Source organism: Rhinolophus sinicus, linkage group LG09, assembly GCF_036562045.2.
Source record: "Rhinolophus sinicus isolate RSC01 linkage group LG09, ASM3656204v1, whole genome shotgun sequence".
Classification (NCBI taxonomy): domain Eukaryota; kingdom Metazoa; phylum Chordata; class Mammalia; order Chiroptera; family Rhinolophidae; genus Rhinolophus; species Rhinolophus sinicus.
This window is the reverse complement of record NC_133758.1, coordinates 38,649,268-38,721,356: the sequence shown is the minus strand read 5'-3', so window position 1 is coordinate 38,721,356 and position 72,089 is coordinate 38,649,268.

The window sequence follows — 72,089 nt, the reverse complement described above, 5'->3', positions numbered from 1 at the left end:
AATAAGGGTCACTGTTGATGTTTCAATATTGTTGATGAAATCATTTGGTATTCCTCATATCAGAAACTTGATACGGGATACATTTTTCCTTTGCTAATATTTTTATTTTTAACTTTGGAACTTCTGCAGACCTACGGAATTAATATATATTCTAACAAATTGTCCTTTCCTGCCTTTCCCTTTTCAAATATTACCCTATTACCAGTTCTTCTCACAACTATGACTTTGATCCTCTTTTTGTGATGGCTTATGATTTGTTCCCTGATTGCTCTGTCAATGCCATGTTCAGAATTTTCTCAGACCCCTCCAGAATGATCCTGCCCTTCTGCTTGGGCTGAGCTCCCCATGTTCCATCCTTCATCCACTTGCTGGCATCGTGATCACCTTCTCACTGTCCTGCTGACCCCCTTAGGGGAAGAGGGAAGGGGTCTCCTATAATACAGAACTCCACTCCCACCCTCCATTAACTTTAGCCCTGCTATTCATTCCTAAACAGGATTTGTATTCATCTTTATAGAGAGGTCCACACAAAGTTTTAGTTTTTAGGAACAGTTTGGGGATAACATATAAATATGGCACTAATGAATACACAACTTAAAATATACACATAGATTCTTTTATTATAGTAACATTCTTGTATTTATTCCTTTCTCTCTCCAGACCTGGAACTTTACCTCTGTAAGATCTGCTTCAAGTTGCCAGAGCAGTCTTTTAAAAATAAAAATCGGGTCATGTCAGCACTTGTTTAAAATTCTCCAGTGCTTTTCCATTGCAATTAGACCAAAATCTAGGCCCCTTACCACAGCATATATGGCCCTGCAGGATATGGACCCTGCACCTCTTTGACTTCCTGACTTTCCACTCACCTCTCCTGCCTCACTGAACCCATGGGACACTGACCTTTCTATTTCTCAAACACACCAAGCTCCGTCTAACCTCAGGGCCTTTGCACTTACTGTGCTCTCTGCCTGGTAGGATCAGCCCCCAAAGCTTTGCCTGTCTGCTCTTTTCTAGCATTCAGCACCCTCTACACTTATTCCTTACTCCATCAATTCTGTTTTCTTCATTGTATTTAACCACTATCTGCAATTAACCTTGTTCATTTGTTTGTTTATTATTGTTAGTATCCTTCCTCTAGCAGGTGTAACTTTCTGTAATAATGGAAGTGTTCTCTATGCTGCACAATGTGGTAGCCATAGCTCCATGTAGCAATTGAGCACTTGAAATGTGGTGAGTGGTTTCGTGTGGTTCTATCAAAGAAGTCAACAAAATACTAGAAAATATCAGCAAACTCTTGTATAAAGTCATTGAGCATCTACTGATGAAATATTGCTGTAATTCTGGTGGCTGCACTTTAATAACAACCTAACAGAGCAGGGAGAGGTCAGGGGAAAGGCAAATAAAATAAAATAATGATGGAAGAGTTTCTGCAGGGCAATGTTAGCCCAAACAGTGCCTTGGTGTGAATTAGATAGAGGGGTCCTCTTTGGTGGTCATAGTCCCTCAGCTTCACCCCTTCCTTGGGGAGGAGCGTGTCAGCTGGATTTGAGCCAGCACTCACCTACTCAGTAAGCTCCTTTGTGCAGGGCCAGTCTGCACAATTATGAGGGCTGGCCTAGTGTTTCTTCAAAGGATTAAAATTCTTTGTATTCTTCAGCCTAGAAAGATTTGAGTGACGGGCAACTAATCCCATGATAACATTTTATAAAATTGTAATGTAAGTGGTTACATATATAAACACACATATATACACATATATACAGATACACATGCACATATACATCTATCTGTATATATGTGTATATATGAGTTTTGTTTATCAACCTTGGAACACTAGAATTAGGGGCCCACTTTGAAACTGCAGTGTTATGACCCTAAAATTTTAAAGAGCAATTATTACTTTTTATAAATAAACTTCTAAAACTTATACTCCTAGATTATAGACTAAAATGTGTGTCTGTTAAAGAAGCATTCCAATAGGCAATTATATATAAAAAGAATAATGTACCATTTTAAAATAATTTAATATTTCAAAATTCAGATCTGAATGATCTTCAGTCTATATTCCAGAACCCTGATGACCCATTTCTATTTGATGCCCATGACTACCTCTCTAAGGCTTTGTCCTTGGGAGGTTATCAATGACTCCTATCTTTCCAGAATCACTTGGTTTTCCCTGCCTTCTCCTTTCTTGATACATCTGCAACATTCAGCCTTGATGACCACCCACTCCTTGGAATTCAACAAACATTTTATAGAGAGCTTATTATGTGCCAGACACTGTGTAAAATCACAAGGAAATAAAAATCTGTTCCCTCAAGGAGTTCATAGTTTATTAGGGGAGGCAGGCATGTAAATAAGTAATTTCACTACAGTATGATGAATGAAAGGATATATATGGTCTGGACCCTTAAGTAGCATAGAGAATGGAATGGTTAACACCATTTGGAGATAGGGAAGCTGAGATTTCTTTCCTAAGAAAGAATCCGAGCTTAAAGGATAGCCAAAAGTTTGCTTGCTAGATACTGTGGAAGGCCTGCCATTCCAAATAGAGGGGGCATAATATAGAAACGATGGAAATGTGAATAAGCAGAGAACTACAAATAGTCTGCGACTGTGAGAATGAGATGTGTGAATGAAGGCACAGTATGTGGTAAGGCTACACTGAGAGGCATGACAGGAGCTGGAACAGGGAGCCCCAGAAGGCTGTAAGCACAGGAATAATAGAATCGGATTTGTGCTTTGGAAAGAGCACTGTGGCCGTGTGTCGGGAAGGGGGAAAGAGAAAGGCAAACAGACCAGTTAGGGACAATTACAGTGAGCCGGGCATGCAAGGGTCAGAATTCTAATTATGGGCATTGACAGCAAGAATAAGAGTTGTAGATCATTCTTGTGTAAGCTAGAGGTTGAACATAAACCTTGGTGATTGGTTGGGTGGGAAATGAAGGAAGAAATGAGGACTCCCATATCTCTGGCTCCGGTAGATCAGGGAATGGGAATGTTATCCACTAAATTAGGGTGTAGCAAAGGTAGGACACGTGTTGGTGAAGAGACAGTCAGCTTGATCTTGGACTTCCTAATGTGAACAATGTCAGATGTTGCACAGATAGGAGAAGGTCAAACAATCTCAACTTTACCACTTAAGTACCGATCTTACCCTAGGCAAATTCTATAACTTCTCTGGGCTTGGGTTTCCTTACTTGTAAAGATGTTGGCACAGTGCCCAGCATAGAGTATTTCCACATTATCAAATTTCCCCAACAACCCTGGGAGGAATGGGAAAGGTATTATTATTCTCAAGATAGCGAAGCCCCAAGTAACTTGCAGAAATTATAATGGTCTATGTAAAAGCACTTTGTAAAATGATATTGTTTATTAGCGATTGTTTTTTTCCTTTCGTCTTGGTACTCATAGTCGGTACTACAATAATTCACATATAACTGGTCTTTAATTGTCCTGTGATGATAATGATTTTCACAGTTTCATGATAGCCTGAGGGCAAGGACTGGTCCTAGCTAACATTTGTGCAGAGAGCTAGAACACAGGACATCCTCAATCCATGCTTTCTGATGGAGTGAGCCTACAGAAATTGACTAGCTGAGTGGCTGAAGCTTTCTTTGGTAGTTTATTCTACCTTTAGCTGCCTCTGAATGGCGTTTACCTGAAGTGAGAACAACAGAGTTCTCTGAGCAATATAGCATATTAAATACTAGAGAATCTATGCATAGGCTGTGTTATACATGCACAGAAATCATAATATTCTGAATTTACTGTGTTTCCAAAATGGAACATTATAATGCTAAAAATTAAGAAATATTCATTCTAATTTATGTTGGCAGTAAAACTGAGTAATATGATCATGCTGAAAATGCCCTGGGTCTGTTGCAGAATAAAAAGTTGTTTTTAAAAAACTAACAACTTTGAGCACAAGGCAGTTTCTGTTTTCACTTTACGCTCAAGAACTCACTGCACCCGAGTCTGAACCCATGAGAATAATAAAATAATTATAGTTTTATTTTACTGTATTCTGACACTGAATTTGATCCACTTATGTCTGCATATTTCAGGTAGGGGAAAAAATGAAACTGGCTAGGTAAAACTGATATTTTTTCATAATCTTAAATTCTCTCTGAAAAAAACTTTGTCATCATTTACATATTTCATATTAAAAAGGTCCTTCTCACTGACCTTAGCACTCTGAGCACACCAATAAATCTATCTCACACACACACACACACACACACACAATCTCAAAAAATATTTTAAAAGAATTTGTTAATTAACTAAGCAATGTTTTATTCTGAACCTTTTGCCTCTGCGTGCAGCCAATAGGAAAGACAATTTTAAGAGCATTTTTTTGGACTGCATTATCACAGTGTTTATCAGGATTGTGACTTTTTTTGAGAGAGAGACAAATATAGTGTTTGGAAAGGAGAACTTTAAGCCCATACTTTGCACAGAAATTTCATTTTGAAATGCATCCAGTTCAAGGGTTAAATGTAAGCAAAGCAGTCACTTCAACCATGTTTTCGAAGAAAACAAAACAGCTTGATGTAAGTTAAATGAAGGAAGTCTATGACTTTAAAGAAATGGACAGATAGAGATAAAGGTCAGAAGATTAAATTTTCCCTGAGGGGAGAGTCGTCCTTTGGAATCATTAACCTCCTTCTAGGTCATTCCTGGAAAAACAGTGGGAAACCCTCCTATGCCTGGGAAGATGGGTGCATCCCAGCAGCCCACTGACCTGGCGACTAGGAGACAGACCCGACTGTGGCCACGGCTCCCCTCCAGGCAGGCTTGATTTTAAGACCGCTGTTTTAAAGAAAATAGATCTCTCTTTTTTGAATTCTGAAATAACAAAATATAAAGTCTACCTTAACTTGAAAAACCTAATGCTGTTTCCCTTAAACAAAGGAAATACATAAAAAGTGATAGTAGCTGTCTCTGAATTGCAGTGATTTAGTGAGTTTTCCTCCCATTTTCCCACACTTTCTATAAGATTTTCTCATAGTTTTTAAACTGAACCAAAAAACGTTGTCTTTGTTTTAAAAATATGTAGTTATTCTACATATGTATAATTATTTCTTTCTGTTGTCGTTAACTGGTTAACTAAATTAGGGTGTAGCAAACTGGTGTTAAGGGGATATTCTTGAGTGGAGTAGGCAATCTTTTCTCTCAGTGTGCATTTAACATTTATTCAATTATTTCCAGCAATTTCTGTTATTTATATACTGATTTATGAAAAAGGGACATACGTATATTAATAAAAAACATTTGAGACTAAAATGAAATTATTTTAAAAAAGTCCCAAACAAAATAAAAATATGTCTTAGCAAAATGATTTTTAAATATCTCTCTTCATTTCTTTTTTCTGACACCAAATTAAGGATAAGTGTAATTATCAGTGTGTGGTTGTTAAACAACATTTAGTTAAATCTGATTTCTAAAGTACAAAATAAGAGTAATTCCAACTTTGTGCCCCCAGCTCTCCTAACATAATGTACCAAAAGTAAAACCTTATTTTATGTTAAAAATATAATTTACTTATTACAAAGCATGAAACAGAAGAGTAAGCCAAAGTTAAGACAAAACTAAAAGCTCCGAAGAGTGCAAAAGCCCACTGTGAGGTTGTTTATTCCCCTCTTTAATGTCTTTAAATTGATGCTAAGAAAAGGGACAAAATATTTTTAGGAGTTGCAAGGAAAAGAAAGATGCATAAACCACGCACTGCTATATACAGGAGCATGAAGGCAAAAGTGCTCTGTTCAGGTTTTGCAGGTGGTTTGTAAATTCTTTTCTAAATTGTTTCTAAAGCAAGAGAGAATGGTAAAGATTTTAAAAGACAATGAGGCAATTTTGCAGTCCCTAGAGAATAAAGACAAATTGAAGCATCAACAAGAAAGAAAACAAAAACGCACTTGGAGAATCCTCCCACAGCATAGGTGTGTAGACAGAACTCTGCCAAACACACATGTCTCAGCAGTCATTACCTTTTTGTTCATGTTCACACACTGATTGAATAACCAAGAAGTAAGAATCTTAGACTGCATGTAGGTAACTTATTATGTACTATAAATTGGGTACAAAGGTAACAATTTCCTGAGTGTGGTATGGTAGGAGAAAGAATTGTATGCCTCACTGTTTTCTAGCCAAAATGCATTTCTGAAGCAGGAAATCAAAAACACATCACAAACCTTACAACTAGACTAAACACATTAAATCTGCTGATATTAGTAACTGTCACGAGGCTGCCAGGCTCAGGGAGCAGCAGCTACTGACAGCTACCCACTCCCTACCTCTAAACACACTTTTCTCAGATACTTTGAAAAGTGAACAAATATTCCATTGTTGCTGCAGTTTATTAAATGGTCCCCTGGAATTCCCTGCAGACACTGCTTAAACAAAAATAACGAATGGGACACCCATTTGATGCACAACACAGATCTGAACTGAGAAGCAAAATAAAAGGTTTCAAATGACATAGGCCAGAACATGTCTGAGCCCCCTCCCCCAAATAAATCACTAAAATGTCCATTCTCTAAGCTTCCTTTGTTTTCATTTGCTTCAAAATATCTTATTAACTCTTTGCTCATTTTACTTTAATTTCACCTTTCAATAGCAAAATAATATCACTTTAAAATACTGAGGATCTGAAAAAAAACAAAAAATACCCAGCCAAAAAATAATTGGATTTTTTCAGATGGACTTCTGCTTACTGCAATGCCTGCTTATTGCGAGGCTTCACAAGGTTTTATATCTGGCTTTCAAAAATAAGGCTTATATTTCCTTTCTGTCAATTTCATTTGAAGGGGGCAAATGAAACTATGTCTTTCTAGCATCAGTTAACTGTTGGCAGAATATCTGATCCATTTAGTCACATGGCCAGACTTACTCCTTTTAAGCTGACTCCTTTGTTTTCAGTGATGTCTTTCCCACTGCCCACCAGCCCGCAGCCCATTTTTCTATCTGGTACAAGATTAAGGGAAAGGTAGGGACTTGTCTAATAAGAGAACATACTGTATTTAGGCAGATTTGCTAGGTGTTCCCCTTTCTCCAGAAACCACCATCAAGAAAAATGCCACATGGAGCTAAAATATTATAAAGGGGACGACTACCACCTCTTGAAAAGCCTTAAGAACTTAAAACTAAATGGGATATACCTCACATGTTACATTCACCTTTCCTTTGTTCCCTTTCCCCCTCAACCCCCATCCCCCAGCCTTCTGTTTTCATTGATCATGATTTATAAAGTAACTGATATTAAGGAAATGTACATGAATAATTTTCTGACATTGTAAAATTGATGATGTTTGATCATTGCCATCAATTTTATAGAAATTGTAGTTTCAGAATGAAAATATATGATGATACTAGTTTGAAATAAAATTTCAAAAAAAACGAGTCAGCTACAGCGAAGGAAAGACAAAGACAAAAAAAATTTTTTTTGAAACCCAACAGAAAACCTTTAAGTAAAATGTTTTATTTCCATTTGTTTCCAGTGCCTTGCTGATGTGAGGGCCAAGGAGGAGACTAATACATCTCACTTTAGCAGTACTAATTGTTTGCATTATCACAATAATCAAATGCAGCCATATTAATCTCTCTGGTTATTAACTTGATTTTTACACATTAAGATTTAGATTTAATCCCCTGGGACCATCTATTAATGCTTTTAAAGTTGAAGGGTTTCAACAGTTTTAAGTTCTTTCCCTTCTTTTAGCTGCAGGCAGTAAAATTTGAACGTGTGTGGAGTTTTGTATTTTGCATTCCTGGGGGATTTTTAGACACAGTGCTGTCAAGGACCATGAATCATGTTAATACATAGCAACCTCTACAGCTATTAAAATGTCTGCAATAATGTGATTATTTTAAAATGGAAAAACTAATATCACATGTGTTACTTAAAGATCAAGTATTCTTTTAAAGTCACGGAGAGAAAGCATTTGGAAAAAAAAAAAATGAAGTTGTTTTTGCATGCAGCCAAAAGTGGGAAATGTCTCATCTACTGAGAAAAAAAACTTTCAGCTCCTTTTACAGAATACATCCTTACTGAGCTTCAGGTCAACAGAGCATAAAAATGGCAAAAAGTCCAAGATCAATAAGCATGAAAAGCTGTTTTACTTCTGTTTGAGCAAGTTGTAGCGACAATGACCTGCTGGAACAGTCTCCAGTTTTATGCTTTCATAGTCATAGGATGATGACATCCAAGCAGAAAACGGAGCTTGGCCTGTTCTGATGAGCTGTCAGTGTGGACCCGGCATTACTACTCGCCTTCCATTGGCTTAGGGCTCAGTCTTTAGGAATTTATTAAAATTATTACATAGGCAGATGTGTAGGTAAACATCCAGGAAATAATATGGAGCATTTGTATGATAAGACATAGAACACAAGAAGAATAAGAGTATATTTTTTCCATCGCTTAAAGGGAATTAGATTACCTTAGCCCCTTGGTTTCCAAGTTGATTTTTAAAAATTAAGTGTACTATGTACGTTTGTGACAGATGTCTCATTTATTCAACAAATCATACCAGAGCCCAGGAATAATCTACCCCATAAACAATCAGTATTTCTGAGATTTGCATAGTATTTTTTGTCTTATTTCTGAAATGTCTTTCTCAAATTAAAAAAACTAAAACAACATAGCCTGTATCATGTTATTATGTATATTTCCTATTAGTAAATATATTTTTATAATGCTTTGATTTTATTATTTCTTATCTGAGAATAAAAATAAAAAATCAGTTTTGGTGTATGAATATAACAAAGAACATAAAGTGATATACATGACAATTTTCTCTTTCTGAAAAACGTGGTCAGGGACTCTTTCACTTCTTCTTGTTAGGCAAAAGTTTTCTGTTACGTCCCATATGCTTTCACAGGACTGATGACGTTGGCACACATTAATTGTCCAGTGGATGAAACAGTGATGAAGCATATCCAATTTCTTTTACCTAAGGAGCCGTACATATGCAGCTTTCTGGAGTTATAGTCAGACTATTAGGCACCAGAGTAACTGGCTTTACATCCCTGGAAAAACTGCTTCTAGGCATGACTGTATCCAACTGGGTGTAATGGTTATGGCTCTTAACATGCAGCCCCAATCCTAATCCTAATCAGTCCTTTAGAAATGATCCCACTAGCATAACGTTTGCGAAAGTCAATTACGTAGAAACTTCCTTAGTCCTTTTTGAATCTTAGAACAATATTGACAGTAAGGATAAACAAGGATGAAGGATGTTCTCCTTTGTTTCATCAGCTACCTTGAGACATATACACAAAGAATTCTACACGAATGAAAATGTAAGTGCTCTCCTAATAGTTTATAGTGTCATTTCTGAGTGTGACTGGCTGGAATCTTCCACTCCTAGCAGGGAGGGTTTAAAAGAAGCCAGAGCAGAAATTCTGTATGCACCTCGCAAATGCAAGAGGAATCTATCACTTGCTGAGCCAGATTCTGCATAGATATGATCTCAGGTGTCCCTCACCCCAACTCTGCACTCTGCAGGGCTGTATCCTGACTTGCAGATAAGGAAAGGACTAAGAAGGTTCATCAACTTGCCCAAAGTCACACAACTTGTAGGTGATGAAATGGGGACTTAACTCTAGATCTGTCACATTCCAAAACTAACTATTTTTCTGGTAAATCATGCTGCCTCCAACCTGCTGTTAAGGTTTATAACAAATAATAACTTGTATAGGGCTTTTTATTCTTTTAACAGATAGCTGAAGATTGGAGCCAGAACAAGCATGGGCTTTGGACAGGCAGGACTTCTAGAGTCTAAAGTAACTTTGGTGTAAAACACAGCTCTCACCCTTATTACGTGATCCTGGGCAAGTTAATAATAATGGAAGAAGAAGACACAGAAAGAAGGATGATAGCTACTATTCCTTGAGTGTGGACCTGATGCCAGATATGGGCCTAGACAGCTTACAAAACAGCTAATGTTACAACAACACTCTTTGAAGTAAATTTTGTTTTCTCTGTTGTCACATAAAGAAACAGGAGTGCCGAAAGGTAAGAAACTTGTATGAGTTTCTTAGCTTTTCTAGATAAGCTAGTAACGGCTCCTGTTCCAAGTCTTGGCTCCTCTGACTTCCTGTAAATTTGGAACAACTTAGAGTCTCCACACTTTTAAGATGGATTCACGGGTTTGTTGTGCTCAGTAAATGAAATAACATATGAAAGATCCCCGTTGCTATTCTAGATGAAACACAGATGATCAAGAAATATTGATTGTCATCCCCCCCCCAATAAAATAAAATAAAAGTGTATGTTCCTCAAATACTCCATTAATTCCTTACCATGGCTAAAGACTATTCTTCTATTTCTATTTCTCTGTAGAACTTCTGGTTCTTTCTTTCTTTCTTTCTTTCTTTCTTTCTTTCTTTCTTTCTTTCTTTCTTTCTTTCTTTCTTTTTTTGTAACTTTTATTTATTTAAGTATGTTTTTCCAGGACCCATCAGCTCCAAGTCAAGTAGTTGTTTCAATCTAGTTGTGGAGGATGCAGCTCACAGTGGCCCATGTGGGGATCGAACCAGCAACCTTGTTAAGAGCACTGCGCTTTAACCAACTGAGCTAACCAGCCACCCCCATTTCTGGTCCTTCTTCAAGCTTCCCCTCAAAATCAACTGTCTCCTCCTCCTACCTGGCACGTGGCATTTTATACATGTTTCTGTTATATGTTGCCTCCTCCATGACATTGGGCTGTTCCAAGGCAGTGAAGATACCTTATTTCTACTTTATCCCAATACTTACTATGCTTCCTTCAACATTCATCTTCTTGTTTCACTTCTTTTTCAGATGAATGGGTCTCATTCCTTTAGGTCCCTTTTCTCTGGAGCTACATTCAAATTCTCTTCCTCCTTTAACTGTAAAAAGTCTTTATCAAGCAATCTTCATTTACTCTTTTCTCACTTCCAATTTTTTATAGACTCACCTAACATCTTGCTCTCACAGATCATCAAATTACTGGTATTGTAAGAGTTATGTGCTAGAATACACATTGGAATTGATGATAGAAAACCTGCCTTTGAATAGTGGTATGCTGCTTTATGGCTATGTGACTTGAGCAAATGACAAACTCTCCAAGCCTCAGGGTTTCCCTGCAAAGTGGGAATAATAATACATTCTTTACTGGATTATTGTGGAGATTAAATGAGATAGTCATGTGAAAGTGTTATGTATAGTATGTAACAGAAACTTAATAAATGTTTGCTATATTCAAATTAAAATGGTATACACTCTAAATGTGTACTTTAAAAACAAAAAATTTCAAAGATTTCATGGGCTGTGTGGTGAAGGATATGTTTTTAAAAACCTTATTAAACACACCTTTATATGGCACATCCTAATAACTTCAGAAGAACCATAATGTTTACTAGGTCAATTAACCATACTTTTAAAAATTGCTAAATATATTTTCATATGATATTGAATACTTTGTATTCTTTTCCACACAGGATTTTAATCCTTTTTTTTTTGCCCTCAATATTGTTTAACTGTTGTTATTTTTTATTTGTATTTTTTTTACTCTACAGAAAATTAGCACAAACAAGCAAAGAAACATTGCTTAGTACTGCGTTTTGTTTTTTCATGGAACTGAAACCAAATTAAATAGATTACAACAAGAGAGATTTAGGATATATAAAAGAATAATCTTTGTAACCTCCTTAATCTCCATCAATCTGGCTTCCACCTTCATTAGTCTACCATAAAAAAAGTGCTTTTGTTCTTGTTATTCACTAGTGGAAAGAAATCTAGAGATTTTTGAGAATGCTTGTCTTCTCAGTCTCTGTTGTATTTAGTGTGTTAATTGCTCCCTTCTGGAAATGGGTGACAGGATATTATTTTTCAAAGAGTAGCCACTGTTTTGTTTTGCTTTGTTTTCCTCCAAGTTTCTCCTTTTCTTTTCCCAGACGGTCCTCACACCACTGTCCTGGTTATTGGCCTGGGTTTATGGTCTCAGAGGAGGGGTATGACAGGGTATAAAACAGAAAGAAGACTGAATCTCTGGCTTTTTTTTTTTTAATTCCAAAAGCTTTGGAGAATTTAGAGGATTGGGACAGACATGAAGCATCAGATTAAGAGAATCAGGTATTTTCCCTTGGATCGAGAAAAAGACTCCCTTGGTCTAGGGTAAAGAGGAAAGCTATAGGGGAGCAGATGAGAGAAAAGAGTTCAGTGAATGTTAAATATAGGGGCTTGGCAAATGTGAGGACCAAACTCTGCACCCTCCTGCCTGGTAGATCCCCCTTTCCCCTACACACAGTAAGACCCCAGAGAGGGAGTGGCTGCTGCCACCTCTAAATTGGTGAAGTCATAAGGAGCCCTGCAGAGATTCTTGTGCTCCCTCATTAAACAAAAAAATTTGTGATGGAAGCTTTCCAGTTGGAAGAGGAGCTGTAAGCAGTAATGGAGATATTACAGTGATGACCACTTGGTGCAATGGCCCATAATCAAATGAGAAAGAGGACTTATCTCTCAAGGGATACATGAGTCCAATCCTATAAGTCCCTTGGAGCTTAGCAAATTCCAGAAAGGAGGTGAGAATCCCAAGCTGGGCAAAATAAAGTTCCTGCCTCATTTTGCAGAATGGATTTGAACCCCTGGAAGTTAATTTGAATTATATGATAATAAAATTACACTTCTTTTATAACGTGCTAGTGGACTACAGGTAATGTCTACTTTATGTTGTCATCTCCTAGTGCTGTGTAGTCCTTCTGTGTTCTGACTAATCTTCATCCCTAGTCACTATGTGGATCCAAACCCAGTCAATTAAGGTTCAGGTTCATGGTAAATGTTCAAAAATAGCTTTGGATGGAAAAATCTCTATAGCATTTACATATAGATTCCAGCAGGCTTTTTCCTTCAATCCGCCCCCCATCTCCATCCACAGCTCTCACTAGATAGCCCATGTTTCAGGACCGTGTGTGTACCTGGTGCTGTGCTGAGCACAGAGAATACAGCAACCCACAGGACAGATGTGGCCTCATGGAGATTATGGTCTAGTGAAAGGGACAGATACTTAAAAAGATAATCGCACAAACATTATAGTGCAGTGAATATGTACTGTGAAGCACAATGAGAGCATATAACAAGAGAACATAACCACATGGAATTACAGTCCACATAGTGACTATGGATGCAGAATAGACGGAGCACAAAAGCACTACACAGGACTAAGAGACTACAACATAAAGTAGACATTAACTGTAGCCCACGGACAAGTTATAAAACAGGTGTCATTTTATTAATGTAGAAGTCAGAAGTCTCCCTGAAGAAGTGGCATTTAAGGTGAAATATGAAGAATGAGTTGAAGTTAGGCAGGCTAAGACAGAATAGGTGTGTGTGGGGTGCGAGGAGGAGGTTAGTATTTGAGGCATAGAGAATGCCACAAACAAAGGCCTTAGACGTCAAAGGACCATGGCATCCAACTTATGTGGAGGAGGCCAGTGTATCCAGAATGTAGAAAAGTAGCATGGTGTGAGTGACACTGGAGCGATGAGCAGGGGCCAAGTCGTGCTGCTACCACAGGCCGTGTTAAATGCAGCAAACGTGAATACTAGGAGCAAAACAAAACTATCAAAGAGTTCTATACAGGGGAGTGACATGAACAGACCTGAAGTTGAAATGAGCACAACTGCAGTGAGATATCATTTTCATCTAATATGTTGAGAAAAATTAAACAATAAGACAATGTCCAGGGTTGGTGAGGATGTGGCAAATAAGTACCATCTTATATTGTTGGAGTAAATGTAAATTGATGGCTTCTTTTTGAAGAGCAATTTAGAAATGCATATCATAAATTTAAATTACCAAGCAACTCCACTATACTACGAACATATTCTCAAAATTCAACTAGTTAAGTGTATAACAAAGGTCAACAAAGTATCATCTTTAATATCAAAAATTTCAACAAGAACTAGAAACAATTTAAATGTCCATTAGTAGAGGACTGGCTAAACAAATTATGATTCAATCATATAATGAAATATTATGATATTAACAATACATTGCAGATATATTTGGATTGATATGGAAAAGCTTACAGATATTTAGGTCTGTGTAGGATGAGTTCATTTGTATACAGTAAGTCCTCTCTTACCATTGTTGATAAGTTCTGCCACTTGAAGTGAAATGACATAATGAAATCATATTATCATAGGCTAATTGACATAAACAAGAGTTAAATTCCTATAACATCTGATCAACCTTATAACAAAATGATGTTGAATGAAACAATGTTATTCTAGGACTTGCTATACATACTCAATAGCAGTTACATATGAACAGGGATTATAAATTGGGGTTTACAATGGAAGGAAGTGACCCAAGAAACTACTAACTTGATTACCTTTGGGGAGAGAAACCACAGGTTAAATAAATGAGAGAATTTCATTTTTGATTTTGTTTGGTTTGACTTCTTTTACAATGTACATGGTCTCAGACACAGTTTGTTGCCTTTCTTCCTCCCATTTCCCACTTCATCTTTGTTAACAGAAACCTGATGTCTCAGGGCTGGTGAACCAATCTCCAACTCAGGAATAAATTGTGTGTACTCCAAGGAACTCAAGGTAATCTCATTTGCATTGCCGATTTGAGGGTGGGTGGTGACCCATGTCTCATTTAGGAGATGGGAGGTCAGATCTCCTAGGGGCCTCCAGGGGAGCTTGCCTCAATCATAGGAAGACCCCAGAAGACCTTGGCCCTTCTTAGGGTAACACCAACCCTGAGGATCAAAGGGCAGAGCTTTATCAGAGAGAAGAACCTGTATCACCAGTGAATTTTTTGAGCTTCTATTTATGGCAGCGATTGAACCCCTTTTTGGACCTCTTGTCATGAGAAATAATAAAATTTATTATTGTTTAAGCCATTGAATTAGTCATCATTATTTGGAATCAAAGTTGTCTTATTTGATATAGCATTTTCAATGAATTGATGCACCAAGGATATACTTCATGGAGTAAGAATTGGAAGGGGCAGGAGGAAGCTTTGAATGGCCCAGACTGGCAATAGCAATAACTGCCACCTTGGGGATGATGACAAGATGAAGAGAAGGGTGTGGGTTTAAGATCTAAGTTCTTACTGCTTCTCTCCTTTCCACTTTACCCTTTTCTAAATTAGTTAGTTTAAACTCTCAAATCTTTGCACACACACACCCCAATTCATGGATTTGAAATGATTTATGGAAAAACAAAGGGACAATAAGCCCAACTGATCACTAGAAGATAAAAGCAGGAACCAAGACATAAAAGGGAAGACAAAAATTAAATTAAAAAAAATATCCTCACTGGATTTTTTTTATAGATAAACTACAACAATTGAGAACCTATCCTGGTTCTGGGGTTCAAATTTATCCATGTAATTACTAATTCACACTGACTTCCATCCTTCTAAGGAGAAAGGCAAATCCTCAGTCCTTCACACAGCTAGTATCTCTATTGTGCTCTTGACAAATATAATATTGTATGTCAATTAGAACTGAAAACTTAAAAAAATAAACTAAAAAAAGAAGGTCTTACATGATTTCATTATTTAGTCACTAACTATGCTTTTTGTGTTCCAGGTTAATCAAGGAATTAACTGATAGATGTTTAAGTAAAAGCCTACTGTGTGCAATTGTGGTGTGATAAAAATTTTATTTAGTTTTTGAAAAACAAATAAATAAGGAAAAAATGAGAAGTGAAATGGGACTGACCTGTTCCAACAATGGTTTGGTGGAACCAAAGAAAATAATCACCAACTTCAAAATTACAGTCATTTACTTGTTTAAAACCAAGAGAAGATTTGTTTTTATCTTTGTTTTAAGTAAAACTACAAAGGAAAAATAACTATGTCACTGCCGCTGTGAACTGCCAGACACAGGAATATCATCTGAGCAAGAAAGAGGAAGGATGTCTCTAGGTCTCCTACAAACTGCCCCCACAGACACACTTGTTGTGTGCCTTTGTAAGCATATAAGTGGAAGCCTCAGCGTTTCATATTTCATCAAGCCACATGTAGGTAGAGTGTGGGGAGGTGGGGAGGAGGAAGGAAAAGAAAGCTGACTCATGGCCCAGCAATTTCCTTGTACTTCCACATTCATGTTACATTCTACAACCTCAATGGCCATTTTGTGTTCTTGTTTGTGCTGGACTGTTTCTCTACAGATGAGAAGGTATGTTTATACCATGGGCACTATATGATAAACCTCTGGGGTATACTTCAGTGGAACTCCACATGAGTAATATATTGTTAGTGAACTCTTATCTAGAAGATCAAATTCTTAATCACTGATCTACACTTGAAGCTCTCAATTTCCTCGATAAATTTCCAAAATAATTAACTGTCAACCAGCTTATGTGGTGATTTCCTAGCTTTTTAACTCTTTGGGTACATGATTTTTTTATTTTTGTTTGTTTGTTTGTTTGTTTGTTTTTAATGAGTGCTTTCCTTAGGGAATTATTTATTACCTTGAAGAGTATATTCATATAGTTCCATCAAGATATCTTTAAAATTATCAAACTCCTGACAGACATGCTATGCAGCTTTTAAAAACCATATAATGTATATCTGGATTTTTTCCACCTCTATTGAATCAGAAAATTTTTATTTTGGGATATGAGACATTCTCTCCGTCTTGTTTTCTTCTCTCTTTGTTAAATGCAGAAATCAAGCTCACTGGCTGCTAATATGCCATGGGCATGTGCCAGTGCACACAGATTCATTACAGTTCTGTGTGAGAAGAGATCTATGTCAGGGGAAGAAAGGAGCTTGTGGCTGTGGACAACCATCACTGCACGGGCATTTGTTTTGTGGAGAGGAGGCTCATTATAGACCATTTTGTTTGCAGTTTATAGAGCTTTTGGAAACCTGATAATCATGCGGTACCTCCTTGAGAAAAAATGGCACCACCCCAGCTGCCATATTTACATAAGGCAACATAGTTAAATAATAGAAAAGTTGTAACCTCTAAGAGGGCAACAGCCACAATCCTGATGGAGGCTACTTTTCATCCTTAACTCAGCAGATCAGACCTTATTGTGGTATCCATTGCCTAAAATGACATGAAGCCTAATATCGGACACTTTGAATTGTATGCAGTCACCAAAGTTTAGGAGAGAGCAACAGAGGGACCTCTACCTCACATTCTTCTACTTAAAATTTGGAGTTGTGTGAATGCATCTGAAAAAGTCTGGAAAGGAACCTCAACAGTCACCCTACGCTCTGAGGTGAAAGGCAGCGTCCTGCAGTAATTCATCATGGGCTTGCTGTGGGGAGAGGTCTTGAGGTTGAATCTGCAGGACATCGCTTACTACTAGTATGATTTCAGGCCAGCAATCTCACATCTGATTGTCAGTTTTCTCAACTATCAATATCTAGGCATTGTAGCCAAACCTAAACGTAGATTCAGCATCAGAGGGCTGTGACACTGAGTTGCGGGGCTGGTCCCCTCCTCCCCAGATGTTTGTTTGCATAAGTTAATTTGCATGAGGGAAAGGAGACCTGTGAGGAAGATGTTTTATGTCTGAAAACATGATATTGAAAGGATGGAAACTGGAGTAAGTTATCTTCCTCAGTCAACGTGGGAGGCTGAGGGAGTTGTTTTCAAAAACGATTTTTTTTTTTTTTTTTTTTTACGCTTGGAGAACAAGCAGAGCCTGAAGCACCAAATGTCAACAGAAAGTTGAGGAGAAAAATACCCTTTCCATTTCTGCAAGGGTGTAATGGGTCTTCAACAGAGTAGAGGACTGAAGAAAATCTGATATTTAGCAACATGGGGATATGTAACATTAGAGCACCAGGAAAGGCACTTTAGGCAGAGAAACCATGTTCACAAGAAGGGCTGTGGCAGCAGGGTGGTGGCAAGGGGCCTTCTCCGGGTGGCTGGCTGGCAGAGGGTACCTCTCAAATCCAGAAGCAGGAGAATATGAGTGGATTAATCATGACCATGGAGAAATGCCTCCAAGTATCCCCAAAGGCCAGTGTAAGAAGAGCACTGAAGACCTCAATAATGCTGGCAGGGAGTCCAAACCAATGACCTATAGGTATTAATATCACCATGATCTCATTACTACTTACAAGCTAGTGGGATCTTGAGACATTCAGATGTCATGTAGTGATGAGGATGACGGTACTATTCCCTCTAGCAGTCTTAGCAAGGATTAATGAGACAACATATATGAAAATGTTAGCACAGTGCCCATATATAGTAAGCACTCTGCTAATTTCCTTTCCAAGCTTGACCTTTATGAGAGTTTTTTAAAGATCAGTATAGAATATGCATTCTTTCTATGATTTTATACCATAGAAGATAATATGTGCTTAATTTTTTCATATTACCGAAAGAGAAACAGAAATAAATGAATTACTTTCTAATTTAGAAGGTCCTTGTTATTTTACATAGGTATCAAGTAGTTTGGAAATAAATAAGTGAAACATTTGGGACTTTAGAGGACCTTTCAGTTCATTAAAACTGTAATATATGAAAGACATGCTTAGTGGTTTTGGAAATGCTTAGTTTGCATGGGTTACTGTATAAGCCCTAAAGAAGATGGTTAAAAGGTAAAGTGGGAACAAAAAGGTATACTCTCTAAGCCCCCCCCACACACACACATACACTAAAAGATTGATATAAGGAAAACTCTATGACATTATATTCTTTTTATTATATTTCATTAGATTCTTGTTAGACTTAGAAAAACAATCTCACCTTTTATGTGATGCCATACTATAACCCTATTTGGGATGATTTCAAGGTCATCAATGAGTTTTAATTCTCCCCAAAAGTCTTTTTTACACTAAACTTCTGGTGCTTGAAAATTTTCCAATAGAATGAACACTTTTAGATTAGGGAAGCGATGGCAAATTTCTTACCCCCCTGCATTTGTATGTGCAGACATCACTAATTGATCACTCTTTGTTTTGGTTTGTCACCTTCTCAACACAGGGCTGTAGGCCACCACTTACAATCAAAGGAATTAAAGTCAGTTTTCTCAATCTGCCTTAATGCTTTGCTGTTTATGAAAATGAAAACATTTGAAAAAGAGTAAAAATTTGAGTTATCAATCATTGACAACTACATGTTAAAAGGAAAAATTGAAAGTAGCGCTGGCATTTGGGGAGATAAATTCAATGGCTCTGGAATAGGGAGAGGATAGACAGAAGAATCTGGGAACTCCCTAAAGATATACTTCACCTACTTAACAATTTTGCCTAAGGCCAGTGCTGCCAAAAGGACCAGTTCTCGCTAGGGCATCTATTTCAGCCATTTACCATCAAATGAAACTTACAACTGGCATATAAATTCTCAGGCCAAGGGCATTTTATTTTTTGAAAATTTAAAATACTTGTTGGGTAAACTACTTAAAAAATTCAAGACCCATAAAAGAATCCCAGAAGCAGAAAAAACAATGCAGAAGAAGGTGAGTGAGGTGTAGCTTATTATAGAAGGTGCTAGTGTCTGTATATTGTGCATGCACAGGTGATCTTGAGCAGATACTTGCAAATTACTGTGTACTTTTACAGTTACCAATTCTCTGCAGCACACTGGCAAGCCAATAGGCAAGGGAAAACAAGCTGAAATACATTTAAAAGTAAATTATGGGACTTGAGCCTATGGCCAAGATGGAATAACAGAGACTAGATATACTTTCCCACTAGAAACAACCAAAAAATTAATAAAATATATGAAGCAACTATTTGTGAAACTGTGGACATCAGGTAATAAAGGACAGTGATGCTGACAAAGGGGAAATCAATGAGGTGAACCTAAGCCCTCCCCAACTTACTACCCTAAGTGAGTTTCCAAGCCCTGGTGTAGGAAAAGGGACCCCAGAATACTTCCAGCATTGACGAGACAGACCTGAGAGTCCAGAAAGAATAAGGTAACTCTAGTTTATAAGACAGAGTACTGGAGAGGAGAGAGCTACACATTTTTTGTTGTATAATTCTTTGTTGTAGAGGCTGTCCTATATATTGTAGGATATATCAGCATCCCTGGCTTCTACCTGTTAGATGTCAGTAGCACTCATCTCCTCTCCACCGTTCAGTCATGACAATCAAAAATGTCTCTTGGGCCAGCCCAGAGGCTCAGGCAGTTGGAGCTCCATGCTCCTAACTCTGAAGGCTGCCAGTTCGATTCCCACATGGACCAGTGGGCTCTCAACCACAAGGTTGCCAGTTCAACTCCTGCAAGGGATGGTGGGATCTGCCCCCTGCAACTAGCAATGGCAAATGGACCTGGAGCTGAGCTGCGCCCTCCACAACTAAGACTGAAAGAACAACAACTTGAAGCTGAAGAGCACCCTCTACAACTAAGATTGAAAGGACAACTTGACTTGGAAAGAAAAGTCCTGGAAGTACACACTGTTCCCCAATAAAGTCCTGTTCCCCTTTACCCTCCCCCCAAAAAAGTTAAAAAAAAAAGTCTCTATACATTGCCAAATGTCTCTTGAGAGGCAAACTTGCCCCAACTGAGAACTATCAGATTAAAGGATACAGTGCCCACTGCTTGCACAGGGCTGGGAATAGAGCTTCCCACCAGCCAGAATGGAAAACCTCAAGATCCATAGAGTATTGAGTTGAGTACACAAAAGTGTCTTGCCCCATTAGTGAGGAATAATTAGCCCTAGACTGAGCACTGCTCAGTCTTAAAAGTAAGAACTGAGCAGAATCAAACTATTTACAAGCAATTTAGCTGCATTCCAGAACAAAGCTTGAAAATATTTTAGGAATACAAAAATATCTAATACCCGACAAGGTAAAATTCACAATGCCTGGAATCAAGTAAAAAATTACCAGTCATGCAAAGAAACAGGAAAATACAATACATAATGAGGAAATCAATTAGTCAAAACCAACTCAGAACTGACACAGATACTAGAAGTAGCAGGTAAGAATATTGAAATAGTTATTATATTTGTATTTTATATGATCAAAAAGTTAGGTGGAGACATAGAAGATATAAAAAAGACCCAACTCAAACTTTAAAAGATGAATATTATAAAGTACAAGATTAAAAACTACAATTTTTAATTTGTGGCAGAACTCAGAGAGGAAAAGATTAGTAAGTGTAATGACATAGTAATAAAAAAAGAGAGGAAGAACATTTAAAAGAAATAAACAGAGCTTCAGTGAGTTTAGGAAAACTTCAAGTGACCTCTTATGCATGTATTGAAATCTCCAGAAAAGAAGAGAGACTGGGGAATAAACCCACAGATCCGAGATGCTCAATGAGTCCTAAGCAGAAGAAAAACCAAGTAAAATACACCAAGGTGCATCATATCAAATGTTCAAAACTGGTAATAAAGAGAAAATTATATAGAGGAACAAATATGGATGAAAGCAGATTTCACAGTAGAAATAATATAAATGAAAATATAATACATATCTCATATTGGAGTGACACCTTTAATGTACTGAAATAAAATATTATCAACATAGAATTCTATACCCGGCAAAAATATCTTCCAAAAGCAAAGCTGAAATAATGACATTTTCAGAAATACAAAAACTAAGAATTCTTCACCAGCACACCCACATTATGAGAAATATTAAAATAAATATTTTAAGCAGAAGGAAATTTTGCTGTATAGAAATGTAAATCTATACAGTGGAATGAAGACCACTGGATATGGTAACTACATGGTAAACATATAAACGTTTTTCTTACTATTTAAATCTCTTTAAAAGATAATTAACTGTTGGGTTTTATAATATATTTAATGTAAAATATGTAGCATCAATAGCATAAACTTGGAAGGGGAGGAGTAGAAATACACTATTGTAAGGTTGTTAAAATATACATGAAGTGGTAGAATATCACTAAAGGAAGATGATATATAGGATAAACCCTAAAGCAATAACTAATGAAATGAGTTGTACCTAATAAACCAACAGAGGAGATAAATTGAATTTAAAAATTCAATTATTACCAATGAAGCCAGAAAAAGAGTAAAAATGAACAAAGATACGATGATTAAAATAAAAATGACATCACTACACACATATTAAAAGAGTTAAACTTAAAAAGACTGATCATTCCAAATGTTGATGAGGATGTATAAGAGACTGGAATTCTCCTACATTGCTGGTGGGAATGTACAATTGCACAACCACTTTACAGTTAGTAAAGAAACTAACTGTTAGAAAACAGTTAGTCAGCATCTTACAAAAATTAAACGTACACTAAACTGTTCCACTCTGAGATATTTAAATGTTCATAGCAGCTTATAATAGCAAACAACTGGAAATAATCTTATTGTCCATCACCTAGTGAATGGATTAAAAAAACAAAACTCTGCTTTATCCACATATTTGTGAGTGTAGGCCACAACTCAACAATAAAAAATAAATGGCCTATTGATACACACAACGTGAATGAATCTCAAAATAATTATACTGACTGAAAGAACCCAAACATTAGAGTGCAGTGTATGACTCCATTTATTTAAAAATCTAGAAAATAAAACTAATGTTTAGTGACAGAAAACAGATTGCTAGTTGTTGGGGGTTGAAGGTGGGTAGGGAAGTGTGGGACGGAAGGGGTTACAGGAAGAAACTTTTGTGGGACATGAATATGTTCATTATCTTGATCGTGGGTGTATGAACATTTAAAAACACATCAAATTGTACACTTTAGATATATGTAGTTTATTATGATCAATTTAATTTAACCTCAATAAAGCTGTTTAAAAATGGAAATTATAAGAAGAATTTTTAGGGGACATCATAAAAGATTATACTTGACCTTGATATTGGAATGGAGGTCAATGTCTCACATTTATGCAGTGATCTTGTTATAGTCACGTAATTCTCTTGTTCTCCATTCCTAACTTATAAAGTCAGATAGCTGATTTGGTGATCTCTAGTGTCTTTTATAACTCCAAAATTTAATCACAGATAAAAGCTAATAGAAGGGAGGTTGAATGATGAAATGGAATCATGCTGACCTGGGTTTGAATTTCAGCTCTATCCATCATTACTTGTGTGATCTGAGATTAATAATTCAACCTCTCTAAATTGTTAGAGAGTAAGTTCCACAAGGAAAGAACTGTGTTGGTTATTCACTCTTGTAAGCCATCGTCTAATATAGACATGTCTTCTTTTTCTGTAAAATAAATAAATGTCTTCTTTTTCTGTAAAATTAAAATAGTAAGCCTACTTATAGAAGAGACTGTTAATGCTCCCCAACCTCCATATCCTATTGTCCCAATTCTACATTTACTTCAGCCCGGGAAGACAGCTTCAGGCATGCTTCCTACCTCAAGCACAGTAAAGACACCCTAGGTACGCTGTTTCCCCCAAAATAAGACCTAGCCAGACAATCAGCTCTAATGCGTATTTTGGAGCAAAAATTAATATAAGACCGGGTCTTACATAATATAATATAATATAGTATAGTATAGTATAGTATAGTATAGTATAGTATAATATAATATAATATAATACCGGGTCTCATATTAATTTTTGCTCCAAAAGACACATTAGAGCTGATTGTCTGGCTGGGTCTTATTTTTGGGGAAACATGGTAGGGAAACAGTGTTCTCAAGAAGGGCTCTGGTAGCAGGGGCAGGGACTGGCTGTGCCTAAGGGCTTTCTCAGGCACCACTAGAGCTCCTTGGCCTCAGAGGAAGCTAATGCCCTGACAGCCACCCTTAAGCAATGAGGATGGGAGGCAGTGGGTAAATGTTCCAGCCTCCCAGATCTCCAGTGGGACAATTTTTAGGCCTATTCCACACAGTTCCTCAGTTTCCGGTGGTACTGAGCCCCAGTTGCCTGCAGTGGGACTCTATTTATTTCATATCCTTTACTGGCTTTTCTCCTTTTATTGTGTTATTTTTCCAGTACTTCACTCATGTGTCCTGGGAACAGCTCCTAAATGAACTCCCTGTGTCTATGTCTAAGGCAGAATTAGGGTCTGTCTTTGGAGGAAGCCAAACTAAAACACTATCTATGATGGTTAGTTTTATGTCAACTTGACTGGACCGAGAGATGCCCAGAGAGCTGGTAAAACATTATTTTTGGGTGTCTCTGTGAGGGTGTTTCTGGAAGAAATTAGCATTTGAATCAGCAATATGAGTCGGCATCATTCAACCTGTTTAGGGCTCAAACAGAACAAAAAGGCAGAGGAAGGATGATATTGCTCTCTGCTTGACCTAGGACATCCCTTTTCTCCTGCCCTTGGACATGAGCACTCTGGTTCTCAGGCCTTTGGATTTGGACTGGAACTACACCACTGGCTTTCCTGGTCCTCCAGCTTACAGATGGCAGACTGTGGGACTTAGCCTCCATAATCATGCGAGCCAATCCCTCATAATAAATCTCTTTCTATATATCTACAAGTATCCTACTGTTTCTATTTCTCTGGAGAACCCTGCCTGATACACTGTCTCTTGTGGATCTTGTAGGGATTAAATAGTACATGTTAAGTACTTTGCCTACTTCTTGGTGAGTTGTCGTTTTAATGCTCGTTCTTTCAGAACCTGAGAGAAAGTGACTATGCTAACTTTGAGTTCATGAGTAAGGAGAAAGGGAAGTCTGTGTGAGGAAGAAAATGTACCCAAGAATTTATAAAAGTAAAATGGAAACAATCCAAAAGTAGATAATTGCTATGGGCTGAATTGTGTCCCCCTGCCTCACCACACTCAATTCATATGTTGAAGACATAACCCCCAATGTCACTATTTGGAGACAGTCTTTAGAAAATAATTAAGGTTAAATGAGGTCATAAGTGTAGAATACAAAATCCATTAGAACTGGTGGTCTTATAAGAAGAGGAAGATCTCTCTCTCTCTCTCCTTGAGAGTGTAAAGGAAAGAACAGGTAAGGATACAGGGAAAAGGTGGCCATCTACTAGCCAAGAAGTGCTCTCACCAGAAACTGAATTTTCTGACCACAGGGTGATCAGCACGTTGATCATGGATGTCCACTCTCTAGAATTATAAGAGAATAAATGCCTTTTAAGTCACTAAATCTGGTATTTTATGGCAGCCTGAGCAGACTAATATTAATACAATCATGTACCTTAAACACTAGAAAGCAAAATATAAACCCAACTCAATAAGAATGGGAATTTTCCAAAGCTAAAATTTTGACTATATTATTACAATTCAAGTGAATAAGAAAAGTTGAAACTGTCTAAATCAAAGCAAACCAAACAAAACAGAATCAACATGCAGAGTTGCCAGATTCAGCAAATAAATTACAAAATGCTCAAATTTGAATTTCAGAAAAACAATGGATTTTTTGCGGAGTGTGTATAAGTATGTCCCAAATATCGCATAGGGCATATTTATACTAAAAATTATTTGCTGTTTATCTGAAATTAAAATTTAATTGGACGTTCTGTATTTTATCTGCCAAACTTATCAACGTGATTATATAGTAAGCTCTCTGAAGAGCTCAAGTATTTTATAAAAAGTTGTGTACAAAAGAGGAAAAAATGGAGGATTGATTTTTAAAGCACAGTAGTTTAACTTGCCAAAGTTTTATGAGGAAGTCTAAAACCCAGGCTGAGCTGAGGCTCACAAAACAAACTAAAGACAAGAACAAATTCTTTAAAGCTCAAGAAAAACAGGGTGGGTATTGGCCCGCTACAAGAGAAAGGTGGTATAAAGTTAGCAGATGACAGGAGGCAGCTACTGAACTTTCATTATGCCACGGAAAGTGGATCTACACACACACACACACACACACACACACACACTCACACACAAACACACAAAGTCAACAGATGCTCGAGCTAGTCAGTTGTTAGTCAGAGATAATATATCTCAACAACTTCAACACACTCCGATTTGTCACAAATTGCTAAAATACACTGAAGATATGGTCATACAGATTGCTCTAACAAATCATAGACAATGGGGGAGATGCCAGAAAATTAAAGACAGGTAAATGTTTCTATTTTCAGGAAGAGGAAACAAGTGGACATTATTGATCTTATTGAGTGGGAATTTCAGTGACTAGAAAAATTTCTAAGGTGGATTACTAAGGAACAAGTCAGGTCAAATGAATTTTACTTTCTTTCTTGTTAGGATTATTATTAGATTTATGCATCATGAGAATACTATAATGACAATGCACCTAGATTGCAACAAGGCATTTAATGAATATTTTCCATGATAACCTTGTGGACAACAGAGAAATGTGGGAATCAGTTTTTTGTGACTTTGAACTTAGATCCCACTTAACTGTGTTAATAATGTCTCAAGTGAAGTTATGTTTATCAGGTTTTCTATTACACAAAACTAAGAGGAATTGTGTATTAATTGGATTCTTTTGGTGGCAAGTAAACAAACTCATTGTGAAATAACTGAAATAGGAATTAATTATAAAGGGATGAGACATATAGCAGAGCTTCAGAATGACTAAGACTGAAGAAAGGCCATAAAGCACAGTGGTTATCAGTGCAGACTCTGAATTCCAGCTCTATACAACTCTGAATTCCAGCTCTATACACAGGCAAGTCACTTCTCTGTGCCTCAGTTTCCTCATTCATAAAATGGAAATAATAATAATACCTAACTCAAAGGTTGTTATTAGAATCAAATGAGTTAAAATACATATACATACGTATGTATATATACATATGTGTATCGTGTGTGTGTGTGTGTGTATATATATATATATATATACACACACACATATATAATATACATACACATACAATACCTTTGGTTCCCGGTGATAGTAAGCACTTGTTCTTCCTTCTTTCAGAGAGGCTTCCTACTTCTGGAATCCACAGGATGAAGCAAAAATGGCGTCTGCTACCTCCTGAGTCCATTACCATACAGACCAGGTTCAACTTCGTTCATCCTTGGGAAGGGGACTTGATTTTATTTGTATCTGGTGCCTTCTCAAGACCAATCTATTGTGGTCAAGAGATAAATTCATTGATTTATAAGTTCATTCATTCAACAAATGAGTTGAGCTCTTAAAAATGTACTAAGCACTGTTCTAGGCACTAAAAGGACAGAAGTTAAAAAACAAGACCAAGTGCCTGCTTTCATAACACATATATTTGGGGGAGGGAGGTGGAAAAGGTCAATAAAGAAATAATTTAAAATATTAACTTAAAATGGAGACAAGTGTAACATAAAAGAAAAAAGTGTGGTAAGTGGATCGAGTGACTTGGAAAGAGAGGAAATGAATAGAATGACTTGTCAAAGGAGGAAAATATTTTGTAGAGGGTAATTAGAAAAGGTGCCTCTGGCAAGGTGACATATAAACAGAGACCTGAGGATGTGAAGATACCTGGATTTCTAGGCAGAGGGAACAGAAAGTGCCAAAACGTGAGGAAGGAGCATGCTTGGGTTAAAGAAGCAGCAAGTCCAGTGTGATTGGAATGCGAGGAGTGAGGGTGAAATAGTGTAAGAGAGGTTGCTAGAGCCAGGTCATAAGCTCATGGGGTGCCTGGAAGGCCACGGTAAAGAATGTGGATTATTCTCTGAGTGAGGTGGGAGCCATTTCAAGGTTTGGAGCGGAGGAATGACACAGACTGATTTAAGTTTTAGAGGGCTCTCTCAGGCTGCTGTGTGAAAAATGACTATATGGTGGCAACATGAAAGCAATAAGCGTAGTTAGAAGGTTATTATGATAATCCGTGTGAAATATAATGGTGTTTTGGACTCTAGTGTTACAGATAGAAGTGGTCAGAGTCTTAATGTGCCTTCAGTTATCTTCTATTAAATGTTAAATGTGAGACAAAGAGAATAAAGCTGAATCTAAAGTTTATCTCCATAGTGAATGGTAAAATGAAGTTACCATTTATTGAAATGGGGAAGTATCTGGAAAGAGCAGATTTGAGGGAAAATATCAAGTATTTGATTTTTGGACATGTTAGTTTGAGATGTCTTTAGACATTCAAGAGATGCCAAGGTGGCAGTAGGTGGATGGAGCTAGAGATATAAGTGCAGGACTCATTTGTGCATAGATGGTATTTCTACTGTGGGACTTGATGGGCCCACCTAGGGATGAGGAATTGAGAGAAAACACAGGGGATCAGAAATGGAACCCAGAGGTATTTGAGAAGATGCAAAACAGAGCAAAAGAAGCTGAGAAAGTGCAAGCAGTGACGTATAAAATAAGGACCATGAGGGAAGGATCAAGAGACACAATGAAAATGTTTCAAGGAGTCAACAGTGCTCAATTATGTCAAACGAATAGACTGAGTCAGATGAGAACTGAGACGTCATGTGATTACATAACGCAAGGAAGATGCAGAAGTCACTCCCATAAAAGGGATGGTGAAGGGGTAGTGCTATAGCTTTCTACTATATGTAGCTCATAAAATAAATGAAAGCATGAGAATTCAAATTTGTTTTGATAAATCGTAATGAGAAGTCTAAATCAGCAAATAAAACTTAAACATTTCAAATAAGTGTTCTAAAACATCAGTTGTATATAAATAGGGCTGGAATAACTTGTTTTAATTTATGCAAAAAAAATCCTAAAACAGCTTGAAAAAGTTCTTGGGTTGCATTAATAAATATATTATAATATACACTGCTGTATTCAGCTGGAAGTGGGCAAACTGGACAGCTTCACTACTAGAAAGTACATAGAGAAGGTAAGGATAGGGAGAGAGATGAAAAATATGTCACAGGAAAAAGCTGAGGAAAATAAAAATGTGAATCTCAGAGTGAAAATGAAAGTCATAGGGGACGGATGTGTAATGAGTTTCCATGTAGTTGAAAGAATCAGACAGACTCAACTCCATTCCCAGGTCCTCTCTGATAGGGTAGCAATAATATCTGCATAACACTGTGATCTACGTTACCCTCTCTCCAGCTCCTGTGTCATTTTTTCCACGGTCTTGTCGAGGAGGCCCTGAATGCAGATCTCATCAGCTCCTCTTTGAATTTCCCTAAAATACCTACTGAAAAGCCTTGGTTAGCTATATAGATTTCATTGAAGATTTTATCCGGATGAGTGAGGAGATTCACACTGCTCACTTCCCAGAGATAAAAGCTTAAAGGCTCCCCACTACACTGCTATTCTCTGCAAAGTCTTTACCACTGAGGTAAAATGGAGGTGAGTGGGAATGTGTGAGAGTGGGGGATCCTCCCCCCATCTAGAATCACTGGCTTCTCTCTATCCATGCAGGATGCTGGGCCTTCAAATTCCTTTCCCTTTTTTTATGAAAGAAGTCATCCTCTCCCAGTTCCTACTTTTAATTTGAAAAACCAAATGTATCACAATATTCGGCAGACAAGGATCCATTCATAGAGCAGAATCCACCCTTCACAGTAAACACCTTTCTGTCCTGAGAGTGGCCTTTGGGATTTCAGAATCCCGTCCCTACCTCCCCACCATAAGTGTGATCACATTTTCCTTGCAAATATGTTCAGTGCTTTTCCTGCGAAGGGTTCAGGCGATGGCTGTGTGGCAAATGGCAGTATTTCATCTTTCCTTGCGGCTGAGCAAATCCCATATATGAATGTCTTTAGAAAGTTGCATGGCAGCTAAATGTAAAGACGTATTTTCTACAGTTCCCAAAGACTCAATGGGACTAATAGATATATCATTGGGAGGAAGAATTTGGCTCAATATTAGGCAGATATTTTCAGTAATTAGAACTTCTCCAAAACAGGACAGATGCTTCTCATGGTATGTCATCTACGGCTTGAATTGTTTAATCTGAGACAGAAGAGAACAGGAGAGAGTAGATGGGAATTTGAATTAATTGACCAAAACTCTCTTTCCTGATGAATAATCTTGTGATACTATGAAAAGTGCCTGAATGTTTTTTTCTGTCATGTCTTTTTCTTCCCGATGTCACCAAAATCTAAGGTGATATTATATCACCATAAACCTGATCCTTTTTGGATCTGGTAGTGTTTAAAATACTCTGAGACAGAAAACTCCTTTGGAAGGGGTGGAGCCAACATAGCTGCTAGTTTCCTGTCACCACTTCAAAAGCATTGGGGGAAGGGGGAGGGTTAATGCAGCTGCCCAGGCCACCAAAATTGTGTGATATAGAGCTGTGCTGTGTCCTGGGGCCTTAGTGGCTGCAGTGATCAACTCCAGGGAGGAGGAAATGGTAAACAGATTCTAGGACACCCCAGGGGCTTTCAAGATACACTTATATTTGCCATTTTCCAATCTTTTCAGGGCACAGAATTAACTCCAAGTCCTCCACATGCCAGTGTGTCTTTGCCTGTATTATAATCTTTTTAAAAGGTTAAGTTAATCTTGACTTTTACTGTTGCAGCATTTCAACCTAATGGTGCTCCATGCACAACCTAATTGGATTTTTATTGGCCTTTAGTTAAAGAAATTTGTTTAGTGACGATGACAATTAGAGTATTATAGATAGGTCCCTTTTGTATAATATCAAAGTAACCTAGTGTACACACGGCTAGACCAAGATAACAGATTTCTAATAGGTGTTTATTATGTAAAAATCTACCACAGTTTAAGCAGAAACTATACAAGAATTTATGTGTTAAATGATCTTATTATTGACCCTGCAAAATGAGAGCAAATGGGTAGGTAGGCCTGAGATCATGCTAAATAGGAGGTTTCATACTATACAATGAATATGTCATGTGACTTGTACAGAAAATTCCACTCATTTCAATGGTGAATTGGATACTAGGTTGAATTTTTAAAGGCTATTTGTCCCAAGAGATTATGAATTTATACTGCCTCGGGTTGTATTCCATCATTATAAAAGTCCAGGAGTCCTCTGTAAAGTTAGTTTTACCAGCCGGAACTGGGATTTACATCTCTTGCAATAAATTCCTTCATGTTGGCCATTCGACATTTCAGAGGTAACCCCTGGCTTAACTGGCTGCAGGTAAAAATTAGAAGTGTAACTGGTTTTAATAATGGTCTCTGGGTCCATTTATTCTTTATGTAATATTTTTTTATATTCCATAAGGCACATTTTTAACTGGTTTTCTCAATCATTAAATGGTTTCGTTAGCTTTTATTTTAGCTTTAGTTTGTAAAATTCAACTCAGGTCTTTCCTTAAGAATGTGGTAAATAGACATGTAGTGAAAGAAAATCTTACTGATGTTTTTCAGGCAGTTGAGGTCTGGGTGATGTTGGGAAGCCTTTCATTCTGGAAGCCAATAGAATTGCACTGTGTGTGAATTTTGGGTTAAATATTTTCTCTGGGTATTTTGGGTGTAATTCACATTCATTTACCAAAATGGAGTGTTAAGGTAAACAGGGAAGTTTGCAGGGTGTGGAAAAGAGTAGGAGGAAAAATAGAGCTAAAGAAAACAGAAAATGGTGATGACTGAGTTTTAATTCTCCTTGATGGTAGAGCTAAAAGTACGGATAAATCAACTCATAACTGGGAAAAGAAATGTGATTGTTAGTGAACTGTCTTTTCCAAGACAAAGAGCAGTGATGAGCAGGGGAAGTTCTGGAAGATTCAGCTATTTCACGTCACTGAAAATTCAGTGACTCTTTTGCCAGTATCTTAGGAGGCATCCATAATCCATTTTTCTTATTTTTAATAAACTTTTTAATGTTAGAATAGTTTGTATTTGAAGAAAAATCACGAAGGTAGTACAGGGGGTACCATTATACTCACATCCAATTTCCCCTGTTATTAACAGCTTATATTTGATTGGTATTTTTGTTATAATTAATGATCCAATATGCATACATTATTATCAACTAAAGTCCATATTTTACTCAGATTTCTTTACCCAATGTCCTTTTCTATTCCAGAATCCCATTCAGGACACCATATTACATGGAGTTGTCATGTCTCTTTAGATTCCTCTTTCCTGTGATAATTTCTCAGACTTTTATTGTTTTTAATGACTTTAATAATTTTGAGGACTACTGGTCAGACATTTTAAAGAATGTCCCTCAAGTTTATTTTATCTGATTTTTTTTCATGATTATATTGAGGTTATGGTTTTGGGGAGGAAGACCTCCCTAAGGTAAAATTTCATTCTTATCACATCACATTATAGGTACATACAATTAACATGATGTTAACCTTGTTAGCATGTTGATATTAGCCTTGATCACCTGGCTAAGATAGTATTTGTCAGGTTTCTTGTTTTCTAATTTTCCATGCTCTTCTCTTTTGAAAGAAGTCACAATATGCAGCTCATATTTAAGGAGTAGATACTTATATTCCATCTTCTTGAAGCTCGTATATCTACAAAAATTATTTGTAACTCTACTGCACAGGAAATTTGTCTATTCTGGTCTATTTATTTATTTATTCAATCATTTGTTTATGTGAGTATAGACTCATAGATATTTATTTTATATTTTGAGTTGTAATCCAGTATGATTTTATTTATTTTATTGGTCAAATATTCCAATTTTGGCTCTTAGGAGCTCCTTCAGTTGGCTCCTGTGTCCCTTTGAGATACCCCTATCATTGTGTGTTTTTTTCCCCTCTTGGGCACTTTCTTACTTTCTGACACTGTAAGATCCTCCAGTCTCATCTTGTATATTTCCTGCTTTCAGTTCTAGAATCAGCCCTTTCCTCAGGGAGCTCTGGTTCCTCTTATTGAAACAAGTTATTAGAAACTAAGATCTGCATAAAGTGTGCTTGTTGCTACTAGAGCATTATTGCTTCTAGACCCTCTCAGCTGACAGAGCAAAGAAATATGCGTGACACTAATTTGCATATATACACATATCTCTCAATATTCCTGTATGTAACCACTGGTTTTTATGTTTGGTTAAATATGAGTACATACCGATGTCTTCAACTCTAATCTGTTACCACCTGCATCATTCTATCATTTTCCTTTTCTTATCTGTATATTCCCACTTCAACAGTAAAAACCTGAATCCCACCAATCACTGTCCGTGTATTTAATTGTTCAATTCCAGCATACATGTATAGTGTCATGAGAATCTTTTATCAACTAGAGTACAGTGCTTACATCCAGCTCCTTCTGCCTTGAGTTTTACAGACTCCACTCATTTCCAAAGCTACTTAGGTCAGCACCTTTCCCCCCACCTCTTTCAGTGAGTTTGTTTCACACATTTATAATATAGTTAGATTCTTTTGTCACAGTCTGCATTCCATGCTGGGATTCCTGACCTCTTAAATTATTTTTTAAAATTTGCATACATTAAGATTCGCTCTTTATGTTGTAAAGTTCTATGTGTTCTGACAGATACATAGTGTCATATAGCCACTATTACAGTATTATACACAAGAGATTTAATGCCTAAAATATCCACTACTTTATCTATATGATGATTCCCCCAAACATCACCTCTCTGAGACCATTGGCAACCAGTGACCTATTAACCATCTCTATAGTTTTGCCTTTTCAAGCATGTCATATAAATGACATCATGGAGTAGATTTTTAAAAAGTTTTAATTGTGGTAAAATATATGTAACAAAATTTACCATCTTAACCACTTTTAAATGTATAATTCAGTGGTGTTAAGTGCACTCACATTGTATTGTAACCATCCACCAACATCCATTTCTGGAACTTTCATCTTGCCAAACTGAAACTCTATACCTACTAAACAATAAAGTTTCATTTTACCACTCCCCCCAACTCCTGGCAACCACTATTCTACTTTCTGTCTCTGTGAATTCATATAAGAGGGATCACACAGTATTTGTCCTTTTGTGAATGACTTATTTCATTAAGCAAAATGTCTTCAAGTTTCTTCCATATTGTGGCATGTGTCAGAATTTCCTTCCTTTTTAAGGCTGAATAAATATTTCATTGTATGAATGTACCACATTTTATTTATCCATTCATGGACACAGGTTGCTTCCATCGTTGAGCTCTTGTGAATAACACTTTTATGAACTTGGGTGTACATTAAGATCTACAATCCATTGTTAGTTATTTTTGTATAAGGAGTATGGTATTGTTGTTTTTATATGCATTCACTTACTGACAAATAATACGGAACATCTTTTCATATGCTTATCTGCCATGTGTATATCATTTTGGTATAGTGTCTGTTTAGAGTTCTTGCTTATTACTTAATTTTTTTCATTTTCTTACTGTTTACTTTTCAGTTCTTTGTATATTTTAGATATAAATCTTTTATCAGGTATTTTCTTACAGTCCATGACTTGTCTTTTTATTCACTTAACAGTGTCTTTCACAGAGTATCAATTTTAATTTTTAATATAATCCAATTTATCACTTTTTTCTTTCATGGATTATGCTTTTGGTATTGTATCTAAAAAAATCATCATCAAACCTAAGATCATGTAGGTTTTCTCCTCTTTTCTTCTGGAAGGTTTATAGTTTTTCATTTTACATTCATGGGTTGGCTTTAGCTCAAGCAGTTAATTGGTCATGCAAACTACTAATCCCTACCATTTTACATTCAAGTCTATGATCAATTTTGAGTTCATGATTGTAAAAGGTATAAGGTCAGTGTCTAGGTTATATTTTTCTTTTTACAGATGGACATTCAATTATTCTAGCACCGTATTGAAAGACTATCCTTTTTCCCTTGAATTGCCTTTGCACTTTTGTCAAAAATCATTTAACTATATTTGTGTGGTTTTTCTATGGGCTTTCCATTCTGTTCCATTGATGTACTGTATTTATTCATACATTCATTTTTTTATTTATGCATTTATCCATCTATCCATTTATCATTTCCATAATAAATATTTATTAACTATCTTCATTGTGTGAGAAGACATTGTTCTAGATAGCATGGAAAACAATGATGATTCAGACATGGTAGTTGCCCTCTAGGAGCCACTATATAGTTGGGGAGATGGATCATTGTGTGTTACAATGTACATACAAATAGTGTAAAACAAATCACAAGGTGATAAATGCTATAAGAGTTGTGAAGGGTAAAAGAGGTTTTCCAGACAGGATGTTATCACTACTGACCAAAAGGATTTACAATTTGAGAAGATAATTAAAGAATGGATAGTGTTTAAATAAAGATTGTAAAGGTGACTGTACTGGTGCAAAGAATAAAATGAACAAAGTTTTGTGGGGCAAGTACAAAGTCTAACAGCACTGTCTTATAGAAATATAACATAATCAAAGCCAGTGAGCAATTTTAAAATTTCTAGTAGCCATATTAAAAAAGAAACTTGAAATTGATTTTATGATGTATTTTCTCTAACTCAGTATGTCCAAAATGCCATCATTTCAACGTGTAATCAATTTAAAAATATCAAAGTATTTTGCATCCTTTTTTTGGTACTAAGTCTTTAAAATCTGGTTTATAGATTGCACATACAGCACATGTCAATGAGGAGCAGCCATATTTCAATTCTTAATAACCACATATAAATTGCTACTACCTTATTGGACAGCCCAGGTCTAGGGAGCCAATGGTGAGAGCAAAAGGGCTGCAAAGGTAGGTTGGGGCCAGATTATGGGGGAACTTGAATAATGAGATAGAGTTTGAACTTTATTCTGTAACCATTGGATAACAACTGAGCAAGTAAGTGACTTCCATGAACATAGTGCTCCTTCCTTTGGCTGGCATGTCCCAGGCAGACAGTCAATACCTGTGTGCTGAATGATTGTGGAACGATCAGAACAACTTTGTGGATGTGGAATGGAAAAAGAGGGGACGAATGCCTTGGTTGTTTTTATGTAAACCAGGAAATGAAGGCTTTTTGTTATATGGGTACTTTTTCTTTTGGCCTCTACATGAGGAAATTATTGCCTAAAATATTGTTACTGCCTAAAATGTTATTATTGTCTAAAATATTACTGCCAAAAATATAATAGCTACTTAGTGCAGGACAGCCATTCCTAGCTTTTTTTTCCTTTGTTGTGTTGAAGTGAGAACAGGAGAGGCTTATGCTAGGACATTTTTGGTAGCCTTTGGGAATGGCTCTGCTTACACATTACAATTGCTATGTAAAGAAGGAAAATGTCAGAAAGGCTATGGATAGAAAGTAACAAGTTGAAGATAATGCCTGTTGTATAAATTAATGTGTGTGTTTTCTTTTTTTTTGTTTTTTGTGTTTTTTTTTTAAGTTTGAGAATGCTCCCCTGATAGTAAAAAGCTAGATGCCCTCTAAAATGAGAGTGGCAATAATGCTAAGGTCCCTGTCCTTAGCTGGCCATGGAAAAAACCAAACAGGTTACTTGAATTCTTTTGTGATGATGGGTGCCATGCATGTTGCCAAATCTATTCTCATAAACTAGCAGGGAATCAAAGCTAAAAAGCTTTCTGTTTTTTATTTATTTTTCACTTGTGATCATTTCCGAAGACTGAGAGTGAAAAATGGCCTCTAAAGAGGCGATTTTAAAATAGAAAATGTAATATTTGCATGCAGGGGTGTGTGTGGGTGTTGCATTTTAGGCCTGTCAAATTTGACAGCGTCCTTTTAGGCTTTTCAAGAGGAAACCTTATAGTATCAGAGCCGCATTTTCCATCAACTATGACAGATTTCTACACATTAACATTCAAATTTGGTGGTACTTTCTCCTTTGTAATTAAGCTAACTTGGTTTTTAGAGGCTTGTTGTTTTAATATCTTTTTAGTGAAATTTGAACAGCATCAATTTGGACTTTTAAATCTTTTGCAGAAATTAGTTTTTAATGTATTTCATAGATGTGTAGGCATACCTGGTGTCATTTATTAGTACAAGCCTTGGGAAGCTTTGCAGGACTTCTTCTGATGCTTTTGTTTCTCAGCACAGTAAGTGTCTATGAGCTGTGTTTCTGCTGCCAGGTCCTAGTTGGAAAATACTGATTATTATAGGGCCTGTGAATTTTTGAGAAATTGTCTCCATATAACTAGGAAGGACATTCCATTGGGAGTTGCTGCATTCCAGAGCTTCAACAAATAGGTGAAGATTTACTTTGGTTCTTCAGAAAATGGAGGGACATGGTGAAGGTGGGGGTTATCTGCTCCCAAGCAAATTTCTTGGGTGACAGCAAAGTCTTAAATGATTTTCTGAAAGGTTTCTTCTCTGGTCATGTGTTATGAGAAAATAACAATACTACTTTACTATTTAGCAGTAATTAAATACAGTATAAATTGCTCTAGTCGAGAAGTGATTTCAGAGGTAATGTGTGTAGTGTCTTTGGAACCAGAAGTTAGGTTTGAATTCTGGCTCCACTAAAAATTGCTGTGTGACCATCATTTTTGTAGGACTCAATTTTCTGTCTGTTAAATTGGTTAACAATAGTGACCTCATAGGATTTGTGTGATGTTTAACATGGTAGCTGTATTTGGTTCTTGGCACATACATAAATGGAAGCTTTTAGTATGAAACAGTGCTAAATATCATGCCTGGGTTGCAGGCTATGACCTCATTTGCTCTACTCTCTTTTGATTGTCTCTCTGGAATGAAGTAGAGTAAGGCAGTTGTGGTGACTTAAATGTGCCATTCAGAGCTCCTGCCCCGGGAGCATAACTGACTTATGGCCTGAGCTGCTCCCTTTTGGATCCAACACCATGTCTGCACACCTTCGCTGGCTGCTCCCGGCCAATGTCAATGACTGAGCATATCAGGGATGTTAAGGCAGGCCCATTCTGGCAAAATGCACATCTCTTCCTATGAGCAACTTTGGATCGCAGACTTCACAGGAAGCTGGCTGAGCCTTTCTAAAACTCTGCTCAGTTGGAACCTCTTCCAACGTAATCCTCCTTCCTTCCACTGGTGTCAGACCTGCACCCATTGTCTGCAAGCTCCCCCCTACCTGCTCCCTTCCCAAGTATATTTGCACATCTAATCCCATCTTGATGCCTCTTTCTTGGTGGACCTGAACTAATGCAGAAGTTCATACCTTGTTTTCAGGGACTTGTAATTTAAAGGTCAATTTAATTAAAAAATTAATGTCCAAGGAGCAGTTCAGTATTAAACTATTTTAGGTTCTAGAATAAAAAAGAGAAGAGAATTGAGAGGACAATGTACCTAGCAAAAGAGAGGAATAAAGAAGGAGAGAAGAGACTTTCCCCTTGTTTAAATTGTAGTCTTTCCCACTTCTCTGGTGCCAGGTGAAGGCCTGGTACAGATGCCAGGACGTTCTTCCCACTGGCCTCTGCCCTACTGTACCATTTGTCATTTTTGCCACTCATATTCCCTTGGGAAGAGGCCACTTATTTTTTCAAGTGAAAAAGGTCCTAGTTTGATTTGAGTTCCTTGAAGGATAAGAATGCATTTTTATGGTTTTCATGTCTTAAACTTCTATCAGAGGGGACTCTTGTTTTTTGTGTTTTTTTTTTGCTGCTGGTTTAAGGGAGAAAACCAAGTGGTCCCCTAAACCTGAGAAAACAAGAACTCTGAGCAACTTGCTGGGCGTCTCCCCACAATTGGGATGGTCCCTCTGGACAGTCCATGAACAAGACATTATTAGAAGTGTTGCCACTTAAAACATTTATTTTGTGCCTTAGTTCATAAAACCGTTTAATTATTGATTCTGCTCCAATTATGATAGATCTATTTGACTTAATGTTTAAATATTTCCTGGTAGCTATGGATAGTATCATTTTCCAGTCTCAAGTTCTAAGGAGTAAATATATAGAGTCAAAATAATTTATAGGAGACATCAGTCATCAAAATGGTGGCATGAGGTGAGCCTCTGTAAAGTTCCCCTGGAATTTACAACCAATTGAACAACAATAACTCCACAAAGGACTCCCTGCACAGCAGACAGGCAAGACAAAGAGGCCCACTACTGAATTCACCTAAAGGTGGGCGAATCACTCTAGCGAGGGAGGAGGAAAAGGAGAAGTGCGGAGACGGAGCCGTGTGGGGGCAGGACGCAGACCTAGCTCAGTGCGCCGAGCTCGCTGCTTCCCGGAACTACCGCAGCTGCGGGAGAGGGAAGAACTCGGACTGCTAGGGCTCCGCCAGGGCTCCACAGGGCTGAGGGGACAGCATATAACACGGCTGAACCCAACGCTCACGGCAGAGACCTCGGAGAAAAGACTGAGGGAAGAAGGCTGAAAATGGTGGTTTAAGCCCTCACTGCAGAGCAGAGAACGGAAGCCTTAGGCACTGAGACTAGCCGCCCCCTCCCTACCATCCCAGAGCTCGCCCTGCGCCCCCCTGCTTGGTGCTAGAAGTGTAAAAGTAGCAGTGTCAGATCAAAAGAACAGAATATTTGTTGTTCTGAGAACTGTGGACCGCAGACATAGATTCTCAGCCCAACTAGTTCCGGCAAAGGGGAGGGAGCAGTGGAAGCAGGACCGGCTGTGGTGTTGGTCACCACCATTGCTCTGGGCCACCTCTCACAACTCACCCCGCCCCTGGCCCCACCTATCTGGGCTGATCCCTGCAGGAGTAAACAGAACTGCTGAAACACACCGGCTCTGAATCTGATGCAGAAAGAGCTTTGGAACTTTAAAAGCTCTCCGCATACCCACACGGACACTGTGCCCTGTGACCCAGTCGAACTATTAACAGAGGAGAAGCCCATCTCCCAGGGAATCCCCCCGTTGTGTGAGAAGCTGGAAGAGTGCAGAGAAAACACAGCACTATTGTGTGAGAGAGAGAAAGAAAGGCTGCAGTTGGAGAGAAAATAAAACATTCTACCAACAAGTACTGGAAAACAAAAGAAAGACCTCTTCCTATCAATCTGTTGCAGAAGCCACTCCTGTAGATGTCTAGGAAGAGAAATAATAAATCAGTAATTGCCATGAATAACCAAGGCAACAAGACAGCTCAGAAAGAACGTGAACAGTCTCCAGAAAAGGAACTTAAAGATACGGAAATATGTGACTTAAATGACAGAGAATTCAAGATTGCAGTTCTGAAAAAACTCAACGAGATGCAAGAAAACACAAAAGGGCAATTTAATGAACTCAGAATCACAATCAAAGAACACCATGAGCATTTTACGAAAGAGATTGAAATTTTAAAACAGAACGAAATAGAATTTCTGGAGATTAAGAACTCAATAGAAGAAATTAAGAACAAAATAACCAGCTTAGGTAGTAGAGTTGACCAGATGGAGGAAAGAATCAGTGACATCGAAGATAGAAACCTTGAAATGACACAGATGGAAGAAGAAAGAGACTTGAGACTTAAAATAAATGAAAGAACTCTACAAGAACTTTCTGACTCCATCAGAAAGAGCAATATAAGAATAATGGGCATACCAGAAGGAGAAGAAAGAGAGAAGGGAACAGAGAATATATTCAAATAAATTGTCGATGAGAACTTCCCAAACTTGTGGACAGAACTGGATCCTCGAATCCAAGAAGCAAATAGAACACCTAATTACCTCAATCCCAACAGGCCTTCTCCAAGGCACATTGTATTGAAGCTGTCTAAAATCAACGACAAAGAAAGAATCCTCAAGGCAGCCAGGGAAAAGAAGACGGTAACCTACAAAGGAAAGCCCATTAGATTATCATCAGATTTTTCAGCAGAAACTCTACAAGCCAGGAGGGAGTGGAACCAAATATTCAAACTATTGAAAGAGAGAAATTATGAGCCAAGAATAATATATCCAGCAAAGATATCCTTTAGATATGAAGGAGGAATAAAGACCTTTCCAGACATACAGAAGCTGAGGGAATTTTCTAATACACGACCTGCACTACAAGAAATACTAAAGGAGGCTATTCGACCACCATCAACAGGGACAATTTGTGGCAACCAAAACTCAAAAAGGGGGAGAGTAAAGGCCTGAACTGGAATATGGGAATGGAGAAAGTAAGCGTGCTGAAGAAAATGGAATACTCTAAATATCAAACTTTCTTTTACATAAACTTAAGGGTAACCACTCAAAAAAAATCCAGAACTGAAATATATACTGTAATAAAAGAAGAAACAGAGGGAAACATCATAGAATACCACCACACAGAAATAATAGACAACAACAAAAAGGCAAAGAAACAATGGAGACACAGCCTTACCAGAAAACTAAAGATAGAATGACAGGAAATCCTCACATATCAATAATCACCCTAAATGTAAATGGACTGAACTCACCAATAAAAAGGCACAGAGTAGCAGATTGGATCAAAAAACTAAACCCAACCATATGCTGTCTCCAAGAGACACATCTCAGCTACAAGGACAAGCATAGACTCAAAGTGAAAGGGTGGAAATTGACACTCCAAGCAAATGGTACCCAGAGAAAATCAGGTATAGCCATAATGATATCAGATGAAACAGACTTCAGGGTGAAAAAGATAACAAGAGACAAAGATGGACATTTCATAATGGTAAAGGGGACTATACAACAAGAAGACATAACAGTCATCAATATTTATGCCCCCAATCAGGGAGCACCGAAATACACCAAGCAACTACTAACAGAACTAAAGGGAGAAATTGACCAAAACACAATTATACTAGGGGACTTAAATACATCATTGACAGCTATGGATAGATCATCCAAACAGAAAATAAATAACGAAATAGCAGCCCTAAATGACACATTAGATGAAATGGACATAATTGACATATATAGAGCACTTCGCCCTAAAACATCAGACTATACATTCTTTTCTAGTGTACATGGAACATTCTCAAGGATAGACCATATATTGGGACATGAAATCAGCCTCAGCAAATTTAAGAAGATTTAAATCATACCAAGCATATTCTCTGATCACAAAGCTTTGAAATTGGATATCAACGGCAAAAAGAAAGCAGGAGAAACCACAAATACATGGAGATTAAACAACAGACTTTAAAAGAACGACCGGGTCAAAGAAGAAATTAGAGGAGAAATCAAAAGATACATAGAAACAAATGACAATGAAAATACATCCTACCAAAATTTTTGGGATGCAGCAAAAGCAGTTTTAAGAGGGAAATTTATATCATTACAGGCCTATCTAAGAAACAAGAAAAATCCCAAATAAACAACCGCATATTACACCTTAAAGAACTAGAAAAAGAAGAACAAATGAAACCCAAGGTCAGCAGAAGAAAGGAAATAACAAAAATCAGAGCAGAACTAAATGAAATAGAGAACAAAAACACAATAGAAAAAATTAATGTGACAGAGCTGGTTCTTTGAAAAGATTAACAAAATTGACAAACCCTTGGCTAGACTCACTAAGATAAAAAGAGAAGACACTAATTAACAAAATCAGAAATGAAAAAGGGGAAGTTATCACGGACACCACAGAAATACAAAGGATCATCCAAGAATACTATGAAGGACTATATGCCACCAAATTCAATAACCTAGAAGAAATGGACAAGTTCTTAGAAACATATAGCCTTCCAAGGCTGAACCATGAAGAACTGGAAAATCTAAACAGACCGATCACCAGTAACGAAATTGAATCAGTCATCCAAAACCTTCCCAAAAGCAAAAGTCCTGGACCAGATGGCTTCACCAGTGAATTCTACCAAACCTTCAAAGAGGATCTAATACCAATCCTGGTCAAACTCTTCCAAAAAATTAAAGAAGAAACGGTACTCCCTAATTCATTTTATGAGGCCAACATTACCCTGATACCAAAACCTGGTAAGGACAGCACAAAAAAAGAAAACTACAGACCAATATCTCTGATGAATACAGATGCAAAAATCCTAAACAAAATTCTAGCAAATCGAATACAACAATGCATTAAAAAGATTATATATCACGACCAAGTGGGGTTCATCCCCGGGGCACAGGGAGGGTTCAACATCCGCAAATTCATCAATGTGATACGTCACATAAACAAAATAAAGGACAAAAATCATATGATTATATCAATTGATGCAGAAAAAGCATTTGACAAGCTACAACATCCATTTATGATTAAAACACTTAATAAAATAGGTATAGAAGGAAAATACTTTAACATAATAAAGGCCATATATGATAAGCCCTTAGCTAATCTCATAATTAATGGTGAAAAACTGAAGCCCTTTGCTCTACGTTCAGGAACACGACAAGGTTGTCCCCTATCACCTCTGCTTTTCAACCTAGTTTTGGAAGTCCTTGCCAGAGCAATCAGGCAAGAGAAAGAAATAAAAGGCATCCAAATTGGGAATGAAGAAGTTAAATTGTCACTCTTTGCAGATGACATGATATTATATATAGACAACCCTACAGACTCCACCAAAAAGCTATTAGAAACAAGCAACGAATACAGTAAAGTTGCTGGCTACAAAATCAACGTAAAAAAGTACATTGCATTCCTATATACTAACAATGAAATCTCAAAAAAGAAATTCAAAAAACAATTCCTTTTGCAATTGCAGAAAAAAAGAAATAGAATACCTAGGATTAAACTTAACCAAGGATGTGAAAGACCTATATGCTGAAAACTATTAAGACATTTTTAAAAGAAATTGAAGAAGACGCAAAGAAATGGAAAGACATTCCATGCTCATGGATTGGAAGACTCAACATAGTTAAAATGGCCATATTACCCAAAGAAATACACAGATTTACTGCAATCCCCATCAAAATCCCAATGGCATTTTTTTTTTTAAAGAAATGGAATAAAAAATCATCAGATTTGTTTGGAACCACAAAAGAACCCGAATAGCCAAAGCAATCTTAAGAAAAAAGAACAATACTGGAGGTATCAAACTCCAGGTATCAAACTCCCTGACTTTAGCTTGTACTACAGGGCTACAATAATCAAAACAGCATGGTATTGGCAAAAAAAACAGACACATAGACCAATGGAATAGAACTGATAACCCAGAAATAAAACCACATAAATATGGACAGATAATTTTTGACGAAGAGGCTGAAAACATACAATGGAGAAAAGACAGCCTCTTCAATAAATGGTGCTGGGAGAATTGGATAGCCACGTGCAAAAGAATGAAACTGTACTGTTATCTGTCACCATGTACCAAAATTAATTCAAAATGGATCAAAGACTTAAGCATAAGACCTGACACAATAAACAGCATAGAAGAAAACATAGGTACTAAACTTATGGACCTTGGGTTCAAAGAGCATTTTATGAATTTGACTCCAAAGGCAATGGAAGTAAAAGCTAAAATAAATGAATGGGACTATATGAAACTTAAAAGCTTCTGCACAGCAAAAGAAACCATCGACAAAATAAAGAGGCAACCAACTGAATGGGAGAAGATTTTTGCAAACAGTGCCTCCGATAAGGGGGTAATATCCAAAATATACAAGGAACTCATGCAACTCAACAACAAAAAAACAAACAACCCAATTGAAAAATGGGCAGAGGACCTTAAGAGACATTTCTCCAAAAAGGACATACAAATGGCAAATAGACATATGAAAAAATGCTCAACATCACTAGTCATCAGAGAAATGCAAATAAAAACCACAATGAGATATCACCTCACCTCAGCCAGAATGGATATCATCAACAAGACAAATCGTAACAAGTGTTGGAGAGGCTGTGGAGAAAAAGGAAACCTCATACACTATTGGTGGGAATGCAGACTCGTGCAGCTGTTATGGAAGGCAGTGTGGAGGTTCCTCAAAAAATTATGAATAGAATTACCATATGACCTAGCAATCTGTTTCCTGGGTATCTACCCAAAAAATCTGAAAACATTTATCCACAAAGACACGTGTGCTCCAATGTTCATTGCAGCTTTGTTTACGGTGGCCAAGACATGGAAACAACCAAAATGTCCTTCGATAGATGAATGGATAAAGAAGTTGTGGTATATATACACAGTGGAATACTATTCGGCGGTAAGAAAAGATGATATGGGAACATTTGTGACAAAATGGATGGATCTTGAGAGTATAACGCTAAGCGAAATAAGTTAGACAGAAAAAGCAGAGAACCACATGATTTCACTGATATGTGGCATATAAACCAAAAACAACAAAAGAACAAGACAAACAAATGAGAAACAAAAACTCATAGACACAGACAACAGTTTAGTGGTTACCAGAGGGTAAGGGGGGTGGGGGTGGGAGATGAGGGTAAGGGAGATCAAATATATGGTGATGGAAGGAGAATTGACTCTGGGTGGTGAACACACAATGGGATTTATAGATGATGTAATACAGAATTGTACACCTGAAATCTATGTAATTTTACTAACAATTGTCACTCCAATAAATTAAAAAAAAAAAAAGAAAAGAAAAAAGTAATTTACAGGAGAAAATGTCACAATTTTTGAGAACAAGGAAGAGTTGCAAGAACAAATTTTATTTAGGGGCTTACAGAAAAGGGAAGCTTACCTATGGGGGAGGGGGACTCTGGGGCACTGCCCCCCATGGAGGGGAAATAGAATGCAGAGAGGCTCCAGAGATCAAAGATGCATCCAGGGGTGGCCTTTAGATTCACCACATGTCTGTCATGGAATTAGACATGCCGGCTGCCCCACACTTTATTCCCCTGCCTCCCTGCCGCTCTCTGAGTTCAAACCAAAAGTGCATGGGGCGGGGATTGGGGAAAGCTGATGGAAAGAGGCAGCAGAAAGCAGATTTAGAACAATTCTGTTCATGAGAAGGTACTTTCTCGAAATTCTCTGGCAGAAATGAAAAACACACACACACACAGAAAAAAAAAAACCCTGGTATTTCACATAATCCCTTTAGGGGCAATTTTGTATCACTTTGCTAAAAATTGGATATGTCTTCCTAAGTCTTCCACAGCCATTGGCTCAGCAAGAGTTTGAAGTGTTGTGGCAGCGACCCTGACTTTTTCCCTTGCCTCATCCACTTCCCACTCACCCCCTGCCTCTATTTTTCCCTTTTATGTGGATCTATCTGTGTCTAATTTAGATGGCAAGTTTCTTACTACTGTATGTTATGGTGTCTGGCATACTGTGAGCACTTATAAATGTTAAATGATAATAATGATAATATGAGAGCCCTAAAGGTGCCAGCTGCTTCATTTCACTTGAGAGAAGAGGTTTTTCACTACAGACTGTAGTTTAAAAAAATATAAGGGCAGTGAGGAGGGAGGGCATATCAGCTTTCAGGGGCAAGGAAGAGGATGGAGAGAAGCTGATAGGAACTTGCAATATAAAAGAAAATGGATTTTTTTCTTCTTTTTTTTTTTTTTAAAGATCAGCTAAAACCTTGGGATGTAAAACAGAATTCAATGCTTGGCCTTGAGGCTTATAACTTTCAAGCAATCTATTGGCTGTCCAAGGTTTCAAATAAATTTGAAGTGCTGGCTACCTAAACAGGAAGGAATGTCCACTTTCAGCCATGCAACAAGAAAGCTGCAGGACATTAAAGAGCCCAGACCTGGGCTTCAAAACCCCTGTATCCCAGCCCTGATTCTGCAGCTAAATGGCTTTAAAACATTTGTTGAATATCTTAACTTTTCTGTGACCTGGTTTCCCTTCTACAAAATGAAAGGTGAGTCCAACATGGGGGGTAGGAGAGGTTTACTGTAATCTCTATGAATCCTCATGTTCTGAAACACTGTGAGTCAATAGCTAATACTTGCATAATACCTATCATTTTATTTAACACTTACTACATGCCAATCACTGCATGTCACTTTCGCACATCTGACCTCATTCAACACTCACAACTCTGTAAGGCAGAAATTATTACCCTCCCAACTTACAAATGAGGTAGAGAAAGAACAGTAACTTGCCCCAGGTGCCACAACTAGGGGTAGAGCAGGGTGTCTAGACCATCCCTGCCTGAACCTAAAGCTGGTATGTTGACTCACTATGTTATACTGTATACTGGCATTCCTGAGCCAGGGCCATGTGGCCCCAGGAGTTGAGCCTAGAGTAACAACGATGTCCTGGGAGTACTGGACCCGTCTCTGAAATAACTGAGGGTAGCAACTGTGTTTGGAAAATTCCTTTAGTTAAACCATAATAATTTAAAGTTACCTCTCTCACAGGGACTGAGATTACTTCATAAATATACTTATTAAGCACTACACAGCTCTATATATCACCTCATTTAATCTTCACAGCAGCCCTATACGATGATCCTGAGTTTTATAGATGAGTGTACTGAGGTGCTGAGGGTAAATGTGTCCACATTCACTGATGGTGGAGATGGGGTTCCAATCCCATCTCTGTCCCCAGTTCTGTACTCAGCTTCAGCACTCAACTACCTGCACAATAGCTTTTGAGGCTGATGGTTGGCTTCATACTGTTGGGTGGGGGGTGAGGCTTCAATACAATGGAGAGAACGCGCAAGGCGCATAAGGCAGAGCACAGAGCTCCTGCGGTCATGACTCCAGGACCAGAACCACCTAGACTCATGTATCAGATAAAATAAAGTGTCCTTGATAAAATATCTGGGACCCTGAAATCCTTAAAATAATGTTCTAGCACCAGAATGTGTTCTTTCACACATTTTCTGTGTGAAAGCCCCATCCTGTGGTTGGTTTGCTGAGCAGAGAACTGGGATCAGTCAGCCTGGGTCTCACCTTTTTCATGTTCCACCAGCACGTGCAGTCTTCTCTCCTCCCCTTGTCATGATGCTCAGAGTCAGGGCAATCAGAATAAGCTATGCTTTCCATGGTGGGCTCTTGTTTCCCATCAGACTTTGCTCAGATGGAGGGAAAGGGGACAGAAAGTCTAGTTTGGTGATGGAGGTAGAAGGGAAACAATGCACAGCCCCTTCTCTGTCCTTAGCGGGTAGTGCCCACTGCACAGGAGAGAGGCAAGGATGTAGTGCCCCAGAAGCAGCCAGAGCAGCGAGTCACCCCTGGCGTGTGGCCTTCTTGCTTAGTCAAGCAGGGAGAAGAGGCTCCATCTCTCCTTTGAAAAGGTGCTAAAGGACCCCCTGGACCTCACGTGTCCTTAATTCAGAAAGCAACACACAAAACTGGATTTGGAAACCATAACTCTAGATTTCACAACCACCACAGCAAAGAAGAACATACTGTCACTGCCCTCGCTGTCAACAAGAGAGAAATAATGCAGTTTCACAAAGAAAGCGCTTTGACAAGTAGCAACCATAAACAACAGGGGTGCTTATTTTTTGTTCCTTTTCCTTCCTTCCTTCCTTCCTTCTTCCCTCCCTTCGCTCCTTCCCTCCCTCCTGTTCTTGTCATTTGAAAAGCCATCATTACAATGCGTCCATTTTATGCAGTATTTCTATATACACTGATATCAAATGAACTTGAAGTTACTTTGTGTGATAAAAGCAAAATGAATGATATATATACAGGCTTTCATTTTTGTTACTAAATATAGACGTAGACATATATAGAGAGATTTTTAAAAAAAAACAAGAACAACAAAAGCAGAGCGCTCCCTAGAAGGGTGCAGACCCAGGGCAACATCTGCAGCCGGTGCCCACCGGGCTGTCCTACTGTTTACATAAAAACCACAATACGGGGTTGTACCCCAGGCTCCCCACTTCTCAACCACCTGGGTCACCTCACCCAAGGACAGGCTTATAAATTCAGACACATACATAACATCTTAGATATAAATATGGACACATAAAGACTGTTTCTGGAAGGGTAAACAAAAAATGGTAACAATGCTTGTTTCTGGGAAGATGAAGTGGGCTGGGGCCCTTTTCACTATATACCCTTTTGTCTTTTTTTCTCTTTTTTTAACCTTGGGCATGCACTTTTTCCCTAAAAAGATCATTAAAAGGGGAAAATAATCCACATAAAGCATGTTTCCAGTATGTAACTGTCTAACTGTTCACGGCGAGGCTTGGGTACTGGTATCGAGACATTCTTGCCCTCTAGAAGCATATTAATAGGAAGAAAAAACTGTTTGGGAAGAAAAGAAAAAATCATATTCTGCTCCCATGGTGCTTCTGTTGCTCTGTTTGTAGGCAGAGGGCCTGTTGCTGGGCTCTTCAGAGAGCAGACATTCTCCCTTCCCCACTGCTCCTGGTCACCGTGGGTTACCGATGCAGACAGTCAGAAAGCCTACCGGTGGGGGCAAATGGGGTAGGATGCTAATCAGAACGCAAATTACCGAAGTAAATAGACAGCCTACGGATGTGTATCACAACAGGTCTATTCTGAAGCACTTGACCCTCAGACACCTGATCTTGCCTCACTGGTTCTAATTGTCCCCTACAACTCATAGAGAAAATGTGCTCCGTACACTCTTCCCACAGGTCAGCTGAGAATCCATGTAGGTGACTGGCACAAAGAAAACAACATTCTGAAGAGAACTTTCACGGACTTGCCTGGGGTTCTTCTTTGTGTGTCCACTTGAGAGTTATGTTGACAATCTGAACTTATAAGACTAGCAAGTATTTTGCCACTTTTTAACCAAGCTCTTTTTCCTCTTTATGACATCCTTGAAAAACAAGTTGCCTGTCTTCTGGAGAGACGTAAATGTGATTTATATCTGGGGGACAGCTAAATAAATTACACTCCTACAGCAAAAGAAAGCCTTCATCAGCATTGGATGTATAAAGCAGGAGCATGCAGTGAGGGGAGGGCAGAGGCTGCTGCTACATGTTTTGTGTGTGTGTGTGTGTGTGCGTGTGTGTGTGTGTGTGTGTCTGTATGCACGTGTGTGCAATCATCCACTTTCTGGTTTTCAGGGAATGTCCCTGACATGAATCTGTTCCTTCTCTTCTTTACCCTGATGGAAATTCCAGAAACAAACATAATGTTTGATTCTGGATAAAGATGTTTGGGGAAAGCCAAGAAAGGTAGAGTAGTGGAAAGGAGGGAAAGCCAGAGAGCATGCAATAAATCGGAACCCGTGGAATGTGCTTCACCTGATTCAGCCAGATGCCTCTAGAGGGAAAGGAAAGGAAACAGCTAAATGCCTTTATATCCCCTGGAGTCTTCAAAGGAAGCCTGCAAAGCAGGGCATCAGGGTAATCCTCACTCCTTTAATATCTGATGCGTTTGCATATGTGATGCAAAAAGTAAATCAGAGCTCCTGTTACAAGAACAGAATTTTAACTGCCAGGAGTTAGTACAGAGGTCAGGCAGCTTTATCACTACTTTATCTTATCTCACATGGTGTCCAGATGCATATTTCGGGAAAGGTGTATGGTGGATGGTTTCCCTCAGGATCATTAGGAAAATCATAGGAAAATGATTCTATAATGAATCTAACATTCTAATGATCTAGAATATAGATTCTATATAGAATCTAACAACATAGAAAACATCAGCAGTTTTGGTTGCCAACCATCCCATCCATGGACTGTCCAAATTCACATTATTAAGACAGTTTAGCTGGAGTCTCACTGCAGGTGCATTGTTATTTTAATTATTTAGGATGTAATTTCTGGGCCTCAGGAAGACGGATAGCACATCTTAAAGAAAATAGACTTCCCTCATCCCACAACACACCACAACTAAATTCTTCTGCAAAACAATGACAATGGATATTTTTTTTTTACTAACATTTTTGCTGCCTGGGCTCTGGGAATCCACTTCCCATGAAGACATGAAGTGTAGATTTAATAAAATCATGCAGTACGAAGTCCACACAATCTTATTTTTTTTTTTTACACTGGGTTGAATGGTTTCATTATTATTTACTCTCAAGTTACCTCTGAGACACAAAACCATCAGTATAATAATGTTTACGCTACTGTCAAGGACTTCTCAAATATATCAGCAGTTATTAATCCATTTTATAGATTAATAAGATGAGGCAAACAGATATATTATTGACGAAAGTAGGAAGAATTTTACACACACACACAGACCTCTAAGATTTCATCCTTAAAGTCTTAAAAAATTAAAGTTTATCATCTTAAAAAAAACATACTTTTTCTCACAACAAATGTAAACCTAAGCTAATCTAAAATTAATTATAGGTCATGCAATGATAGAGTTGCTTTCTGTTTGTTTGTTTTTTAAATATATTTCTAATTTTATCTTTTGAGAAGTAAAGATAAATTGAAAGTCTTGAATGTGTGTAGAATATGACCCAACCAAGAAATTCTATTATGAATTTGAATCCAAAGGCAATGGAAGTAAAAGCTAAAATAAACGAATGGGACTATATGAAACTTAAAAGCTTCTGCACAGCAAAAGAAGCCATCGACAAAATAAAGAGGCAACCAACTGAATGGGAGAAGATTTTTGCAAACAGTGCCTCCGATAAGGGGTTAATATCCAAAATATACAAGGAACTCATACAACTCAACAACAAAAAAACAAACAACTCAATTGAAAAATGGACAGAGGACCTGAAGAGACATTTCTCCAAAAAGGACATACAAATGGCAAATAGACATATGAAAAAAATGCTCAACATCACTAATCATCAGAGAAATGCAAATAAAGACCACAATGAGCTATCACCACACCCCAGCCAGAATGGATATCATCAATAAGACAAATAGTAACAAGTGTTGGAGAGGCTGTGGAGAAAAAGGAACCCTCATACAGTGTTGGTGGGAATGCAGACCGGTGCAGCTGTTATGGAAGGCAGTGTGGAGGTTCCTCAAAAAATTACGAATAGAATTACCATATGACCCAGCAATCCCTCTCCTGGGTATCTCCCCAAAAAATCTGAAAACATTTATACATAAAGACACGTGTGCTCCAATGTTCATTGCAGCTTTGTTTATGGTGGCCAAGACATGGAAACAACCAAAATGTCCTTCGATAGATGAATGGATAAAGTTGTGGTATATATATACAATGGAATACTGTTCGGCGGTAAGAAAATATGAAATAGGACCATTCATGACAACGTGGATGGATCTTGAGAGTATAATGCTAAGTGAAATAAGTCAGACAGAAAAAACAGAGAACCATATGATTTCACTGATATGTGGTATATAAACCAAAAACAACAAAAGAACAAGACAAACAAATGAGAAACAAAAACTCATAGACACAGATAATAGTTTAGTGGTTACCAGAGGGTAAGGGGGGTGAGGGGTGGGAGATGAGGGTAAGAGGGATCAAATATATGGTGATGGAAGGAGAACTGACTCTGGGTGGTGAACACACAATGGGATTTATAGATGATGTAATACAGAATTGTACACCTGAAATCTATGTAATTTCACTAACAATTGTCAGCCCAATAAATTAAAAAAAAGAAATTCTAAATGTGTAAAACTTCAAAGTGGCCTAGAATGCCATTCGATTAAGATATAGTCTTGAAACAAGTCTAAAATATTACTAATTTGACGAAACTTTTCTGGTCTCTCTATACCTGAAAAAAACTCTTCCACATAGCAAGTACTCCATTCAAATCGGCCATTTTTATTGTACATTATGAATCTTTTGGAAATCAGCCAAAGCTGGTTTCTGCCATATATCTCAGCACTTCTTTGGAAGAAGTTGTGAATACTTTTGCAGATTATAGAACTCTGCTTTGTTCTGGATTCTTCAGAGCCAGCAAAATTCCTATGTCTGTCTCTAGGATAATTCATAGAAAAAGACAATTCATATGTTCAAAAAGAGATGGAGAGATTTCCATTCAAGAACCTCCTGTTAGAAAGTAGAGTCCTTCTGCCTGCCAGCTAAATCCATGCTAATTTATATGTTTCTACAAGATAACATAGTGTCCTGGCTGAAGAAGATGCTATAGAAAGTTCTACATACTTGAGAATCTTGTAGTCCAGAGTTCTCCCTCAGAAGGGGTTAGCCATTTGCTTTTAGCCTGTAAAGACATACAGGGGACAGCAGTCAGTTATTGTGTTTGTTCTGAAGTGACCCCAGTCTATTGGCAGTAGAATGAGGAAGGCAGAGTTCTCAGTAAACCTCTCAAACCCATTGAGACCAAGAGAAAAGAAGTTTCTCCAGAGTCTGGAGGAAAAGAAAAGTACTTGGCTACTCTCTTCTCTGCTACTGCCCACCTTTTGACCATTCACTGTTCATTAGCACCTCTGATAGAGGGTGGGCAGAGAAAGGGAGACAAGATGAAACTCAAATTCATCCATGCATGGTACTAAGTCCTGACTTTCACATGATGCTAAATTGCTTGGACAGTTATTAGGCAATTTAGAGCTGTTTTTCTAAACCCCTTTGGTCTATCAGTGAAATTTGTCTTGTATACTTTTGCAAAGAACGGAAGCATTTTTGTCTAATTTACTTAGCAACTCAATGACAGATTTCTTTGAAAATGACAAGACTTGAGTATTTCCATAAGAGAGTGACTAATTTTTCTTTGTCAGTGGAGGAAAGTGATAAGATTGAAGATTTAAATTAAAAAAAAAACAGAAAAATATTTCTTGACTTCCTTCTCTCAATACAGTTCACATCAAAAGCCACTCCCATAGTGAAAAAGATTAGTTTGAGTTTAATTTAACTTAAATATTCTCTGGTGAAGATGCTAATAAGCACCCAAATGACCTAAAGCTAGAGAACAGGAGGGAGACAGGGAAGAAGCAAAGTGATTGTAAAACTCGCACATTGGATAGTTAACCCTTGAATACCTGAGAGTTAGTTTGAGATAATTCATGCTGTATTTGTCTAAAAACGTCAAGAATTGCCACAACCAATTGCACTGCACAAGTAGCAATACACTTGTTAAGAGGTGATGTCAATACTGTGATGTAATACTTATCTGGGATAATAGGGGATATAGACACCATGGATAATTGAAACACACAAATAATTCCAAAACCTGATACAAAGTGATAGTTGCAACTGCTTTTTCCCCAAGCTGCTAACAAGCACCAATATTCATTCAGCTTTATTTCCTTTCTCACCCTGTCACCACTGAGAGGGATGAAAGTATAAAGAAGTCACAAAATGGCCCAAAGGAGGGCAACAGACACAAAACAGAAAAAGGATAAATAAAAGTAAAGGATAGTTAGTTCATATTACTGAGTAGCGGTTCCTGAAAGATTGACAGATGACCAGACTAAATTTGCATCAATTTCTAATATCACTGGGTAATTTGCTTTGATGGAACAAAAAACTACTGTAAGCCTCACAGGAATAATATTTCCTATCACTTTAAGGTTTATAGGTTTGAACTTCCAAGACCTGTGCTCCCAAGGCTGTTTATTTTATCCTGTATCCTTGGTCTGTACTATGGTAAATTCAATCCCTGGACAAGGCACACACATTCACTTGGTGACATTTTACCTAATCTCAAGATAAGCAGATAGAGGGAGTGAGCACACTCTGATGGAAATAATGTTTGAATTTGAAATTCACAGATCCAATTTCAAGTCCTAGGGCCACTACTTTTATGTGGGGTAGTGGCAAAGCTTTCAGACTTAATTTACTTATTTGTAAAATTGGGATAATAATGTCCCACAGGACTATTGTGAAAATAAAATAGCACGACATATATGTATAAATCTTGGTAGATATTGTAAAGAGAAAAAATCATATGGCACATCAAATGAACAGCTCCATTGGTTCTCAGACTCTAAATGGGTGTTGGGAAATTTGATTAAAATGCAGATTCTGTGACCCATCCCCAGCGATTTTGATTCAGGAGGTCTGGAGTGGGACCCAGGCATCTTCATTTTTAACAACCGCCTCAAGGGTTTCTGATGCGGGTGATTCATGAACCTTCCTTTCAGGAAAACTGCTGTGAGCCACCAATTGACATTTCTGGCAAGAGTGATGACAGTAAGAGATGGACCATTTCTACAAACGGTGTGGAATCAGTGCTACTCTTCTATCCTCATAATGACTGCCTTACCATTGCATTTCGAGCTGCAATCCACAACTTGCTCCAATCAATACTTTAGAGAATGTGCATAGCAACTCTTCCATTGTCTCTATACTGACTTTACTGTAATCTTCCTTTCTGTGATATTTTTTTCACTCCTTAGGGGGCTTTTCTTTGTGCCAAGAACACAAATTTTAGATTCCTATGTCTCTCCTTGTAAGTACCTTACTCAAAATCTGTCTTCACCCACAGTTTTTCATTCTTAAATTCCTCAGCCTTCCTTACACCTTCACATTTTCATGTGAATAGCTTGTCAATGCTATTGAAAGGATGCTGATTAGGTCAAATGAATTATCAATTTCAGATAGTACAAACATTGTCAAAGAGATAAATGAGATATTTGAACTATATGTAGGAGATAATTGGGAACTCTACAAAATAAGTGTCTGCACATTATGTCAACTTCAATTCCTGCTTTTGTGATCCTGGTTTTGTTTCCTTGGACAGATTCATGGCTCAGCCACAAGAATACACCCAGCATGTTAGAAGAGCAGGGGAGGGGAACTTGGCTCACCATATTTTAAACACTTGAAAGCTCTGCTCTAAGCATCGTTCTATGCAGTTGTCGGAAGCTGTGAACATATTCTCTAAAGTGAATTAACCTTCAGTTACACCAACGTGAAGTTACCAAGTGTAGAGACTCACTTGAATCTGCATGAAGTCCATTTTATTACAATTGGTCAATATTCCTGCTTTCCTAATAAAATAAAATTGAAGTTCAGTCTAGGTCTGGGTTACTTACCTTCTTACTACTTGCTGTTGCAATACAAGATACTTACAGATGTATGCAAAAACTGGTGTTCTCCATGGAGAGTTCCTTTAATGCTAAGTATACAGACACAGTTCTCTGGATGCAATATTGATGCTAATATTCAAACAAACAAACAAACAAACAACAAAAAACTAGTTTATTGTTTTCTTTTTTCCTCCAACTATTTTTTAAGTTTAAAAATGTAATAAAAATATTGATTCTAATTTTATTTTTCAAAGTATAATGCACATATTTTGGAAAACATAGTCCACAGATTTTAATAATAATTCTTAGAAAATTGGGTTTGTTAGATTCAACTCACTTTTTAAGGTAATTGTTGGGAATATATGCTTGCCTATTTTATCTCGATTAAAGACATTACAAGGGACTTATTCATTATTAAAATGATTTACATTATTCATCTTCAAATTAAAACACTAGGCATAACATTATAGTGCTTTGGAGAACCCACCCAAGACATCCTGATATAAAATTATGAAAAGAAATATTTCAAAATTAAAATCAGTCAAAATACACAAGAAAAATATATGAGGATAAAAAGATAACCATTATCCATTGACCTCTTTGCAAATACGATAAAGAAGTATCCAAGTAGTTTCAAATACTAGAACCTAAGAGTCTACACTTCTGAAAAGGTCAGTATAAGGTTTGGAGAATATAATACCTCATTCAAAATTTTTATAAATGGCTAATGCAGATTCTAAACTGTGCATCAAAGAATGATAAAGCCTCAAAGTATAATACATGTGCCACCATCAATGGATATGTGGGCCTAAGTGTGTCAAGCTAATGACCGACAACACCAGACCTTCCACTGAAGGAACAGATACATACACTGAACCAGATTTGACTGGCTGATGATCAAAGTGGTGCTTGTCTCACTGGCTTCTTTTTAGAAAAAGAGATCCTAAGTCATGTTTACATGTGTAGCTTGGCTTCAGAATTTGGAATTCATTTTGGCCAAAATTCTGTCTGCAAAAGTATGACTCAAGTGAATTAAAGTTCAGAGCTTCTTGAATTGAATGGGCTGTGATTGTGCAAATTTAATTTTAGATAATGTACCACATTTAGACATTTGCTTTCAGGCTTCTATTACCCAGAGGGAGAACTGCTAAATCAGGAGAAATTGACAGTGTTGTCTAGTGGAATAGCACTGCACCAGGAAGGCTGAAACCTGGAAAGCAGCCCCTGTTCTGCCATAATTAACTCTGTGACCTTGAGCAATCCATGTGGACTCTCTGGGCCTTGCGTGAAAGATGAGAGGGTTACACTGGATGATCTCCAAGGTCTCTTCCAGCTCTGTGTCTCTCAGCCTCTCAGATGGTACAGCACCAAATTACTCTAGCAAATGGTTCACAGATCCACGTAAACAATGTCAGGTGAGCAACACTTGATTGACAAGTGCCAAAGACCTCTCAAGGAGGTTGTTTTCTGCTTTTTTGGGGGGCAGGGGATGGGAATGGCAGTGTGTCCTGTTGAAGTCACAGAAGAACTAGGGAAATTCACCACCACAAAAGGCAGATTGGGAAGCTGGGAACCAGGGGCAGCTGAAGCTAACATTTACTAAATACCCACTGTGAATCAATCATGATATTCAATGTTTTTCAACAAGAAACCGTGTAAACTTCCAACAGTCACAGGAAATGAGTATGTTATTACCACAAGCAAAATCAAGCCAGGATTCTAACTTGGTGTCCTCAGGCTCCCAGGCTTTTGCCCTGACCATAGCTGTCAGTATCACAAAGCAGCCCCCTAGAGTTCCTGAAAGAAAGCCTGAGGGGAGGTGTGGGGGGGGGGGTAGAGGGGTGGGGGGATAGTGGGCAAAGGAGAGGCAGTGATCACAGGTATCTTCTGCAAAGAAAATGAGCAGGATAATTTGGGTGCCCTGACTGCCTTCACGACCGCTGTTATTGGTCTCATGTCTAGTTTCTGAAGTAACAGAGTCATTAAATTAACCTGGAAAACATGTATTACTCTTCTTAGTCTCAAACTGCAACTTAAATTTTCCTGTAGTTCATACCCTATCACAGAAATTCAAACAATTACAAAACTGAATGATGCTTGCAACAACAGTGTCCTGTAACAAGAAGCTTTGGGTAATTTGTTTAAATATTAATATACTTGAAGTATTATTAGAAAGTTCTTTAGTATTCAAGTACAAAAAGTAAATATACTTTCCCTTTGACCTAGAAATGCATTTATTATACAATTATAGCTTCGCATAATTAGAAATGAAAAGACATTCATTTTATATTTACATTTTTTTTCTGTTTATAATTTATAACCCACATCTTTCTAAAAAAGGATTAAGGCAGGTTATAAAGCGACTGAGTCTGTAGGTAGGAGTAACATAATTATAAGTGTGAGCAAAGGAGGAATGTGGGAGCAGGGGACTGAGCAAGGCATTAGAGATATAAGCACCTAATGAATAAAAGGTGACAAAGGCAGCACCAGGAATGTCTCATTTGAGGTCAACAGGACAGAGTCTTTCTGCTCTGGGAAAAGCAACACAAATAGTGGGTGATAAAAGGGAAGAATGAGAACTTATGATGGACACAGAAAAAAATACAATGTATTCAACTGGATAGTTTTATGAAAATTCAAGTCAATTTAATCCAACAAATGTATTTGCACTCCTAATATGGGCACTCCTATGAAAAGATTAAAAAATTGAGTAAGAAAAGATTTCAGTCCTCACGGAGTTTATACACTCGTTATGCGCATAAGAAGAAGGAGGAAAATAAGAACAAATCTTTATATTCATGGAACAAATGATGGAAAGTGATATTGAAGAATAAAATTCACTTGTGAATAAGCTCATTGATTTTTTTACTCAATAAATTATATAATCTACAACAGGTATTGGCAAAGTATTTCTGTTAAGGGCCAGATAGTAAATGTTTTAGGCTTTGAGGACCAAGAGGCAAAATGGACAATGTTGGGTAGGTACTTATATACCAAGAAAGAAAATTCTTGCCTCATCCCACCCCATAGCAGGCACACTGCAACCCAATTTCCATCACCTAGAGACATTCTAGAGATGCAGACCAGTGCTGTTCTCTTGCCCCCAGGGGCCCGGCCACCTCAAGTTGTGCAGTTGGCCTGAAGCAAGCAACTCATCAAGTTGTCTGCTTTGGAACTGTAAGTCCAAAACTCAGGGCCGAGCAGTTGACAACAGCAGAGTCCCCAAAGGGTAGGTGTCAACCAGTACACCCTGAGCAGGAACTCTGAGAGCAGGTGGGAATAGGGGCAGACGGTGATGCTCCAACACTATCTCTCAGGCTCCCTTTGCTAACACGGCCATACCAAAACACAACACTTTGATCTAAAAATAAGAATACGTCTTCCTCACTTCATTAACGTGACAAAATGATTTAAAATCTGCTACACTGGGAAAACTGGATATCCATATGGAAAAAGATAAACTTGGAATTCCTCACAACACATAACAGGATAAATTCCAAAAGGATCAGTGATTTAAATGTAAGTAACCAAATTACAAAACACTACAAGATATGTAGATAGATGTAGACATACGAGTAGATATAGACAGATGGGGAGAGAGAGAGACAGGAAGGCACTCCACTATTTAACATTGTCTTTGAGGTATTAGCCAATATAATTAGGCAAGGGAAAGCAATAAGAAGCCTAAGAATGGCAAAGAATGAGGTAAAATTATCTTTAGTTGCAAATAATAAGATTATATATCACAATAAAAATTGAAAAGAGTCAATGAAATACTACAAGAAATAAGAGGTTATGAAATTAACATAAATAACTTTAAAAAACCAATAACTTTTATGTATACAAACAGGAAGCACATAATAAAAGAAAAGATCCCACTTACAATGGCAAAAATACCTAGGTGTAAAATTATCAAGAAATATCCAAGACTTGTATCATTAAAATTACATGACACTTCTAAAAGGGACAAACTTGAGCAAAGGAAAGACCATGTACTTGAATAAGAATACTCAACATGATAAAGTTGTCAGTTTTCCCTAATAAATAAATTTAAATAATTAACAGCAAGAATACTATCAGTGTTTGTTTTTTTTCCTGAGTACCATAAGTTACTTATAAAGTCTACTTGGAAAAAGAAACAAACAAAAATAACCAGGAATACCATGAACAAGAAGAGTAACAAGGAGGGGGCTAGGCATATCAGATATTAAAGTGTACAATAAGGCCTCCATAATTAAAACAGTTTGATATTGGCAATGGCAATGGGACAGGATGGAAAAAAGTCTAAAAATAAATCTATCTGGAAATTTATAGTAAATAAATATGGTAAGTACATATAACATAGTATAATAAAGGTAGCATTTCAAGTCATAGGGGGAAAGATGGACTATTTAAGAAACAACAATGGGATAACTGGATAGCCATGTGGAAAAAGATGAAATTTGACCCATTCCTCACAACACATGCCTGGATACATTTCAAATGAATAGAGATTTAAATGAGAAGTAATCAAATCACAGAGAACAAAAAGAAAACACAAGTGAACTTCTCTAGAACCTAGGTATGAAGAAAACCTTCCTAAAACTCATAATCCAGAATCAATAAGGCAAAAAATGGCATATCAGGTTATATAAAAGAAAATATTTTCATATGTATACATATACACACAACGTACTGGGTGGGGGAAAAGGCAAATGGTGTTTGGAGAATATTTTGCACTTATTTACAGATAAAATATTATTTCTATCAATATCTCTACTATACAAAGAGCTTCTAAAATAGAGCACAAAAAAGGCAGCAACCATAAAGTGGGCTACAGGTATGATCAAATAGTTCTCAGAAAAAGAAATGCAAATGGCTCTTAAACATAGGAAAAAATATTCAACTTTATTAATGGTAAAATAAACACAAAATAAAACTACATTGAGATGCTGATTCTCCATTAGTAGATTGGCAAAAATCCAACAGTTAGATAACCAACTGTGTAAACAAGTTTGTGGGGGAAAAGTGTGCTCATATATTGCTTGAAGGAATGAAAAATGGTACAACCCCTGTGGAGGGGAATTTGGAAATATCTACCAAAATTTCAATGCATTTACCCTTTGACTCACAATTCTACTTCCAGGAATCTATCTTAAAGATACATTGGCAGAACATTAAGACAGAGTTACAAAGCTAATAATTGCAGTATTATTAGTAAAAGCAAAAACTGGAAGCCATGCAAATGCAATTAACAAGGGACTAGTTGAATGAACTATGGCACATGGAAACGAAGAAGTATTACGCAGCTGTATAAAGGAATGAAAATATATCCACTTCCAGTGATAGAATTACCTCCACGATGTAATGTTGACTGTAAAACACAAGATAAAAAGGGGTGAGTATACCGCCATAAAAAAGAATGAAATCTTACCATTTGCAACAACATGGATGGACCTAGAAAACATTATGCTAAGTGAAATAAGTCAGACTGAGAAAGACAACTACCATATGATCTCACTTATATGTAGAATCTAAAGAACAGAATAAATGAACATATAAAACAGAAATAGACTCAGAGATACAGAGAAAAAAACTGATGGTTGCTAGATGGGAAGTGGGTTAGAGGGTAGGGGAGAAGGTGAAGGGATTAGAAAGTACAAACTGGTAGTCGCAAAATAGTCATGGGGATGTGAAGTACAGCATGGGGAATATAATTAATAATGTAAAGATCACACAGGGTTACAGATAGGTACTAGACTTATTGGGAGGATCACTTCATAGATTATGTAGATGCCTGACCACTGCATAGTACACCTGAAGCTGATGTAGAAAAATACTGAACATCAACTATAATTATAATTATATATATATGTATACACACATATATTCACAGAATGTAAAGTGCATCATGGGGAATATAGTCGATGGTATTGTAATAGCTATGTATGATGTCAGAGGGGTAGTATACTTGGGGGGTTATCACTTTGCAAGGGGTGTAAATGTCTAATCATTATGTTATTTTGTATACCTGAAGATTAAAAAAAAAAATTAAAAAAAAAAAAAAAAAAAGGAATGCAGCCCTAACAATACCTTGATTTTAGCACAGTGAAACCCATTTTGGACTTCTGACCTCCATAATTGTAAGATAATAAATTTGTGTGTTTTAATTCACTTGAAGAAAAAAGGGAGAGAAGTGAGTATAATTTACCATCTTTTCTCTAAGAGAGGGAGGCATGAATGCATGCCTGTATGTATATATGCATGTATGTATGTATGAGGTCTGACAATTAAATTCGAGAACTTGGCACTGTGTGCTTGGATAGACAGCACTATACAAACAGCTTAGTAAGATTTCATAACCATGGTATATTAGTGTCTTACAGCTGTGTTCATGTTGACGTGTGGTGGTGTCTTGCTGAGTGGCGTTCATTATTGTTGTGTGTTTTTGTGTGATGTCGCGAGAATGACTGAGTTTGAATTAGAGCAATGAACAAACATGAAATTTCTTTTTAAACTCGGCAAGAGTGGAAGTGAAATCAGGGACATGTTAGTCCAAGTTTATGGGGATAATGCCTTGAAGAAAACGGCTGTGTACAAATGGATTAAACGCTTTTCTGAGGGGCGAGAACGCATCACTAATGAAGAGAGGTCAGGGCAGTCAGTAACAAGCAGAACTGATGAAAACATTGCAAAAATTTGTCGAATTGTGCATCAAAATTATCAGCTGACTGTGAGAAGCATAGCAGACCAAGTAAACATCAATAGAGAAACAGTTAGGACGATCTTAACTGAAAATCTTGTCACGAGAAAGGTCTATGCAAAAATGGTCCCAAAGGAGCTCACCAATGAACAAAAGCAGAGGAGAGTAGAAGTTTGTCAAGACCTTTTGGAGAGGCAAGATGATGTTTTGGGCCATGTTATCACTAGTGATGAAACATGGGTGAACCAATATGACCCTGAAACAAAGCATCAAAGTGCACAATGGAAATCAGCTAATTCTCCCAACCAAAAAAGTTCCATCTGTCCAAATCAAGGGTCAAAACGATGTTTGATATCAGAGGGATTCTTCATTATGAATTTGTACCAACTGGACAAGCAGTTAACCAAGTTTGCTATTTGGAAGTGCTGAAAAGCCTGTGTGAAAGTGTTAGACAACCTGAACTTTTTGCCAACAATTCATGACTCTTGCACCAGCTCACAGGCACTGTCTGTGAGGGAGTTTTTAGCCAGTAAACAAATAACTGTACTGGAACACCTCCCTACTCACCTGATCTGGCCCCCAATCACTTCTTTCTTTACCCGAAGGTAAAGGAAATATTGAAAGGAAGACATTTGGATGACACTCAGGACATCATGTGTAATACATTGACAGCTCTGATGGCCATTCCAGAAAAAGAGTTCCAAAATTGCTTTGAAGGGTGGACTATGCACTGGCATCAGTGCATAGCTTCCCAAGGGAGGTACTTCGAAGGTAACTGAGGTGGTATTTAGCAATGAGGTATGTAGCACTTTTTCCAGGATGAGTTCACAAACTTAATTGTCTTACCTTCGTGTGTGTGTGTATATATATATGATATATATTTCCTCTTTAAAACAATGTCAACATAAATCGTAAATTAAACTAGTTTTCTATGAAGAGGGAGTGAATGGCATGAAAGGCTAGGGATAGCTAGAGTTCTTTGAATATATCTTGTAGACTTGATTTTTGAACCATGTAAATATTTTAGGTAACAAAGTTAGATTTGAAAAAAATCAATCCTAAACAGTGAAAGAAAAGTGAAACAAATGAACCTAAATGTTTATCCAGTTAGTGGCAAAAACACATAGAAAAGTATCCAGGTGATCTTAAAACATATTTGTTTGTACATCTTTATTGGGATATGGGATACACCCAAAAGACAAAAGAACTGCCAAAAAATAAAAATAAAAAATAGTATTGGTGATAATGCTGATTTTGTTATTCTGAGACTGTTGGTATTAAGCAAGTATTTAAGAACCACTGACAATTGTGATTTTCAGGTGAAGTGAAAATGATATGGTTTTCCAGTTTTTTGTTTTTTTTTAATGAATGTATTTCTTCAGAGGTACATACTGAAATATTTTCAGATGAAATGATATGATGTCTGAGATTTGCTTCAAATGATCTGGAAGGGCAAGAGTAGTGCTGGAATATAGGTAAAACAAGATTGGGCATGAGTTGATAAATGTGGAAGTTGGAGGGAGGAGTAAGGACATGGAGGTTCAGCATATAACTATTCTCTCCACTTGTGTATTTTGCTATTTTCTATAATTACAAAGAATTAAAAAGAGATATTTACCCTGTTGCTCAATAAAACTATTTCATTTTGGATTTTAAAAAATGTGACCTATAAATATTTTTATTTTTCCTGATAAGATCCTCATTCTAGTATATATAGTATGTATCTATATATGTGTATTATTGACATTTGTACATATGTACACATCTACACACACACACACACACACATACATATATACACACATATATAGTAGCACATTTTGCTAAACATCTGCCTTAGTGACATGCTGTCTGGGCACCATGGTGCTGAGCACTCAGGATCTCACACCAATATCTTCTCCAGCCTTCAGAGTCTGTGGTCAGCATGGAAAGAAGCAATGAGATAAACAGAAAGGGCTTCAGCACATGGCCTGAACCTTAGGCTCAGCTTCTGCTCATGACTAATTCAGCAGCTTTCAGTGGGGTAACTGGTTGAAATCAATTGTATTGTCTATTAATTTGGTAAAGTATAAAATTCATTTGGATTGGTAGTTTGGCAGAATTGACTGGATAATTTACAAAAAGATACATCTGTAGTCATTCAGACACTTAGAAATGTTTTCTGGTTACTGACACTTAGTTCCTTGGTGCAATATTTTTTAAAAAACAAACTATTATTTATTATTGCCAGTAAATTTAAATTACTAGTTTCTAAAACAACAACAACAACAACAAATAAATAAAAAAAACAGAAAAAAACAAACATTGCTCCCAAACTGTTACATTTATGGAAAACTGATGACAAAATACTTAATTTTAGTAGATTTTACATTTAACATTGCATCTATTCCTATATCCAAGGTCTCTTACTCATCACAGCCCTTCCTTATGCAAACTTCATCACAAAAACAGCTTATACCTTATTGAAAAAATAAGTTAACAAGGAAAGCTTTGCCCCTCGTTTACCACTATTAATATCACCTTTGAAATTGTTGGACTTAACAGGAACCCCACCAAAGTGAAAAGTGTTCTTATGCCAATGCTATTATCAGCATTAGACACATTATTGACCGTGACTCAGAAGCACACTAAATTAGAAACTTGTGAAGGGAGAAATGTATTAAATAACTAAAAATAGGACTTGCTCTTTTAGGATCCATATTTCAAAGAATGGTGAGGTTGCTTTATTCTTCAAAGTTTTATTGGTACATGCAGCACAGATTACAAGAGGAAACAACCTTCCATTTTACTCAGAACCTCTTGTAATGGCAAACATAGAGTTTTAGAAATTCAAATGTGCTCATATACCATTAAATGTAGGGCGTATTCATGCATTCCCTCTGATCCCACCTATGGCCCATTAGGCCCAGCATTCTGTCTCTGGTGGCATGAGGGAGCATGAATGTCCTCAGGGTCATCCAGAATCTGGTGGGTCTTCATAACTAGAGCAGCCCCCTCTCCCAGTGTTCGTAGAGAAACATCAACAATGATTCAGTAAGTATCTCTTCTGAGTTGCAAAGAAAACCTAAATCGTGCATCGTTGTCAAGTTTGCAAATAAGTCAAACTGTCACAGAAACTGTGAAAGCTGAGCTGGGTAGACAAAAAAGGAGCTCTGTAATATTTAATATTTTCAAAAGTTAATTAAGGGTTTGGGAAATGCCTCAAATTCAAAGCAGGGGGAACTGATGCCATCTAATCACAGAACCACACAGCAGCCAGGCAGAACTCTCCCCAAATGCCTCCAATTTAGACAGGAGGGACCACCAGGAAGGGAGAACATTTCTGCCTTCATGCCCGCTCAATTCTTGGCCTTGTTTCTGGGCCTTCCAACAAGCATATCAATTAGTAGCTCCAATTGTGAGCGTAGTTTTGGTGTTGTTGTTGTAATTCAAACACCTGTCCACTAGAAACTGGACAGAGGCCACTGAACAGTTGTCAGATGGTAACTGTAATGTTTATAGATCCAATCCATAGATCTGCCTCTATGTGGCATAAAGTGCCAAAAAGTTATATAGCCAGACATCTGGCAACTGGAAGAGTGTCTATCTCTTTAGCACTCCGCCTAGCCCTCACAGTTCTATTTGTGCATGCAACGCTGGTCCTGGGAAAGCAAGACTTATTTTATAACTGCCATCTCCCTTATTTCTGTCCACAGAGTCGTAGCAGCAACTTCTGGTTACTTGCTCTTTGCCAGTACTCCAGTCTAACCAAGATAGAAAAAGAGCTTCCCATATCTATTTCTGCTAAGCTCTCCCTATTACTCAATCTGGCCAAATGCAATCAAATGGGCACTCTAGTTCTCCCCAGTGCCTAAGTCATTTGCAGAAAGTAATCTGAGTATTTGGAGGAGCATTCAGATTCATTTAAAATTTTGGGGATGAAATAGTGCTTTATAGGAAATGTACCATAAAGAGTCTTGACAGGCCCGCGGAAGTTAATGTACTTGGCCACCTTCTCCATTTTTACTAGGAAGGGATTGAGACAAAGAAAAGATAGAGTAGGCACATACTGTACATGTGTTTTCCATGACAACTGATAGCCTGGAATGCGGTGGAGTGATGGTGGGGCCATAAAAAGTGGAACATATGCTAATTACTGATTGAATTCTATAGCTTCCCACAAAAGTCACCTCTGTTTTTTTGTTTCTTAAATTCATTTATTTAGCAAGCATTTATAGGCTGTGTCCTACATTTGTACATGTGTTCCTAAAGATTTATACTAATTTGTACATGGGAATATTAAACAATGAATATGTTTTACAAGAGGAATTCTGATTTTTGAAAGTTTAGAAAAAAATCCCCAGTAAGATCTCACCTTTGCTGTGTTTCTAGGGTTTGATATACAGATTTTAATTTTATTGTGTTTGTTCACAAGAGAGAACACATGGAATCAGTTCCTGCTATGACTGGAGTCATCACACTTGGAAAACTCAATGATTTCTCTCCAGTTTCTTCTGCATCTCTGCTCTTCCCCACTTTACCCCTTTGGGAAGCATTTATGGCATCCACAGGCCATTGACCAGCCCTGCCAGGGGTATTAAGGGTTAACAGTATTTTTATTACAGATGAGGACAGGAAGGATCTGGAGAGAATCCCCTCAGGTAACACACAAGAGAAGAGGTCTGACGTTTTGGCTATTTGCCATTAAAGCTCATTAAGACGACTTCGTGGCTATGTCTAATTCTAATGAATAATTAATGCTAAAACATTAAGGGCTTGAGAATCTAAACAGTGACGGTGACAGAGACAAGGGGACCAGACTTTATGGCTGTCCATTCACTCCTGTTCTTGGCTCTCTTTAGCTTCTTGCCCTTAACAATGGGGTTCCATCTCCTTCAGACATGTAGTAACTCACGATACACTCTCAAGTGTGATTTCAGGAATTTCTGAAATATCTATGAGAGGGAAGGAGTCCGGTGATATAAACTCACTTCACAAATATGGTACTCTAGTTTTCAAAGAGATGCAATAAAACATAAATGGAACTTAAATTCAAGACTTTTAATGTCAACCAAGAGATGCCTCAGTGAGTCAGTATTTATAAATAGAATCAAAATCAAAATACATTCTGGGTCTGTCAATTACATTAATGAGTCTTAGTTTTTCTATCTCCAAATCTGTAACATATCTCCAAAATCAGTAATTACTATAGCTGCTGAAGTGTTTTTCTGAATTCTTATAACTCAGAGAGGCATTGGTGCGTGTACTTGAGCTTCTACAACTTCACAGCTGGTGGGAGTAACATCTCATTCTACATATAGCAGGGTTGCAAAGTTTAGTTCACACTGCAATTCATATGTGCGTTGGAAGTATACAAGGCCTGACAATTAAGTTCGCGAACTCATCTCAGAAAAAGTGTTACTTATCTCATTGCTGACTATCACTACGGTCACCTTTGAAGTACTCTTCCTGGGAAGCTATGCACCAATGCCAGCACCTAGTCCACTCTTCAAAGCAATTTTGGAACTCTTTTTCTGGAATGGTCATCAGAGCTGTCTTCGTATTACCCTTGATATCCTGAATGTCATCAAAATATCTTCCTTTCAATATTTCCTTTATCTCAGGTAAAGAAAGAAGTCATTGGAGGTCAGATCAGGTGAGTAGAGAGGGTGTTCCAATACAGTGATTTGTTTACTGGCTAAAAACTCCCTCACAGACAGTGCCATGTGAGCTGGTGCCTTGTCGTGATGCAAGAGCCATGAATTGTTGGCAAAAAGTTCAAGTCGTCTAACTTTTTCATGCAGCCTTTTCAGCACTTCCAAATAGTAAACTTGGTTAACTATTTGTCCAGTTGGTACAAATTCACAATGAATCATCCTTCTGATATCAAGAAAGGTTAGCAACCGCGTTGTAACAAGTTTGAGAACTTAATTGTCAGACGTATGCATCAACATGTATTCATGTTGATGAGGCTGGGCCCTCTCTGTTTCGCCTACCCTCTTCCTCTCTCCCTTCCTATAATGCCCTGAGCTAGAAAAAAGATGAGCTTTTTACTTTGACTTTTCTTATATCATATTTTTTACTACCATGGAGTATGCTCACCTGACATCGGGAGATAAGGGAATTTAGAAAATCTGCTCTCAAGACAACAGCCTCACTTGGGAGGCTTTAGTCTAACTTACTTTGAATTTCAAAAACTGAATATTACCTAGATCTTTCTTTACCTTTACATTACTTCAGTAAATGTTATAATCTACCCCCAGGAAGATGCTTGTCTGATTAATTGAGAAAAATGCTATATTTGGAAAAGTAAAGAGGAAAGCTGGAGTATTTAAAAACCAATTAACTCTCTTACGCATGTATATTGATATAAGATGACTTGTGCTCCTCCATTAAAAAATGCACATTGGAAATTGGTGCTGAGATGCATTGGAAAATGATCATTAGTTTCTCTTCTTGTTTAGAGGGACTTTTGATGATCTGGCATTCTGTATAAGAAGTAGAAAGGTCAAGGGACATTTTAGAGAAGGAGGACAGGAATACAAGAGGCATTTTACAAATTTACAGAGGTAAGAAAATGAATGTCATTTTTCAGCAACCATTGTGTACATGTGTACACATACATGCACATATGTATCCACTGGCCCAGGACACAGTTAAGCTTAATTATTACACCCATCCATTATTATAGAATAAGTGTTAGTTGAGCAAAATTATTCTAAAGAGAAGAATAAGACAAAGAAAAAGGAAAAGAGCTTCAGGATTTAGGAAGATTTTCTTCAGATGTCATTTTAATTTTTTTGGTCTATGAAACCTTAACCTTGTATTTCAAATTGTTACTATGTGTTTATTTAAATAGTGCTTGAAAAGGCATCATCCAAAAATTTTAAAAAAGTATATATATCTTTGGATGAAATTTCTTACTGGACAGAACTTTAATCTCCCAGCAGGCAGACTTTCAGAAAGCTGTTTCTGAGCCAGATTAGTGCACACTGGATTAAAAAATAAACTTAAACTTCACATTTAAGTTAATTAAGAAAAAAAAGAAAAAGAAAAAAAACAACAAAAAAAAACCCCTGGTTAGTCGGTCTTTCTTGGACTAGGAAAACTTTGAGACACTTCCTCAAACAGTGGAGAACCCATTACCAGACCCATGATAAAAATTCACTGAAGCAATGCTGGTCTCCAGTGAATACTGAGTGACAGTGATGACTGGATCTGTTTGTGCACATATAGAGAGGAACCAGAGAGATGGTGGGAATCCCTTTCTTTAGAATCGAGGGTCTATCTACACATAATGGGTAGAGAGGAAGGCTTTAAATGAGCCAATCTCCTGCAAAACATGGAATACCCAGCAACAGTAAAACCCCCAAGTGGTGGAATCTTTTACATGTTTTAGTCAGTTTATTAGGTCTAAGTAAGGCCCTCTCAGGCTCAGGTGCAGATCTTCAGGAAAATGTGTGCAAAGTTGCAGGTGTACATGGACATGCAATTTGCTTGGAGGGAGAGTGCATAGCTTTCATTAGATCCTCAAAGGAGTGTGAAACCGCCTCTGAAATATTAAGAACACTTCTTTGAGATAAAGATTGACGTACATTGGAAAGGTACCGACGATTATTGACTACTCACTATGTACCCATGACCTGCAGAAGCAGCAGCCCTGAAATTATGGTGCGCACATCCCAGGGATCAGCAAGACAACCCACTGAGATATGAGAAGAAAACACTAAGCTTCTATTTATTCTCATCATGACAAAGAGAAAAATGAGTGTGACTGGTATTTAATGTATGGATTTACACCAGCACCCTCTCTTAATCTTCATGTTAGATTAAGGGGTCCTAAGGAGGAATAGGGAATTCCACAATGTGTGGGGGGTTTGGCAGTGGCCCCATTATTTTTTCATTCATTTTCTAATTTATTGTGGCGTGTGGTTTACATAAACCAAGATAAATGGATTTATAGACTGCTTCGTTAAAGAGTAGAGTTTTTAGAATCTATTGTTTGTCACAACAGAGGTGTGACTGAAAATTTTTGGTACCACACAGAGGTTCTCAGATTATCTCCTAGAAATGTATCAGAGCTATTGAGCTTAATAGTGAATTACACAAAATACATGTCCCAAATTTGCTAGCTTTTTTTTTTTTTTACTGTGATAAAATTTGGTTGGTTGTCAATAATATGCTATTCACCTTTTTATATATTTAAAAATAAATCACATTTTATCTGTACCTCGCAGAAAAATGTGACTAAATCATGGGAGACAAAATATGTGCTTTGCAAAAGAAATCTCTGAAATGTTCTATGAAAAGAGATACTCCAAAAAAGGTGTTATGAGTTTTTTTTAACCATAACAATGTTTTTTTTTGTTTGTTTGTTTTTTGTTTTTCTGAAAATATGTTACCTACAAAATTTTTTAAATCTAGGAACAAATCCAGAAAAATATCCAAATATTTTTATCCATTTATAAATCTTCCAAATGAAGAATTTCACAGTGTTTTGAACCTGTCCAGTAGAATATAATGATTTCTGATTATTTTCAAAAATAACTGACTGAAACCAAAAAAGATGAACATTTACTACCTATTTCAACAAGAATCATTCCATAATTGGTACATAGTTTATAAATTTTAATGTGTAGCCAGAAATTAATTTCTTTCATTTGGATTTTTATTTATATCTTAGTGAAGTCTGTTTTAAGCTGTGATGGCCACTAAAACAAAGTAGAAACAGCTCTCTAAATTAATTACATCACTGTGTCAAAGCAAAATTTAAATAAATAATCATTTTAATCACATTGTTCTTATAAAAATATTAGGTCAGTATAACAATATAAAATGTTAAGTATTGCAATAATTTTTCCTGAGTGCAGAAATGTGTTAATGAAACAGAATGAAAATCTCTTTTAAAATAACTATTTCAATCATTTAAAATTTCAGCTTTTTGTGTATGTTTTATAATGTGTACATTTTAGTTTAGTGTCACATGATTTAATAGATAAATGTATAAACATTTTATACATATAATAAGATATGCATGCTCAATTTCTTTTTGCTGATGAGGAACAATACCAAAGAGGTTAGAACTGATGCTGTAAGCCATTGACATCTATTTTTTAAATTAATCCTCATAACAACTCTGTGAGGTAGGTATTATTATTATTCCAATTTTACAAATAAGGAAAGAGAACCAGAGACCGTTAGTAGCTCAACAGCTTGCCCATAATCACAGTTAGTAGATGGTTGACCGGATATTTGGAAGCCTCAGTATCCGAGGTCAGAGGCTATATTCTAACCACTCTACTAGAGCAATGTATTAGTGGGTGATGTGCTTAAGACCCCAGAAAGGCTCAAGGTTAAGTCAAGTAGTGGTTGATAATAGTTAGTGATTGATAATTAGGTGCCATGTTTTACTTAGGTGCCCATTTCTTTACATCTTACTCTAATTGTGTATCAGTATTTACTGCAGGTTAGGGTTGGAAGGTGTGCTAATTATTTCTTCTCTTACCCTCTCCAGTGGGAAAACCTAGGATAGTCTGGGATACAAGTCACTAACCAGAGTACCAGAGATCAGCTATTGGCAACAGATCATAATAGCAAGCACAGAACTTAAGAGAAAATAGTTACTTTATTACTGTCCATATAAACTCAACACCCCTCCCCAAGTGACAACAATATGACATAAATCTTGTAGCCATCCACAGAATTGATAAGGGGAGGGGCGTCTGATTTGATCTTTGCTCTATCAAAAACATTTCCACAACTTTTTATACTGTCAATTTATATATGATGTACAGAAACTTCTGAAACTTGGGTTACCCTGTGATAGGCAATAACAGCAATGGAAGCATTATTGTCCATCATGACAATGAGTGCTCTTTAACAAGGAGATCACCGGCCAGATGGAGCGTACTGGCAATGAGGTAAATGTGAAAATGTTCCTATCTATCACGTCAGCTCACTGTCCACCACCTGGCGGAGGTCGGCTTGTTACAGAATCCTTATAGGCTAGCAAGCTGAGGCCACATATCTCAATGAAATAACCCCATCATTTTTATTTTATTCTTATTTTCAAAATATACCCAAAGGCTGCAAGCACTCTAATGTGTCAAGTTTCAGGGAGCAGTGAATTTCCGTGGCAGTTATAAGCCTCTGAAACAGGGTCTTATAATGGAAAAACTGACAGACCCTTAACTATAGCTACACTAACAGGAGTCCCTATGATAAAAGCTACCTTAATAAACCACAATTTGGTCCAATTATGTGGGGCTGCCACAATCTCTGATAAGCCTGATGTTCATCCTGACCTCATAATTTGCGCACTTCAGATTGTATGTATCGGCAGTTTTTAAATGGGTTCCTT